At 29.3% G+C, this 72,089-nt stretch overlaps 1 protein-coding gene across 4 annotated transcripts; it reads left to right on the top strand.

Moving 5' to 3' along the window:
• The first annotated feature begins 39,018 nt into the window (after positions 1-39,018).
• Pus1 (Pseudouridine synthase 1) lies at positions 39,019-63,863 on the top strand. Of its 4 annotated transcripts, none has more exons than XM_087154203.1 (11): positions 39,019-39,196; positions 42,205-42,350; positions 45,040-45,140; positions 48,997-49,235; positions 50,352-50,480; positions 55,550-55,628; positions 55,719-55,764; positions 58,238-58,402; positions 60,965-61,084; positions 62,309-62,379; positions 63,541-63,863. In XM_087154203.1, exons 1-11 carry the CDS (start codon positions 39,034-39,036, stop codon positions 63,854-63,856), a joined length of 1,575 nt encoding a protein of 524 aa, XP_087010329.1. In that variant the 5' UTR covers positions 39,019-39,033; the 3' UTR covers positions 63,857-63,863. The 4 variants fall into 4 exon arrangements, with proteins under 4 accessions (XP_087010329.1, XP_042898423.2, XP_071040129.2 ...); XM_043042489.3 differs by having other exon boundaries at positions 39,088-39,412; XM_071184028.2 differs by having other exon boundaries at positions 39,140-39,370.
• The last annotated feature ends 8,226 nt before the right edge of the window (positions 63,864-72,089 follow it).

Raw genomic sequence — 72,089 nt, 5'->3', positions numbered from 1 at the left:
TTCCGCATCCGGCTTGCGCCGACCGCAGTGCTAATGTGAAATATCCTCAGTAGTAGGCGGATCATGGGTTAGAGACCCCTTGCCGTCAGGCTAACCATGGTAGGTTTTCGTGCCTTCCCTCTCCATGTAACGAAAATGCGGATTAGTTCCCTTAAAAAGTCCTCCACGAAGACAAAATTTCCTCCGATACTTAATCCTGAAATTCCCTTCTCTTCTGGATTGGGTTCAAATTTACAAGGCTACGGGGTTCAACATTGGTAGACTTAAACCAAAAATTGGGTTGGCTGTTCAACGATGGTAATAAAATAAAATTAAAAATTTAAAAAAAAAACGGAATGAGACACAAAATTTATGATTTGCTGCTTTCTGCTTACGAAACCGCGTATTCTTTCTCATAAGAGTTTTGTGTGATTTTCTAACTTAAAATTAAAAATTAATTTGTCACTAATTTTACTTTTCTGTGCAAAGAAAAGAATATTTCTGTATTGAAATTCATTGCATGCTTAAAATAAAAATGAATAGCATTTTTAATTTAAAATAGATTTTTAAATTAAAGTAGATAGAATAGACATTTTTCAAGTGAAACTGAACGACAATTTTTTTTTTGCTTCTAGCTTAACTTCGTTAGACTGAAAGGTACTTTTCATTTAAAACTCAAAAGTAAACTACAATGCTACACTTTCTAGTAATCACTTACGTAAAAATATTTTCTGTACATATAAATATTATTCATTTTTATATTCATTTTCACAAAACATTATACATCTACTGAAAATTCTAGATCTGAAAATTCCAAGTAGTAACAATTTGGAATTGGAGTATTTTTAACGCATTGGGCGTGTTTTGCAAAGAAAAATATTTTATTGGGACTCTTATTTAATGCCAATAAATTTAAGCCTGGAATGAATTTCGTGCAACTGTATTAAAATTGTAACAAAAGTAAACAATATAATACATCAAGATTTAGATTAACTTAAACTTGAATTAAATCATGCTATAATTTTAAACAATAATTCGAACATGGAATAGACCGGATTCAACTATGTAACTTGCTTACTTTTTCACTAAATTAAATATAAATAAACTCGAAGTTACTTAAATAACAATTAACAGACTTTGGCAATTTCCAATCCTTCAAACAATAAAAAAATAATATCCTTCAGTAAACATACCTTTGGCAAAATGATTCGATTTTCATGTTTTAGCTACGAATTTGCATTCTCAACTAGTAAAAAAAGAATATTTTAAAATTCCATTGAATATCAATACACAAGAGGATTTAGAGTATTGAAATTGAACATGTCAGAAAGTTTAAAGAATGAAAATTTTGTCTTGAATACTTATTTCATGACTATACAATTCCAGCTTAACTTAGTAAAACTCCGAAGGGAAAAGTTGAATTTTATTAAAATGATTTATGCTTTAAAATAATAAATCAAAAAATTAAATGACAACTAGTTATTGAAACGTTTTGAATTCAACTTTTAATTGCTATAGAGGTAAATACTGATATTTTCTCAAAAAATACCTCATTTCCATCTATTTAATAATAAATAGAAACATATATATTTATTTTTGCATTATTTTTAGTGCTTTGTAATCAATTTAATAATAAATAGAAACATATATATTTATTTTTGCATTATTCTACGTGCTTTGAAATCAATTAAATAATAAGTGGAAACTTGTATATTTATTTTTACATTATTCTAAATACTTTGAAATCAATTAAATAATTAATAGAAAAATATGTATTTATTTTTCTATTGTTTTAAGTGCCTTAAAATCATTTTAAAAATGAAAGGAAGCATATATATTTATTTTTTCATTATTCTAAGTGCTTTGAACTCATTTTAATAATGAAAGAAAACATAGTATATATTTATTTTTTCATTATTCTAAGTACTTTGAAATCATTTTAATAATGAATGGAAACATATATATTTATTTTAACATCATTCTAAGTGTATTGAAATCAATTAATTTAATCAGTGAAATCTTTTTAAAACAAGTGAAACTAAACATTCAATTGGCCTATAAAATAAAACGTTTTCTTAAAGAGATCAGAAATTTATGGACTGTTAACTATTCCTAGTTTTTATCCAATTTACTATTTGAGGTAATTTTTGTTCCCTTTTGTACTTTTTCTAAAAAATAAGGTATAACATGTCGGTGATTGATTGAGAAACAATGCCTTAAATTGGAAAATTTTGCATTCAGTTAATTAAAATCTGAATATAAAATTAGAAATTTCTACACGGTGAATTACATGCGAACCTCACAACAACAGAATACGTTAATAGTAAAAGCGATAAATTAAAGAAGATAATAACAGACTGGACATGAATTAAGAGAGAAATTAACGTATAATTTTTTTCTCTTGAACTTCTAATTGCAAGAGAATAAGGGGATCCAATTGCAGAAGTGTAAAATTTAAAGTATTAGGAGAAGCCAGATCCCAAGACGAAGAATCTTTTAAGAGATATCTGAATATATCTATCCAATTTAGTAAGTGAAGAGATATCTGAATATATCTATCCAATTTAGTAAGTGAAGAGATATCTGAATGTATCTATCCAATTTAGCATATTTTCTATTGAACATAGGATTTTGCAAGAACACAAAGTGGCATTTTGGACGAAGTTGTACACTAAACATTTAGGTAGTTTAAATCTGTATTCACATTTTAATTTAAACAAAACATGTGCTAAGGGAAATTATAATATCTGTTACTAACTTGTCACGCTTAGTTTTTCATTAACCTTTATTTGGCAGCGAAGCGTTTTATATCACATTCAATTGTTCGAATTCTTTAAAATTTTAAAAATATATTTAACTTTCATTTTTTGTAAATTGGTCTGTTAATAAATTTCTTAAATAGAGAGAAAAAGTTGCACAGAGCAGCACTGAATAAACCTTACATCAAAAGATAATATAAACCAAACAGAGCAGCAATAAACAAACCTCATATCGAAAGAAAGAATTGTACAGAGCAGCCATACATAAATCTTACATGGAAAAAAAGTTTACAGAGCAACAATAGACGAACCTTACAGCGAAAAAACATTTCTACAGAGCAACAATAAATTAACATGTATTTAACAACATAATATTATTAATATTAATATAATAATATTAATAATTATTTAACAACAGTCGAAAACTTTTTAATCGTAATGTATATCCCCTTGCCGTCGGGCGAGAGAGGTTTGCCGTGAGAGATTTTCATGATTTTCCCCTTCATGTAACGCAGGTGTGGGTTAATTTCCTCAAAAAATCGGCCAGGAAAGCTATTTGTTTCAATGCCCTCTTGTCCAATCCAGAAGCTCCCGAGTCTTTTGGGTTGGGTTCAAATTTATAAGGCTACGGAGTTGAACATTGATAGTCCTAAACTCAAAATTGTGTCTGCTGTTTAACGCCTTTTATAAAATAAATTGAAATTATCTTCTTAAAGAATATAATTTTACATGTTTAATAAATACAATACAGGTATACAAAATACAATGTATGTATACAAAATACATTACATGAATGCAAAATACAATACATGTCTACAAAACACAATATATGGATAGAAAATACAAAATTTGAACGAAATGGATCGATTAATTCCTAAGAAATCGAATTTTAGATAAACGACCTTTCAATTCCATTTTTTTTTAGGATTTGTTAAATATTATTAGTCAAAGACTTTTCAGTTTTACATTATTTTTAAGACACATTTTAAAGCAGCATTCCCTAAGACTTTCAAATAATGCAATGAAATTTAAGAAAAATGCGTTTGTAATTAATAAAGTATTGCTTAGAATTAAAACAGATTTTTCGATGTCTAAACAAATAAGTTTTTTTATGTGTATTGATATAATAATTTCAGAAAGAAAAAGAAAAAAAACACGAAGTAAATAAGTATTAAAAATCTTACCATTTTATTAATTGAATATTAATACGTGAAAAGCTGAGACATAAAAAAATATTTCTTTACTCCTTTAAAGAAAAAAACTAATTTGTTTCTTATTTCGATCGAAAAAAATAAGTATTCAACTTAAATACTAAAGACTTTAAGCTCATTCGAATCTTTTCATTTTCATACTCAGAAAAACGAAAAAGAGAAAAAATATTATTGTAGTGTAGTTTTACTTCTTAAGTATAGTTGTTTTTCGTAAAAAAAAAAATAATAAATTCAAAAAATATAATCCCCTCGGATTAAAATTAAGACGGAATAATTTAGAAAGCAATTAAAAAAGAGTAAAGAATTTTTTTGGAATCTATTTATTTCCCCAGAGTGTCATAAATCTTTGTATTCGACCTCATTTTTCACCAAATTTGGCAAGAATTAAATATTTTTTTAAAAACTTCTCTGCCAAAAAAGATTAAAAATAAAATATCTCGGTTTCTTTTCATTTCATATGAAAAGGTATTTTTTGTAGAAAAGATATTTTAATTTCTTTTAAAATTAATTGATGCATCATTATGCTTAAAAGAAATACAGATGCATGTGTCTGTTCATTGTAAAAGTGTGCGTAACTCCATATTTAAATTTTTTTTTATTGTGGTTTACTTTTCAATTACAAGACCTTTTTTCTTATCTCTTGCTGTAAAAGTGAAGTAGCATCAATTATTGCATTAAACTCTCATCGATAACTCTTTACAAATTCTTGTTTTCGCTCTCCTGGAATTAAATTTGGGAAATCGACATTTCGAAATTCAATTTCAAAGAGATACTTCACATTTACAATGAACAACCGAGATATAGTGTTTCATTAAAAAATAATTATCAGATTAGTTATTAATGTATTAGAAAAATCGTCATGTAATGTTTTTATTTTAACTACGTCTGAAGAATGAGGTAAAAAGTGTTTTAAACTCATTATTTGTCTTGTTACACATTAATTGCTTTAAATACATTAATTGAAAACATTTTAGAAAATAATTAATTTTTATTGTTTTATAATTAAAGTGGCAGTAATGTCAGAAAATAAGATGCGTCCTAACTACGACGCTCCTCATTAGGATAACCTTAAACAGGTTAAACGAAGAAAAGGCACGAATTCTCAACAGAAAAAACTATGAGAAATAAATTAATTGGAGGCAGAGAGTAACCACGGTAGCCGAGAACATGAAAAATGAGGCCATTTACGACAGAATACAATTGCATTTGCAATACAATGTTGAGCGAAACTGAGTTCATCTTCTAGACTGAAAAATATGATTTCACAAAATTGAGCAAAAATGTGACTGGTAGAGTGACTGAACAGTGCTGACTTAAAATATCTTCAGTAGTAGACAGATAATTGGTTATAATCTCCTTGCTGTGGGACTAACCATGAGAAGTTTTCGTGAGTTTTCATATCCATGTAACGCAAATGCGAGATAGTTTCGTCAAAAAGTCCTTCACGAAGGCTAGTTTGTCCTAATACTCTATCCAAGAGTTTCTTTGTGTTCAGGGTTGGGTTCAAAACTACAAGGCTACGGAGTTGAGCATTGATAGTTGCAAACTAAGAATTGGGTCAGCTGCTCACGGCCGGTTATAAAATAAAATAATCCTCTCAAAATATACTTATTATTTATTACACTTATTTCCTCTAATTTCATATTCAAACTATGCAATGTGCCTCTTTTGAATAAATAGTTGTCCTTTGTGCCTTATATATATATATATATATATATATATATATATATATATATATATATATATATATATATATATATATATATATATATATATATATATATATATATATATATATATATATATATATATATATATATATATATATATATATATATATATATATATATATATATATATATATATATATTGTTAAAATTTTCTCCTTAACGTCCGGCAGGTGGCGCAGCGCCGCAACTGTTGTGTCTGTTTTGTTTTTGCAAATGTAAGAAAGCGTAGAGGTGCGTGCAAATGAGCCTGTGCAATTATGATATCTGTAAATATTTTTGTAAATAAATAATTAATATAATCAAACTCTTACTTCCCCAAAACGAGCTACTCGACACATGAACAAATGAAATGGGATTACAACAATATATATATATATATATATATATATATATATATATATATATATATATATATATATATATATATATATATATATAAAAATCTCTTGTCACAGTTTTAGTGGTTAAACTCCTCCTAAACGGCTGGATCGATTTTGATGAAATTTTATATGTATATTCAGTAGGTATGAGAATAGGTTTATAACTAATTTTTTTTTCATTTTTTGGACAGATTTAACGTATATTTTAAATATATCTTTATTTAATCATATTCCAATCCAAACTAGACATAGAAACCTGATAAATCAAAAAGTAATATTCACGCACGTTGCAACAATTCACTTTAAACTCTAATACTTATGCTCGCCCTTAAAAGAAGAGCATCAAATATATTTGCAAGTATGTGAATAAAGGCAGTGATATGGCAGTATTTCGAGTTGAAAATACCAATGTGACAGCTTTTCCAGTGAATAACAACGACGAAATAACGCTCTACCAAATTGGCCGGTACATCAGCTCCAATGAAGCAGTTTGGCGTATCTTTGGTTTCCCAATTCATGAACGGGATCCAACCGTTATTCATTTAGCCGTCCATCTTGAAAACGGTCAGCGCGTATATTTCACGAACGAGACAGCGATTGACAGAGCTATAAATCCACCAAAAACTACACTCACCGAATTTTTTGAATTGTGTAATCGTGCTGATGCTTTTGGTGCTTTTGCACGGACATTACTTTACTCAGAAGTACCACACTATTTCATATGGTCTCAAACAAAAAAAGTGGATACCCCGCAAGCAAGGCACACCGGTTGATGCATGTCCTCCCGGTTTATTCAAATCAAACTGCTTGGGGAGAGTATTTACAGTCAATCCAAGGCAGACTGAGTGCTTTTATCTTCGACTGTTGTTGGTTAATGTCACCGGCTCATTGTCATTTCGCGATATACGTAAAGTCGATGGGCATCAGCATCCAACGTATAAAGATGCATGCCTTGCACTCGGCTTGCTGGAAGATGACAACCAGTGGGAATGTATGCTTGCTGAAGCAGCATTGAACTGTACTGCTAAGCAAATTCGTGTACTATTCGCTATAGTATTAACTACATGTTTCCCGGGCAGAATAGAAACTTTATGGGATAATCACAAAGATTCGATGACTGATGATATACTGTATCACCATCGCACACGTTGTAACGATCTTACGATAGCATTCAGCGATGCTATGTACAATGAAGCACTGATTGCTATTGAGGATCTTTGCATTACTATTGCCAACTTGCCTCTCAGTCATTTCGGTATGCTTTCGCCAAATCGAAGTGCATCTGATTTTTTAAACAATGACATGAATCGTGAACTTCATTACAATACAGTAGAAATGGCAGCTATTGTGACTCGCAATGTTCCACTGATGAATGAGGAACAAAGGAACATATATGACCGCATTATGCTCGCAGTTTCGGCAGGCCAAGGTGGATTTTTTTTTGGAAGCACCAGGTGGAACTGGCAAAACATTTATTATTTCGCTAATTCTCGCTGAAATACGATCGAATAATGGCATCGCGTTGGCCGTTGCATCATCTGGCATTGCGGCAACTTTATTGGATGGAGGCAGAACAGCTCATTCAGTATTTAAGCTGCCACTAAATATTCAAAACAACCCGGACGCAGCGTGCAGCATAAAAAAGCAATCATCTATGGCCACAGTGTTGAAACACTGTAAAATTATCATCTGGGATGAATGCACAATGGCACACAAACATTCGCTTGAGGCGTTGAATAGGACATTGAAAGATATAAAGAACAATGACAAATTATTTGGCGGCACTCTGCTACTCCTTTCAGGTGATTTCAGGCAAACACTTCCCGTCATTCCGCGTTCAACGTACGCTGAAGAGATCAATGCTTGCTTGAAATCATCTCCACTGTGGTATAATGTTGAAAAAGTTCAACTAACAGTAAATATGCGAGTCCAAATGCTTCAGGATCCATCTGCTGAAACATTCTCAAAACAATTGCTAGATATCGGTGATGGAAAAGTTACCAAGGATGAGACGGGATGCATAAAATTACCGGAGGATTTCTGCACAATCATTGATTCAAAAGATGCTCTCATTAACCTTATATTTCCCGATTTACACACGCAATACATTAATCATGAGTGGCTTGCAGAAAGGGCGATTTTAGCAGCAAAAAATGTGGACGTCAACGAATTGAATCTGAAAATACAACAGTTATTGCCTGGTAACATGGTGACATACAAATCCGTTGATGCAGTTTGCGATCCTATGGAAGCTGCATATTTTCCAACAGAGTTTTTAAATTCATTGGATTTACCAGGCATGCCACCGCATAATTTAGTACTTAAAGTTGGATCTCCTGTTATTTTGCTTCGTAATTTGAACCCACCACAGCTGTGCAACGGCACGCGATTGGTCGTTAAAAAATTAATGAACAACGTTATCGAAGTCATTATTTTAAATGGAAAATTCCGGGGTGAAAGTGTATTACTTCCATGAATCCCTATTATACCTACAGATGTGCCAATTCAATTTAAACGCATTCGATTCCCCATTAGATTGGCATTTGCAATGACTATTAATAAATCTCAAGGCCAAACAATGTCTGTTTGTGGCTTAGATTTGAGCACACCATGTTTTTCACACGGTCAATTATACGTGGCATGCTCTCGAGTGGGTAAACCATCCAGTTTATTTGTGTTAGCAAAAGACGGAATGACAAAAAATATTGTACACTCCATTGCACTAAGAGATTAATATTGTTTACTAATATTTTCAGAATTAGTTGTATATATAATTTATAAAAAAAAGTTACAATAAATTTAAAAAATTATTATTTGGTGTGTTGTTATTTTCACCTTCCGTCATCGTTCACAGCGCTCCATGCCACTGCCACTCACATACCACATACGCACACACTTACAATAAATAAGATATATTTTCATACTCTAGAAATAAATCATATGGCAAAACAACGTTTGCCGGGTCAGCTAGTCTTTATATATATATTTCGACTGTTCGTGTGTATGTCACTGAACTCCTCCTAAACGGCTGGACTGATTTAAATGAAATTTTCTGTGTACCTTCAGAAGGATTCGAGAATGGTTTAGATTCACAATAGAACATTCTGCCACAAACCGTTACAGCGGTATCAGCGAAAATCGAAATGGAATTTTCTGATTGGTTAAAAGTTAGCCATTGTTTTAAATTTTGCTGTACACGAATCAGTTTTCAAATATCTTGAAGATAACAACAGTGATATTTTCTATCTTATAGCTCTATTCTTTTAGAAAAGTAAATTACATATACTTTAATATTTAATCATAATTCGGTTCTTTATTTCAGGTGAGCACAAGCACGTAAAATCAACGAGAATAAGTTTCGTAATTATTGGTCGTATCACGGATTTAGTATTGTGAAAACTGTTTAATAAAAATCAAGGCAAAAGCAAATTTTATTCATCTTGCACGCTTTTAATAATTATTTATATTTAGTATGCAATTTTAGCTCAATTCAGTATGCAATTTTTCATTGCTGACAGTTGTCATTTGAAAACTATTAGATTGTTTATTATTACAAAGTTTGCGAATTCACATTCATTTTAATTATTTCATTTAAAAATTTAGGAGTAGACTATATTTGAGGGTGCCCCTTGACTCTCACCAAGTTGTGATAGCGGTTGATCTCCAAGCTGGCCGATGTTGAATCCCAATCGTGATTCTGATTCGTTTAAATTTCAGCGTTATTTTTAAATGTTCAACGGTATATGTAATTTCAGAAGTCCGTTAGTTCTATGTTGGATACCGGCTGGTTAGGTTACTTTTGCTTCTGATCAATAGGATCGAAGGTATGTGGGCAGTCATAAAAAAAGGACTTTAGAAAAAAATGTCACCGCCATTCCGATACCACAGACGCCATTTTCAATTCGTATTTCGCCGAATTTATGTGGCGATGGAGGAACACAGATTCTATTCATGATAAATTTAGACAGTATCTAACTGCTATTAGAGAATTCTGTGCACCTAAAACTGAGGAAATTCAAGCTTAATGAATAAGTGAGATGTTTTTTTTTTCCTTTTCTTTCTGAGCTTACTCCATTAATTTTTATTTCGATTCAAAATGCATTTTATTGGGTTTATTAATTTTGCTCACATTGGGTTCATTGCAATTTTATAAAGTTTTGGCCGATGTCTTTCTGAAATTTTCCAATGTATTATTAAAATATCATTATGTTTTGGCAGCCATTCCTGTTACCGCGGTGTTCCGCGCAAACAGGAATGGTGATAAACATAAGTTACCAATTTCGTCAAGGGGCACCCACAAGTATATTTTTACCAAAATTAGATTTTTGTTTTAAATTTTATCCTTATTATATTTCTTATTTAATTTATTTCATTTTTATTGCTTTTTTATTATTTAAAATAAATACGTGAATTTTCGAATTAGCAAATTTGCGACCACTGTCAACTTCTACATTTCTTTTTGTTTGAAAGAGAATATTTGCAAAAATATGCCGCCTAAACGAATCGCTCTTAGTCGATCAACATCTCAAGCACGCAAGAAGAGAACTAACTGTGTTTCAGAAAATTCGGAGCAACGGGAAGAAAGACTTGAAACTAATCGAGAACACAATGCTTTAGCCCGTTCCTCAGAAACGTCTGAGAAACAGAAAAGAAGACTGTTAACAAATCAACTACGCACTACTCAAGCCTGTTCCTTGGAAACATCAGAGCAACGGGAAAGAAGACTGTTAACAAATCAACTACGCACTTATCAAGCCCGTTCGTCGGAAACATCAGAGCAACGGGATGCAAGAATAAAAATCAATCAAGAACGCACTTCGCTATTCAGACGCTGCCAATACTCTGATTTGAATCTCAGTGCATTTCACTATGATCCGACAACCAACTATAGTCTTTGACCCAAGCGTCATCATCGGAAAAATGGATCAATTATGTATGTTTTGTAGTGCTCTCAAATTTAAGAATGAAACAGCTGGAATTTGCTGTTCTGGAGGCAAAGTGTAACTACCAGATTTAAAGTCGCCAGCCGAGCCATTATCAACGTTGTTATCGGGTCAAGCAAATCAATAGAAACTTTTCTTGGCGAATATAGGTCAGTACATTCGTGTTTCCAAATGACTTCATTCGGTGCTGCTACAAGTATCGGTGCGCATATGGACAGCTAGAGTTATTTATTACATTCACATGCAATCCTGCTTGAGCTAAAATTAAAGAGCTTTAGTAACTTAGGCAAACATCATCGGATCTTCATGATACATTATCACACGTGAGTTAAAACAAATATTAAGCTCTAAACTTGGTTTTATTGCGAAAAGTCATGTTTTTAGAGAGACACGGTGTTTGATGCATTTTATTGAACGGCAGAAAAAGAGAATTGCCACATGATTTGGCTTATTGAAAAACTCACACCAGGACAAATTGGTCAGCTCATATCAGCAGAAATATTCATGACGCCATTGATCCAGAATTATTTCAGATCATCATCCAAAATATGTTTCATGGTCGGTGTGCATCACCATGCATGTCTGTTTGAAAATGCACTAACGATATCCTGGAGAATTAACTGTTGAGACTATCACTGGTTTTTTCACCATTAAATGAAATTCTCTATTCAAATCATAATCACAAATCCACAAATCTCATTTACACACTTAAATACAAAATTTAAATTCAAACTGAAAGCGTTGCAACGCACGCAGGGTACAGCTAGTATATATATATATATATATATATATATATATATATATATATATATATATATATATATATATATATATATATATATATATATATATATATATATATATATATATATATATATATATATATATATATATATATATATATATATATATATATATATATATATATATATATATATATATATATATATATATATATATATATATATATATATATATAACACAAGCAAATATTTCAGTTCGAATGGTTTGACTAGCAACAAAAGACATTGTTATTAGTTTTATTGTCAGAAGCATCATCTGTTGACAAGCTTTGTAACTAATTTAAAAATTTATCAGCACAAATTATTTGATTTTTCTTAGCAAAAGATAGCAGACAAGACCTTTCTAGCGCCATCTGTTTTTTCTTCAAATCAATTTTTTATCCATTTGTCATTTTTTAGAGAACCGGTTGTTCTGAAATTACATCGAAAAAAGATTAAAGATTTATCAAAGATTGACTATAAACTTGTGAAACGTTCAATAGCAAAGTAATGTATAAGTGTGGCTAAAAAGAATAATTGAACAAAAGCACTCAGTCAGGAATAGTTTATATTAAATGCTACTTATATATGTATAAAAAAAAGATAGGCCTCCTAAATCTCCATATTTTATTATATTACATTGCGTTTCTTGTTTTTGAATTCTGCACTTTTTGCACCCCTGGCCACGCTGGGAAGCCACATTGCGACAAACTTCTAAGGCAGTAATGGCACATCATCAGGGTTTAAATAGCCTAGAAATCTTACTCGGTAATGTCATATTGGAGCTTTCGTATTATGAACTGTTTCTTCGTGTATTTGGGTAGAAGTCATCGTAGGAAAGTGAAACCTAGCCGCGTAAGCCGACATTTCCAGGCATGGGTTTCTATGTATTTTAATTCTAATGATGTGCTCTAACTTCCAGAGAAGTTTTCGCAACGTTTACGAGACCCACTGTTATATATAACGATTTTAAACATTTGAGCAAAAAATGGACAATAAATGTCATTTAAGGAAATCTGTAGCTTTACGAGAGCAATTAATTCCAGATTCAAGATCCCCACACCCGAACTAAGTAAAATGAAGTATTTGTTTAAATGCAACAAAATTGTTCCCTAGTGTAATAATTATAACATCACTTCAGTACAGAGTGAAATTTCAGGTAAAGAGCGCTTTAACCAAACAAATATTTTGCCACAAAAATGACATTGCCCATTAAAATCTCTTAATTTCATATACGTTTATTAATATTGAGTTGTGACGTTTCAGGGCATAAAGCGCTCGCCTTCTAGTAAGGTGAACCGGGTTCGAATCCCAGCGATGTCTGGTCGATACGAATTCCGCATCCGGCTTGCACTGACCACAGATGTGAAATATCCTCAGTGGTAGACGGATCATGGATTAGAGTTCCCTTGCCCTTCTGGCTGACCATGGGATTTTTACGTGGTTTTCCACTCCGTGTAATGCAAATGCGGTTAATTTCCATCAAAAAGTTCTCCATGAGGCAAATTTGTCCCAATACTTGATCCAGAAGTTCCCTTGTCTTCTGAATTAGGTTCAAGATTACAAGGCAGCGGACTTGAACATTAGTAGTCGTAAATCCATAAAATTGGGTCGGCTGTTCAACGAAGGTTATAAAATAAAATAAAATACTTAATATTATACAATTTGTATCTTTTTTATTTCAGCTACATTAACAGTCTCCTTTAAAATTCTTTCGCCAAGGTGAATAAAAATGCCAAAGTTTATGTATCTTATATTTGAGGCAAAGCTATAATTTCAAACCATATACAGGGTTATTCATAATTCCCACCGCCTGTAAACGCCATTTTTTTTTACTACAACTGACTTCAGTGGTACATGTTACTGTCATCTACCGACAACTGCTTAAATTAAAACTTGAATACTTTCGGAATAATTTCATATGATTTGTTTAGCATATTCGTCTTCGTTCTTATACTATAACGCTTCGAAATCCCGGAGGGAATTATGAATAACCCTGTATATCAAATTGCCGTGAAGATTTATCTGGGCTATAGAACGGACAAATAACCTAAGTATTTTAGGAGCTATTAAACTTTTTTTAAATATCGCCAATTCGACAAGTCTTCTCCACTTTTATCCATTTTTTTACTATTATTTGTTATGAAAATTATAAAAATCAATGAATAATTCTCAAGTCGAGACGAGAAATCTATCGTTTGAGTAGCTTTTTAAAAGATTAAAATATTAGATCACAACATGTGTCTTTTCAGAGAAATACGATTTTTCTTCATATTTACGTTTTGCGCCATTTCCAGAATTAGCATAGAAGGCACTTACGTATAAATAGGCTAAACTTGACATTACAGTCACAAATAACTCTTGCAAGCTTACAGCAGTTATAAAAATATCATATTCTTCTCAAATAAAAACGTGAATTGATGTTACGACATGGCGTTCAAATAACAGCCTTGATTAATAACAGTAATTTATTAGTTAAACGTTTTTAGGCTTGTCTCAACCAAATATTAAGACTTGCTTCTGAATGTATGAAAATCAGATCCTTAGATCAAAAACTTTTTCAGACTGTTTTTTTTATTCATTTTCTTTTTTAACCTATTGTTCACAAAGCGCTACTTTTCTCTCCTCTGAAAACATAATTCCATAGAAAATCCTCTTTCCATTCTTTATTCGTTTTGAGTTGGAGAATCTGGAGTTCTTATCATGGCTCCACCCAATGATTCGCGTTCGATACGGTCAAGGCAGTTAACTCTTCGTAACAGACGGTTTCAGCATTACCTCAATGGAAAGAAGATTGAGTGGAAATAGCTCATCCTTTAAAAGCAATTCATCACCCAACACATGGCTAAGGTAATGGATCTATTACATCACTTCAGTTCGGAGTGAAAGTGCAGACGATATGTTTCGAATTTAGATAAGTTTACAGTCCAAACAGCCTTCAAGTATCCCTTATTTTTTTTTTTTTTTACGTTATAATGTTTTCATGAAATATTAATGCTCCGAGAATATGAAACTTAAGTTTTTTTTTTCCTGCTCTTACCCTTTCGAGTATTGGAAGTTAATTTTGTTTATCTCACAGATATGTTCCATCATTTTCTGGAATATTTTATGATAGCGAATAATATTCCATCGATGAAAGAGTTGAGAGTATATTAATATTAAAAAGCCTTCCTTTTATATCAATAGAAGAACCTGAAACTGCTTTTAGAAAAACCAAAAACCGTATATCCGAATCAATAAAAATGGAGCATTTCGTGTTTAGATTTTAAACATACATTTGTGAATGATAGTAAAGTACTTCTAACTTCCCAATAGATAAAACTTCGAAAAAAGATAAGATATATATAATTTATCGTTTAAATTCATTCATTCACCATACAATCATTCATCGATTATATATTTATATTTTTTTTTATTTTGCTATATTTTTAGTGATGATTTTGGTCTTGATTTCTGCTAAAATGGCAACAATTTTATTTAAGGCAAAGTATCAGGCATTCAGGTAAAAAGTATCAGATTTAACAGCTTGGAAAAGACAGTAACTGTTAACCTCGAACGAAAAAGGGATACTCAAATACACTCCATAACAAAAATCGACGCACCAAGAAGGAGTTGTCCGATTGAAACGAAAATTGGTGGATAGGAAGACAATGTACAGAATAGTAAATTATTAAAATTTCAGAACAATTGAATGATTTATTGCAGAGTTACAGTAGCAAGTTCAATAATGTGTTGACCCGCCTCTAGCCTCGATACAAGCTGCCACACGGCGTGGCATAGACCGATAAAGCTCCGGCCAAGGAAGAGTTTGACAAGCTTGCAGACAGTTCATAGCAACACGTGCCGTATGTGGTCTGGCATTGCCTGCTGAAAAACCAGCCCAGTGCGCTGTAAAAGGAACGGTAGCAAAACAGGTCTTAGGATGTCGTCGACGTACCGCTGTGCAGTCAGTGTACCTCTAATGACGACCAAAGGGGTCCGGCTGTCAAAGGAAATGGCACCCCAGACCATAATGCCTTGTTGAGGGCCGATGCGGCGTGCAATAGTGAAGGCAGGATCCCCCCTCTGCCCTGTGCGTCTCCAAACACGTCTTCGATGACACAGTTAACTTCGATGATCGTCAGGACACAGTTAGAAGCGGGATTTATCGCTAAAGACAATACGTCCCCAGTTGGTATCATTCCAGCCTGATCTGTTCAAAACATTCATGCATACGAAATTTCAAAGCAATCGGATGATTGCTTCTTGGTGCGTCGATTTTTTTGTAATAGAGTGTACTAATAACTGCCTTAAAAATGTCTTCAACAAAACTTTCTCCCAATGTGAGAGACGGAAGCTGAGAACCATGTGTCATGAAAATCAACATCATTCTATCGGTAATAAAACAAAAGGAATTACTATACAAACACTTATCTTAGTTCTCGTATTAATAATATTATTAATATACATTTTGCCAGTGTGTGAAATGCCAACATTTTTCAGAATACCTTGTTATCGAATGGAGTGTTTGGCTAAGTATTTAATATAAAAATTGTTACATACTTTTCTTAGTAATTACATAGAATACCTGTTAGTTTTAGCAGTTATTCTGTAGAAATATTACGGGAAATATTAGTAGTTTCATATTTTGCCGATTTGACATTCTATAAAATGCCTAAGCAATGTGTGAACTATTAATCTTTTCACATTATAGACATTCTGTAGACTGACGGAATTTTTTCACAATTTGTGGCATATTATTATTATCATTATTACAATATGAAAAAAGCAGTAACTATTTAATTATTATTATTATTATTATTATTACATATTTTTGTGAGAGAAAAAAATTTCATAACGTTTTACGAAAAAGTTTGCTTGGTTTTTAATGTAAAAATTGTTACATACTTTTCTTAGTAATTACATAGAATACCTGTTAGTTTTAACAGTTATTCTGTAAAAACATTACGAGAAATATTAGTAGTTTCATATTTTGCCGATTTGACATTCTATAAAATGCCTAAGCAATGTGTGAACTATTGATCTTTTCACATTATAGACATTCTGTAGACTGACGGAATTTTTTCACAATTTGTGGCATATTATTATTATTACAACATGAAAAAAGCAGTAACTATTTAATTATTATTATTATTATTATTACACTTTTTTGTGAAAGAAAAAATTTTCATAACGTTTTACGAAAAAGTTTGTCTGGTTTTTAAGGTTTGAAAATTAATGTTTGCCTTAAAAAAAAAACTCCGCAGTCTTTAAAAATTTATCAAATTTAAAAATAAGTTTTAAAATACAATCCCAAAATAATTTTATGACTGCTTTTTTCACCCAAAAAAACTTTTCTAACTTTTTAAGAATTATCCATAATACCAATGAATTTACAAATATTTCTTCAATGCGGGAAATATTAGTAGTTTCGTATTTTGACAATTTTTCATTCTATTAAATGCCTAACAACGTGTGAAATAATAATCTTTTCATACTATAGGCATTCTGTAGAATGACAGAATTATTTCACAATTTATGGTATATTATTATTATTATTACATATTTTTGTGAAAAAATTGAAGCTTTGTATTTTTTTGGGATAAAGTTTGTTGTACTGTTTTTTAAAATATGAAAATTAATGTTTGCCTTCAAAAAAAAAGAAAACTGAGCTTAAAAATTTATCATATTTGAAAATAAATTTTTAAATGCAATCCCAAAATAATTTTATCACTGCTTTTTTCACCCAAAATAACTTTTCTAACTATTAAAGAATTATCCATAATACCAATGAATTTAAGAAAACTTCCATCGTCCATATTATAGTGCAACAAGCTCCACAACGAAAGAGAGCTTTTGACCCTACATAAAATCCCTCATAACACGGCTACTAATATAATCACCTGTGTACGAAACTTTCTACAAAGACGCCTTACAGCATATGCCTAATTTCCTTCAAAACTAGGTAATTGCTCAAAGTTAATATTTTAATCAGCGCGCCATGCTTATCGTTTCCTCACATTTGCATGAAAACTCTACTCCAGATTTAGAGTCTTTCCTGCACCGCAGATTAATCTCAAGCCATCAAGAAATTGCTTGCGAAATCTCTACCCATTGAGCGTGGTACGTCGCATCTCGCGAACGCTCGTTAAGCTTTAAGCCCATTAAATTTGCCTGTTCGCTCATATCTCTTTGTAACGCATTCCTATAAGATCAACCTGAGAACATACCGGGACAAAGAAATGAGGTGGTGGAATCAATATTCCACACTCAGCTCAATTGTCAAAAAACGGACTACGTGGCGCCATCTCTTGGTTGAAGTTTGAACTTTTAAATTCATGAAACATCTATTTTTTTTTTTTTTTTTCATCGCTTCATTTTAAAACAGAAAATATCGTAATGGAAAATATCTTCTTTTTTTTCAACATTTTATCGTGATTTTTTTTTCTCACATTGCTTAGATTGATATTTTGTGACACAGAATCAGCTTCATCCATTTTTCTTTTCTTTTTTTTACAATTTCAACATTTCGTTTATTAGCAATATTTCTCAACTTTAAATATTTAGGATCCGAAGAAAATTTTCCAAATCGTAATTTGCTCTAAATTAAAAATGTCTAAAAATTCTTTTCTTTTTTTTCTTTTTCTTTGAGTTACATGCAGATTTGCAAATGAATAATTTAATCTATTCTATCTTTCGTAATCATGAAGTCATATTTGAAGTCTTTAATTTTAAAAGTGGCTCAGTCAGTCTTGAAACATTTTTCAAAATATTCTGAAGATAAACAGACATAAAAATAGCTTTTTCTTCAAGAAGTTTAAGTTTAGACAAATATTCCTTATTTTTTGTTTATCAATTACTTTTCAAATTTATTCTCTTTTTGGGATAGGAAGAATCATGATTCGTTACTATTGTAAAATAAATTTATGATGTGTTAAAATATGTTTTATCGAAATTTTAAAGTACAGGATGCATCGTTATAACCGTATTTTACATGTATTGCTAGTCATTAAAATATCTAAATCAGAAAGGAATGCAAATAGAAAAATGGTATTTATTAGACACATTAACTAAAAGAAAAAAGACATTAATTAAACACATTAATTAAAGTAAAAAGAGCGAATGATTGAACTTACAGGAACTATAAAAACCTAATGTTTTTAAATAACCAATTGCAGATGTTAATAACTAAGGAATTTCTTATATTTCTTGTTACTGTAGTCTTGCGTATATAAAACAAACTAAACGTACCCGTAAATTTTGACTTTAATAACATACAAGATCTGTCTAAAATCAGTACATTGAAAGAGCTTCCATCACCCTAGAAAGGTAAAATTCTAATCCCAGTTTTGAGTTTTATTCTACTAAAATTATTCAATACTGCTATTCATCTTCTAACCTTCATTTCTGGGGTTCATTCCATATTTTGAAAAAATTTTATAACTTAATTAATCTTCTTTACCGTATTCTAACCTTTCCCAATGTTTGGAAATTTATTCTAGTTTAACTTTTGGATCCTGCTCACTGAGGTTTATGCCCAACCTTCTCACACATGTTTCTTTGCTTACTTCTTTTATTATGTTGTTTAAGCCAACTCTTCCCCTACTTGCTAATCCACTTTGCACATGTTTGTCTCGTTTCATTTCTACTGTCATTTTTCGTTTAGACACTGAGGAAAGTTGTTTGTTTATAGAACCGAAACTATAGTATGTCCATTTCTTTACATTTATGTGTGTATTTTTTATACACTTTCCAGTCAATTTAAATTTATAGTTATTGGCGAAATGTAGTTTTCTCCATATAAAATCCTGAAAATGCAAACAAGATGTGACTGACTCACTTCTACCCAATAATACCCAATATAATCAATATGAACATGGAAGGCCGGAATAGCCTGATCGGTAGGGCGCTGGGCCCATATCCAAGAGGTCGTGGGTTCGATCCTCTCCGGCCGAAGACTCCCCGTGTAGTAAATGGTGACTGATGCACGTTAAATCTGTCGAGTCTCAAAGTCCTCCATGTTCCCACAACAAATCAATACCTCTGGGGGTACTGATCCAGGAGTTTCCTTGTCTTCTGGATTGGTTCAAAATTACAAGGCTACGGAGTTGAACGTAAGTAGTCGTAAACCCATGAAATTGGGTCGGCTGTTTACACGACGGTTATAAAATAAAATAAAATATGAACATGGAGGGCCGGGATAGCCTGGTAGGTAGGGCGCTGGGCCCTTATCCAAGAGGTCGTGGGTTCGATCCTCGCCGGCCGAAGACTCCCCGTGTAGTAAATGGTGACTGATGCACGTTAAATCTGTCGAGTCTCAAAGTCCTCCATGTTCCCACAACAAATCAATACCTCTGGGGGTACTGATCCAGGAGTTTCCTTGTCTTCTGGATTGGTTCAAAATTACAAGGCTACGGAGTTGAACGTAAGTAGTCGTAAACCCATGAAATTGGGTCGGCTGTTCAACGACGGTTATAAAATAAAATATGAACATGGAGGCCGGGATAGCCTAATCGGTAGGGGACTGGGCCTATGTCCAAGAGTTCGTGGGTTCGATATCAACCCGGCCGAAGACTCCCCGTATAGTAAATGGTGACAGATGCACGTAAATCTGTCGAGTCGCAAAGTTCACCATGTTTCCATAACAAATCAATACCTCTGGGTCTACTGGAGTTTCCTTGTCTTCTGGATTGGTTCAAAATTACAAGGATACGGAGTAGAACATTAGTAGTTGTAAGCCCAAAAACTGGGTCGACTGTTCAACGACGGATATAAAATAAAAAATAAACTATGGCGATGTCAAATGCACGTTGAAAACGCACGACGCTCTAAACAAGGATGCGGCCATTATTATTTTAGGCATTTCCCCGACTCCCCCATTTTGACCTGGCAACCATTTATAGGTCAAAATTGTTCATTAATCTCACCCCTGAAGGTGCTTCTGTCTTTGATGGTGTCGTCAAGAGTAGAAAGACTTGGTTACCACGCCGATGGTTCATGTAGCTGCAATCGTCGTCAAACCGTTTGAATGCTAACAGTTCGACTATATGACGTTACAAGAGCATTAGATTTGATTGGACCACGTTTTATGCTGACATGCCCTTAACAAATCGAATGCGAGATAAATAATTTCCTTACTTTTGTTTCGCTTTAGAAGAAAATCGTCTGCAATAAACAATATTAATTATTTTTTCATTAGTTTCTTTAAATGGGAACATAAAATATGATTGGGGGCTTCCAGTAAAACGCGTTGTGACGTGTGTGCGACTGAAGACGCATTCTTGGCCATAGAGGGCGCTAATGAAACAACAGGAAGCGCACCCTCTACCTTAAAAATTTGATTGGTTTCCCAAGCAGGCTTGCTGGTGTTGGCAAAGTGGCTTAAGTAATAAGAGCAACAAGATATGATTCACATAAGAATCAGTAAAATTATTTTTTTTAGATATTTTAGATATAATTTAAAGCAAAAAGCATAAATTTAGAATGCATATATACAAGATTTCTTAAAATAAAATTAGTTTGTTAATCAAACTAACAACACATACAGAACATTCATATGAATTTGAACAAAAACGAGGTGAATAGAAGCTAAGTATTATAAAATTATTTTATACAACTGACAGAGCAGTGTAAATCTTATTTAAATATATATCTTTATTATACAACTAAAAGCATTCATGCATCTTATAACAGTTTATGTGAGTATTTTATCAAGTCAATCCGACTGGAAAATTGAAATTACCTGGCAAATTATCGACAATCAATATTTTTTTATCAATCAGTAAAGAATATTGAAACTTAAATGGTAAGCCAGTTTTTCGATTCTCTTTCATAAGAAGAACTCACATATCACCAGTACACTTCATGTAAACAAACCACCATCTTGACCGCCGTTGCAATTATCCTAAAATTGCACAATTATCGACCTTTAAACTTCGATTAATATTCCAAAAGCAATTGTCATACGTTTAAAAGCATACCCTATCATTATTTTACTCAAGGATTTAGTTAAGTTGTTTTAATATACAATAATTATTCCTTAAATTAATGACGCTTCGAAAAAGACGACTCTTTACTAATATAATATAATAAGTGAATATTATAAGTTTACAAGTGTGAAAGATAAATATACTTATAGATGATGTATCTTTCTGAATAACTAATAAAATTATTTGTATGCATGAGCAATATTCTGCATCAACTTATGTGCAAATCTAGAAATTTCGAATTTTATGCTTATAAACCTTTAGCTGCAAACAATCTTGATATAACACTACTTAAAATGCATTAATTCAAGTGCTACTTTCGAAAGTCATGACTTTATCCCTTTGAAGCATGATTTTCATTGAACATATTTTTTAATATTTCTTTTATTATTTGGTATTTAGTAAGTCAAAATAAGTAAAAAAATATAATATTTAACATTTTAGTAATATTTTGTTATAAAATACAGCATTGAAGGATACCGATGTCCCTTTTTGAGTTAAATGTATAATTTTCCTAACATGCTCACTTCTAAGCAATATTTTTTTCAAATTTGCACTTATTTGCAGTCATTCATGTCTAAGAGAAACAGTAATTTGTCATTGAAATTTCTTTAATTTACAAAATCTATTATTGACAAATTCTTGAATATGAATGAAAAAAAATATCTTTAACTACTTTTTTATTGGATTTTATATTTAAGAATAAATATAATTCCGATAATCTAACAGATTCTTTTGGTAACTATTAGACTGTTTTTCATAATTAAAATAAATACTGAAGCGTAATTTTGTTTATACTTAAATTCGTGTTATCAATGCGTATTGATCAACATGTGGTGAATATTATTGAAAAAAAAATGCTTCTTCCAGTGACCAAAGATGGACGTTTGTCTTGAATTTCGACATTAAATGAACTCAGTTGCTTACAGTATTTCTCCACAATTATTAATCGATCAGCTTATAAAATAGTTGTATCAATGTGTATTGAACAACATGTGGCGAAAATTATTGAATAAAAGATGCCTTTTCCAGCTATTCCACAATTATTACTCAATCTGCTTATAAAATCGCTGTATCAATGAGTATTGAGCAACATGTGGGGAAAATTATTGAATAAAAGATGCCTTTTCCAGCTATTCCACAATTATTACTCAATTTGCAAGTAAAATCGCTGTATCAATGCGTATTGAGCAACATATGGTGAAAATTATTGAAAAAAATGCCTCTTTTAGTGACCAAAAATGGATGTTAGTCTCGAATTTAGACATTAAATTAACCCAGTTGCTCGCAGTATTTCACCACAATAATTACTCAGTCAGACTCTTCTGCAATCTCACCAGCAATCATAATAATCTTGCACTTTCTTTTCAGTAATTTAGACTAGGGATGAAATTTTGCCATCACCTAATATTACCAAAATCCTTGTGGCATTTCATGAGTTCACATCAAAATAAAAATAAAAGTTTGATACTATAACTTAGAAAACTATCTTATATGATACTTCTAAAAATGCATTAATTCAACTACCATTTTTAAAACTCAATAACATTTTTATCGCAAAGATCCTATTAAGAAGGAAATTTATGGCCTTTTTATTTGGCAACCAATCTTCAAAAAGTAAATTGCCTTCTATGATTTTACAAAATGTCGTCATATTTATAGATAAATAAACCAACACTTAAAATTTATACACTCCTTGTGTATAAAAAAAAACTTTCTTATAACTTCTGCATTAATTTCTAAAAAAGAATCGGGAGCTTTCTCCTATATATTTTTTTTAGAAAATAAAGTGATAAAAATTTATGACTGAAAATGCTTTTGAAACATCTGCCGCTTGAAGAAAATAACTCGATTTAAAATCTTACGGCTGGCATCATCTTCTCAAGATGTGTCAAGGAAACCTGTTAAATTCTGTCTCGGTCTGATTTTGTGCCCCCGTCTCCATAGCAAGATAGAAAAAAATCAAAATCTATACATCTATCTCACATGGTGTCTCACAAAAATACAATTTTATTTGCAACCTTACCAGCATTCATATCACTTGCAAACATGCATGAACACTTTTTGAGAAAACTCGTTTCTGAGGAAATCGACCTAGATATCTTTTCTTAATGCATCCAATAAATTTTTTCCACGCAACCTATCTCACCTGAAATATTACTTTTGGTTACAGGAGTTGTGTTGCGAAATAAGTTTTAAACTATAGATTTTAGAGGTTGTTTAAAACAAAAACACTGGAACGGAAAAGAAATTTGTTTCTCAACTCGCGGGTAATATTTTTGTTTTTCGTGAAAATGGTTGGAGGGTGCACCATAAGAAAGATAAACCAAAGTAACAATCAAATTAATGAAACATGAATAAATTGTTCCGTTTAGCATGTTATCCTGCCAACTTATTTTTCTCTATTTTAATTTTATACACAATTCTATGGTTCAATTCAAACTGAACAGACACGTGGTACGAATTCTCAAAAAATATCTCTATAAAAACTAATGGTTTAACGCAGTTTTGTTGTCGGTACATGTTTATTTGCCAGAAAAAACGGAAATCAAGTATTACAATAATAAGTCCTCATTGAAAAGCAACATTGCCCGGTTGCTTGACAATCATATTATCACTCAAATTAATGAACCTGTTTCTTAAGGTATCCCCATAGCTTCAACATTTTTTTTTAAATATTAATATAAGATTATAAAAAAACTAGTTTACTTGCTTTAATATGTGTAAAAGCTTATGAACCTAGCAAAAACAATTATTATTATTTTTTATGTGGCCATTTTCAAGTAAAAATAAGACATTTTGTGCATACATGCTAAACGCTGCAAAAAACAATTTCTATTACCTGCTACGAAAAATCAGTTGAGGATTTTATTTATGCTTTGAACTATTATCTTAAAAGCAAGTGTATATACTACAGAGTTAGGGATCAATGTAGATAAAAAAAAAATTCACATTTTTAAAAATCTTTGCATTAGTCTTTGACAAAAAACATGCTTACAACATGAAATTCAACTTTTTCCTCCTAGTCTGTAGTTCAGAACATATGTGATATAATCATGAACATTCGCGAAATGTGGTAGGCAATTATTTTAAAAGCAATATGAGATATCGTGCTTAAGGTGGTGCAAAATGTGAAAAAATCCTGATTTTGAGATAAATGCATTTACCGATTTAAAATCACTAGTCTATTCACTGTTATCACCTTGCACAAAACCTCTGAGCCCAAGTCTGCGGGTTCGATCCCCGGCCCAGACACCGGATTTTCTGGATGCAGAAAATCCTCAGCGGCCATGTCGTGTGATATGCGGCATGTAAAAGATCCCTGGAGTGCCTTATTGGCTATTGGCATTTCCGGCAAAATTAAATTCCTAGGGCACTTTAGCATCCAAATAGAGTCTCAGTGCTGCCATCTAGTGTGGCAGAAACTAGACGTCCAAATTAACATGACCAACGGTATCTCACCCATTGTGGTGGTCCTGAAAGAGTGGATACCACCTCTGGAGAACGCCCTAGGTCTGCTCATCGGCAAGACCGATTGTGCAGCTCATTGGAAATAGAAAAGAAATAAAAAATTAAAAAAAAAACCTTGCACAAAACTGCTATAACTTCGTAAATAATTAGAGCACAAACAAAAGCAAAGTATCTTTGGAGAGCTATGAGTACAGGAATTCTAAATTTATAATAAACTCAATTTCGTGAATTTTTGCTTAAAATCATGTTTTTGAACTAGTCAGGCTGAACTAGTTTTGAACTACACATTACTATAATGTAACTATAACTATTACATTGTGAACTGGAAACAACAATTCAACTTAGCACTGTGCTACGATTTCAGCAAATTCACGTGATATTATAAGTGATCTAAAATTGGGGATAGTTTGAGCCTGCATAGCAGAATTGTATTCTATATACGAAAAAAAAATGGCCGGAAGGAATATCTCAGCTGTATTGACATCATTTGCAATACATGCATGAAAGCTTTTTGAGGAAATCAACCAATATATTTTTCAATGTTACATACGATTTGCTGCGCAACATTTCTCACTTGAAATTTATTTTTGGTCTCAGAAATAATACGAAATAAGTTTTAAATTATGAATTTTTGAGTTAGTATAAGACAAAAAGCTGAAACTGCTGAGAAATTTATTTCTGAAGTGCTTGTTAGTATTTTTCTACTTTATAAAACCGATCGAACGAATGTTCTTTGAATCTTAATATGGATCAAATTTACACCATTAAATGTAATGTTTAACCATACCAATGTACTGTACAATACTATCGAAAAGTTTTGAACTAATTTCGCTCACGTTTTGTATTTTGTCCTTTAAAATTACCTTCTTAAAATTTTGCACCTCACAATTCAAATGTTTTTGACCATTATTAAATATAATAATAAAATTCAACAAATGTTTACTAAAAGCTATTTTTCGCATGGAATTATCTTTGGATTCACGAATTTCATAATTATGAGCAAAATTTATTTATTTTGCTTAAAAATTTCTCAAGATATAGCGTAATACACAAAAAGTCAAATTAACATTACGGGGTCCAAACGTTGGAGCTCTCTCCTGACCAAACAATTGGGACCATATTTCCCAATTGACCTTCTATATCTTAGGGGTCGAAAAAATGGTATGTATATTTAGAGAAAGTATATTGTTGTGCCTGATTTCGTCTGCACTTATTAATTAGCATATTTGAGGTCATCCCGTCGAGTCATTAAGTCTGAGTTCTAGAACGTGAAAATCCAATAATTAGATCAAAAGTTATTCAGGGTGATCCGTTATTTTTGGTGCATTGTACAAATGACGCCTTCTCGCATATATTTGTGCATCAATTGTATATTAACTGCGCAATTCTATATTAACCCTACAATTGCATAAACAATTGTCCATAATATATGTAATTGTATATACAATTGTTTACTATGGTTCAACTAAATCAGAAAAGTGGTTCAACTTAACGCCATACTATCATACAAAACAATCCGCTTTTTTTTAATTACACAATATTAAAAATTGTGAATTTTTCTCCATTTTTTCTTGGGTGCTCTTGTATTATACAAAAATATTTAAAGAAAATAGTTTATAAATCTTTCATCGAGCATTAAAAAAATTTAAAAACTTAAGAAACTGATGTTCCTAATTTTTGATATGTATGAAAAAATTATGCTTCTGTTCTAAAATATTTTTTTAAAGAAGCCATACTTAATAAATTTAACTATTTATGTTTTTAAAAAAATTTTAAAAAAATTAAAATTACAAACTTTATGCTTCGCATTAAGAATATGCATTAAGAATCATCACACATATGCATTCAGAATCATTGTGTGCAAAATTTATTTATACAGTTTACTTTAAAACTTCATTAGTTTAATAATAATGTTCACAAGCAAAAATTAAGTATATGAAACTTAACCTTTCCTTTCAATGAATTTATAAAAACATTGTTTCCTTTTTTGAATTTTCGATTATAAAAAAAGGCAATTTAAGCCTTCTTCTAAAATTGTAAAATAAAGATAACCAATTTATTCTTTTAATACTTTTATCCTAATTAAAAGTTAAAAAATAAAACTGAAGCAGATAGAATGAAGACTTTGCACACTTGTCTCAGAAAAATTGAAATTGAGTAACCAGAGTAAAAAAAATAATTAATAAAAGGGAAAAAATATTCTCCTTAATTGGATTAAACAAAGTGTTCCTTTTAAGTCTTTTTTCGCCTTATATGTAGTCTCACAATTGTTTGGAATTTTATTGGAGGAGCAACTATAATTAAAATTTATTACCAATCATGTACCAGTTAGAAATTAGGATAATTGAAAAGATAAACTTAAAAACTAATAAATTAATTAAAGTATAATCTAGTGACAAGTGAAACTGTTAACGAGGTATAAAATAATTTTAAAAGACATAATAGTTTTCAAGTACAAACAAAACGATATTCCAGAGAATTGAGTATTCAAAAAAAATACTGTTATTTCATCCTCATCTTATACATCTTCAGGAAAAATCAAAAGTACAGTGCACAAAAAAAAAAACAGATCACCCTGAATAACTTTTGATCTGATGATTGGATCTTTATGATCTAGAACTCAGGTTCGGAGGGGGGGAATGAAATATGGTAATTAATTAGAGCAGACGATATTTTAAGTTAGAAAATCAGACACAAAAACGCACTTTATCAGAATAAAAACATATTTTGTATACTTAGTCCTAAATTTTGAATTCTGTCAAGTAAAAATACATTCATTAAAATGAAGCAAAAACTTTATACCTTACTATTCAAAAAAATTTTGAGTGTTATTAAATAAAAAAATAAAAAATAATAGATATTTACTAAAAGTTATTTTTTGCATGGAATTAATTTTGTTTAAATGAATTTCACAATTATGGGCAAATGTTTTTAAAATTGCTTTAAAAGTTATTGAGCTATGGCGAAATACGCTAAAAGTAAAATTAACATTGAGGGTCCTAAACTTGGGGAGGGGGGCCTAAGAGGCACCATCCTGACCAAACTATGGGGATCATGTTTTTTTGGAATTATTTATTTTTGGATAAACGAATTTCATAATTACGTGCAAATGTTTTTTATGTTGCTTTAAAATGGCGAAATACGCTAAGAGTAAAATTAACATTGAGGGTCCCAAACTTGAGGGGGCCAGAGGGGCGCCATTGTATTTTTTATTGCATTTCAAAATTTTATTTTTTATCACCACACACTTAGTAAAAAATACAAAACTGATAAGTAAATTTAACCGAATGAACAATTTTAATACTATCCTTTTATGACAAAATTACCAAATTTTACCACGATTTCCAAATTTTATCTCACCTTATAAAACCATATTTTATTGTTTATTTTGCCAAAAGTATTACCAAAACTTAACGATGAAATTGCTGAAATTTTTGCTATGCCCACAAAGCCAGAATTACAGTAAATTTTATCATATTCTGGTATTTTTGATCATACTTTTTTCTCTGAGTAGGCATAAGAATATAAAATGTTGTTCCTTTTTCTTTTGTTCCGTGGTGATTTTATAACAAATATCTTTCCTTGTTTATCTAACAGCGTTCCAACTTTATTTCTATTACATGATGCTAACAATCCCCTTTTAAAAAATAAAAAAAATTCAGTGATTTCCCAAAGTAAGAAGGGCAAAAAAACTTGCGCAAACAAGTTGCGAATAAAGCAAACACTCCTTTTTGTTTGACAAACAATATTACTCTAGTATAATGACACAGAAACTCTTTTATAAAAGTAGTTTTGTAGAAAAACGATTAAATAGGCTATCTTCTTTTTCTAATCTAGAAGCATATTGTCAAATTGTTATCATAACAATATTGCTTTATCATGCATAAAACTGCTTCTGTAGGAAGGCACAGATTTATATTGTATTTCATTTGTGCAATATTTATTTTATAATATTTTTTTTTACCAGTTGCAAAATTATTTTCAAATTCCTTTGTATTATTAATACGATATAAATATGGAGAAAAATTTTTTTGTTGCATTTATATAAGTGCTTCATCTTACCTACGTCAAGTGTGGGGATTTTAAATCTGACATTAATTTTGTTCGTAAAGCTACAAACTTTTCTTTTAAATGATATTTTCAGCTTAGTTTATTTTTTAACTGAATGTAAAAGCACATTATTCTTATTATTAATCTAAATCTTTAAATGTTATCTTGTGTGTGTTAATGTTAGCCTTTTCAGAAAAAGAAAGGTTCTTCGAAAATTCGTTGTTTTGACGTTTCAGCTTTTTATCTTCTTCTAAAGAAGGAAAAAAATTATAGTCAAAATTATACTTAAAAAAAATTATAGACAGAGGCCGCAAATAAATTTCATGCATATTAACATTTAAGCGAAAAAAAAACAATATCTCTGAAAACTAGCGAATCCCAGTTGGGATACGAAACATATTTGATTTTCGGGTGAAACTGAAAGGAGATCAGCGGAACTATATCTAAGAATCATTAGGCAATCAAATTGGTTTTGCCGTTTTTTCATCTCTTCTTCATAACTAAGGATTCATTAGTTCCCAACTATCTTTGTATTACTTCCTCGCTTAAATATTAGCCTGCCAACTATAATTGCGTGCTAAATTTTTAATAAATTCTTAAACAATTTATATTAAGAACGAGGAAACGGAACACTCTGTTCACATATTTTAAAAATGCTTGTGGCGCATGAAGTCAAAATTTGATTAAAAACTTCATGTTTTGGTGTCGCAAATAAATGTCTCAGTCAGAATTTCATCAAAATCTTAGGAATCACTGTTGAGGATAATCACAGCATAAATGGATTTAAAATTAATTAGAAAAATAGCAACAATCCAATTAATCAAACTAATAGATCTAGCAATCCAAATAATCAAACTAATAAATCTAGCAATCCAAATAATCACCTTACATCCTCATTTAGTCTATGACATACAAACTGGTCTTTTATGATTTTGACATACATGCTATACGTGACTGAAATTAAATTATCAGATTTTTATAATTTTCTTGTTTCTTTTTCTCGTTTAAGCATAGGCGTAGTAAGCATGTAATTTTTCAAAGTCATTTTTTAAAATCCTAAAATATAATTTTTTATTAGCAATTTAAAAAGTTTAGATGGTTCTTAATTTAAATCATTTCACGATTATCACATTCATGTAAATGTTATTGTAAGTATTATTTAAAGATTTTTTTTTAAAAAAATGCATAATAATTCAAATACAATTTTTTAGCGAAAGAATACAAAACGTAAGTATTACTGGTAATTTTTAACTACATTCGAAAGTTCGTAGGAACCATGCAAAAACTATGGTACTTTGCAATTGACAGATTCGTTCGTGCAGGGTGAAAATGGGTTAGTTGTAATAATTTTTTTTAACATAGTGTAGTACTTTTCATAACTACTTTTTCATTCTGACAAATATTTTACAGCATAATTGTTACGATTAATAACTGGAATCAAGAGAATGTCGATTTTCACCGTTGATTGTCTACAATCACATATCGCTTTGGTGAATGTCGAAATATTTGTTAAATCCGATTCGATATTACTTTATTCGTTGATATTATTTTATTTATTCGTTATTTTAATATCTTGGGATAGATTGGGAGAAACACCAATGTTCGGAGAACCGATTAAATGCATATTGTGCAGTGGCATTTGACCTTAAAAAAACATCGATTTAAGACATATCGGGCAGTGGCACTGAACCTTTAAAATGCATTGATATAGGGCATACCGGGCAAATGTATATCAGGTAGTGTCACTTAACTAGAGCTAGTATATAATTCGGACATTTACTAAAGCGACTATGTTTTACTGTCAACATTCACCGGTGGAAGTTAACAATCACCAATTTCTGTCATTTACGGTAGGCACGTGCCATAACCCAAAATTTTTTCCAAAACTTTCGATTTTTCTTTTTTTTTTTTTTTTTAATTCTTTCTTTAAATCTCTAAAATTATATTTTTTATGTATTAAAAATTTAGATAATTTATATGTAATTTAGCAAAATAAAAGTTTAAATTTAACAATGCAACAAAAGACACCTTTGTCAAAATCAAAAGTTCAATATTGATTTTTTTTTCTTTTATAATTTTAACTAACTTACAGCATTATCGAATTCAAAATTTATATTCTGATTTGTTTCAAGGATTAATTTCTTGATAAAACTTGTTAGACTATGATGAATTTTCTTAGAATTTTTAACTAATAAATTCCATTTCATACGATATAAACTTTTTTTACTACTAATTAATGTAAAATACGGCGTACGATTTTTTTAAATTTCAGTGAATGGTGGTGCTTGAAACTATTTTATTTCATCATCAAATAACTTTTAAAAATTTCGTTCCGACTTTGTAAGACTGGATTGCGTCAAATGCATAACAATATTAAGTGGTAGATGAGGAATTTTATTCTTTTAGCTTTTAAGGAATTCCATATCGAATAATTATACGGTTAAATAATAAATGTATGTGATAAAATATCTTATTTTCTCAAAACTGTTCGGAAATGAGTTATGATTGAAAAAAACTGTATTTAACTTTTTTACATTCTGATTGTGCAAAGAGATTATTTCCCTAAATACAAGACTAGACAAATTTATGTAAATACAGTTCTTCTATTGTATTTCAAGATAATTTACTCTATTTTTCAATCACAACTGAATTAAGTTAAAGTATTATTTGTTATATTTAACTTCATAGGAAATAGAATATTTAAAAATACGCTTAAAAGTAGCATTTTTGTGTATACAATACTTGGATTGGGAATTACGTTAATCTTAAGCTTTTACTCTAACTAATTAATGCGAAACTTTGCTGTAGTCTGCTTTTTTTATTATTTTATTGTTAATTTTATAAGACAAAACATCAAAATTGAGGCTTACTATGGTTTCTCAACCTGCCATGAATGCCTTTACTTATACTTACATCAACATGCCTTATTACTTATACTCAATCGCACCAACATCGCGTTAATTATTGCCGATGCTGGCAAAATTTCTCAGTTTTTTTCAGGCTCGAAACATTTCAAACTTTTTACAATATTTGTACGAACATTCATAGATGGATCACTCCAGAGCATTCTTATTAAGAAAAAATTTAGATAATCAAAATTATTAAGTACTAACGGCGAGTGTACGCCTTTTATTTTAGCATACTTAAAAACGATGCTATAAACTTTTATATCAATTATTTTTTCAGGCTCAATGATTGGAAACTTTTTATATTCGTATAAAAATTAAACATTATTAAGGAATATAAAAGAAAAAAGTACCTTAAGTAAATAAATTCTTATTTATATATTTAATATCAAGTATAATTTATTTAGAGTTATTCATCTATTAAGACTTAAAAAGTATAATCCAAATTGATTTTTTTGTTGTTGTTGTTCTCATCCCCATGACCAGCAGAGCTAGATCAAGTCCATGAGCTCGTTCACTTTGAGAAAGTCTAGCACCAACAGGGGAGCTTGAAACAGGTCCTGCCCGGTAAGTCTCAGACAAGATAAAATGTGTTACGGGGAGGCCTGGGCAGCAGAACACTTAGCGATTTTTTTTTTCTTACCCTTTCCCATCCGCTCATATAAATTTTCGGGAAGCTTAATTTGTATTTTACGGTTTCTTTAATTTATTATTTTCATTCTCGACCGTATTCGTAGAGGTAAAATGCATGCACCGGAAATGTAGGGTTATACAATTTTCCATAAAATGCATGGCCTATTGTTTAATCTAATATTAACATTTATTTCTAAGTTACTTTAAAAAATTCCACATCCATTATTTTACAACAGAAAAAATATTTTTATTGAAATGAACCATAAAAAAAGTAAAACCTTTATTTTCTGAGTATATTGCATTTTTTTTATAAGTATTTTATGTTCTTCTAAAAAATGTTCTAGTTGTTAATTGCTCAAAAACAAAGAAATTGGTCCGAGTAGAGTCATTGCTGAGCAATTGTTCCATTTTAATGGATCTGATTGCATTTTGTGTAGAATTTCCCAAATTATTTCATTACCTGAAGTTCAAGCATTTAAAAAATTTACTTAATATTGATAAGGAAAATAGTATAGAAAATTAATCCGAAAAATTTTAATAAAAATTAATAAAATTTAAAAGTGTAGAATTTTAAATTGATAGATATCGCAAATTGAAATTTACACACTGTTTTCATACTTTAAAAGTGATAACTCAAAGCATATCTCAGCAGATATTTTTATGAAATATTTCAAGCATTATTTACAAAAAAATGCAAATATCTTTACTAATTTTATTTATTTATTGTGCAAAGATACTGTAATCAACTGCTTGTGGCTGCATTGGGTATGAATTTTTACTCCAATAAAAGCTTTTTAAGTACGAAGCTATAATAAATGAAAGAGAAGTCAAAGTTACTTCTGGTTATATGAACAATTTAAAACAGTTGTCACAGCTTTCCATTTTTCTGAAATTTCAGCAGAAAGACATCACGCTTTTGATAAGACTTAACTTAAATACACTTCAGCTAAATTCATAATCTCAAATAAATGTATTAATAAGCATGCAAACAATAGTTTTAGATACAAATAACAAATATAAATAAGAATTTTGCACAAAAGAATTCTTTCCTTCATAGAACGGTTTTAAAAATTATTATTTAGTAGTAGTTTCTTCAAACATGGGAATTATATTCAAATAGTACTAGGATTGGTAAGCTCTATTCAGGCTGGAAAAAACTGATTATGTAAATCTACCCAATGCAAGAAACATCTAATTTAAAAATGGAAGTTTAACACAATTCAACCAATAATTCTAGATGAAAATCTATTTTAATTTTTAACGTTATCTTTCACTTGCTTAAAGAGACTAGTTTAGAAGAAAGGAGAAAATTATTAAATTTTGCCTGGGTTTTCAAAGGAGAAAAAAATTAAATCAGTAAAAAAAAAATTCGCAAATGAAGTGCAATTGAAAATAAAACAAAAATTCAGAATAATATTTGTCATTCATTCAAAGCCTACGAATAATTTTAATTAGAAAAAAATTACTATTAAGCCTCTAAGTAATATTTTAAAGTTGTGAACGCCTAAGTTAATAAACTTAGGCGTTCACATAAGGCGTTAATAAACTTAGGCGTTATAAAACAATATATTAAAAAAACTTTAAACATGTGTCTTTGCTTTTAATAGAATTTTTTGTCATACAGAACATTAAACATATCTTTAAACTTACTAAGCATGACAGTATTATTAGTCTGCGACAGAGAAGCATAAAATGCTTAACATAATTTTTAGATTCAAATACTTAAGACACACAAATATACACCTAAGCATCTACAGAAAAAAAAATTGAAATTTTCGAGAGCATAAGAGCTAATATAACACAATAAATTCATCAATTTTTAGTTTGCTTAACCTTTGAAATTCTAACTACTTAAAAATACAAAGATATTTAAGGAAATACATTTACCTAAATATCGTCCTGAACTAAATTGCCGAAATAATTAAACAAATTATGAAAAAAGTTCATTATTCTTGCTTTATTACAGAAATTTTTAACTGCAATTTTTATTGTTTATACCTGTAAAAGTGAATGTGGTTTATAGAGTTTCATTGCATAGATTTTCAACTTTAAATAAATTTCTAGCATACGAAAGAAAAAGTTACATATACATAAGTAAGTACACCTTAATAACTATATTTCAAATTGACGAAACTCTCCTCTGAAAAATTGTGAATAAATAGCAGGCAACACGGGTAGGAAAAAATCCAGTAGGTTTTATGAAATAATATAAATTTCATGATAATTGTTGCAGAATGTACTAAATATTTTACACAAAGGGAATTTTAGAGATTTTTCTAGTCATCGAAATAGAAAAACTGCAATATTTTCCAGTTAAAATTGATATTAAACATGCTTGAATTTTTATGAGTTATGTTTACTCATTTTGAATATTAATAGTCATTTAATTCATCAAAGATATTTAAAAGATTTTATTAATTTATTGAAAAAGAAAATTCTGAATGAACTGAACATTTTAGATGAAAAAAAAGTTTTGACCTGATTTCTAAAAATGAGGTTCGCTTCCTTATGTATTAGTAATACTTATTTAAATATTCAAGCAGGAAATAATCCATAAAAAAATACTATTTCAATCTTGATTTTGTTTTAGAAGACTTACTAAATTTTCTTAAATGTACAAAATCTAGAAGAATTTTTATTAAACCAGTAGATCAGGAGAAACTGGTAAAATCCAGTAGAGTTGGCAGCTGTGTGAAATGTTTAGTGCAAATGTGTGTACTGACATCTGTTCTTATAGATGTCACAATAACTATCTTTCACTCAGTTAAAAACACAAATTAAACTTTCATAAAACACAATTTTTAAAACTTTTATCCTGAAACTAAAGCTCATTATCCAAAAATGGTAACATAAAAAAATGCTATATGAGAGGAGTTTATAGGCACGCTGTGAAAATAATTCATAACTTAAACATCAGACATAAGATAATGCATCTGTTTGATACATTATCAGTGCTTTTTTCTTTTCATACCCAAAATTAAATTTACTTTTAATAAACTGTACTTTTACCCTACAATAAATTTATTTGACTAATGAACTGCATTTTACTATAATTTATAATAGAATTGTAAGTTACTACTTAATCAATTTTAATAGAATTACATTTTTAGCATTAATTGAAATGAACCAGAGAAACAGTATATGAATGTGCATTACAAGAGTTAAAGAATTTAAATTATTATCAATGACTTGATCCTTTAATCATGTATTTTAAAAACAAAACTTAATTTTTCATAAATCAGACACAATTATTTTAACATTACTCCTAAACTGCAGATTAAATTTTGTATAGTTATGAAAATCAGAACTTTGGCACGTTGCATGACATGCACACAAATAACAAAGGGAGAATAATAAAATTTCCTAGTGCTTATAAATATATCCATGTAAAGGTGAAATTAAAAATAATCGATAGTATAATTATTCTAAAAATTCTAGAAGTAAAGCTGATTATATATGCATTACAGAAAACCTTCATATTTTTAAAGATCAAAATTAAACTAAAAATATTTTGATAAAACTGTAATCTTTTACCCAAAAATGGGAACTTATCAGTTTCGATAGTCTGTAAAAAATGTCCCTTAACTTTCATTGATGTCATTAATGCAATATTAATTGCGGTATAATATAGCTAATGTAGTAATAAGTTTTTTGGAACATTCTTAAACTTATAAGTACTTGAAAATGTTAAAGAATGACTCACCCTAGAAATTAATTAACATCTAATTAAGTTTGTAAATTAGCTTTAGTTGTTATGCTGAACTTGGAAAGAACAATAAAAAGAAAACCATTTTAAAAACATTTATATAGAAAGTCTAATAAACTATCGAAATAGAAAGTTTTCTAGCCATTGTTTCGTCAAGTTTATCTTTTCCACAATCAGCCAACTGTATGAGGTACACAGACATGCGTCCAGTCTTTCCTATAATCCTATATATGAATCATGAACCACTAGAGAAACAAAAAGTAACATTAACAATACTATTAAAAAGTAACCATATCAAAAGAAATAAATTTCTCACAGTGACAAAAATCCTAATATGATGTTACTCATTTACAGAGTTAACTAATTTATTTTGAATAAATTAATCTCATCTATCAATTTCGAATGCAAGGCATACAATTCCTACGATAGTTACTATGAAATTTAGAAATAAATAAAGATGAATTGTAGATCTAAAATACTCATAACTTTAATCACTATTTTTTTTTAATACAACTATCCTAAGAAATGCAACCTTCATATTTTAATATTCCTTATTATAAGCTATACATAATATAAATTTTAGTATCATCCTTCCAAAATTTTAATGACAAACAGCACAAAACACAAGCATTTGTTTCCATATAAGTTAATTTATTATTATACACAAATTCTTGGCCATAGATGGCGCCACTGGAAAGCAAGAACAATTGACGTACATTCAAACAAGCATACGTCAACAACAATATTATTATATGATTTCCAGACTATACAATTTCCTAAAATTTATGCCAGCTCATTTTCACTATTGGTGATCGAAATGGGCTGCAGGTGGCGTAGAGCAGAACTCTTTTCCTATGGCAACACTTCACATGCTTTCCCCATTAGCGTGAGGAAAGTCATAGAGGAAGGAAGTTCGTTAGTTTCTCTCTTGATTTTCATATAAATTAAAATCTTCTAACTTGAAAAACTATATGGAACTAAAAACTACATTAAACATAGTTCTAAAGAAAAGTATCATGGAAATTTTAAAAAATATTTTTATTAAATAAAAAGGAAAAATATTAAGAAAGGGGAAAATATCGTAGTACATTCCTATACAACTGAAAAGAGGAGGAGAGGGGAGGGAGAAGGGCTAAAGGCATGAAACCGGTCTCTCCCCAGATGGCGTATTCGAGTGTTGCGATCACGAATATTACCGCAGATTTTGCTGAAACATTCCTAATGATCAAACATTTACGTTAGAATAAATATGAAAACATTAAAGGTCTGGTTTCTTAGGACAAGCGCCTTATCTGGGCGTCAGCGTGACGTCAACGTCCCGCTGACGCCAACAAAATACTGGTTTGTTAGCTCAAGGCCTGGTTTCTTAGAACTAGCGCCTTATCTGGGCGTCAGCGGAAAGTTGACGTAGAGCTGACGCCATAAAAATACTTTTTTGTTAGCTCAGCGTGAGCAGTCGGTCCAACGCAGACATTTTCTCTCATTGCGCATGCGTTAATAACGTAAACAAATATTTATTTTGAATTTGTATTGATTTTGTTATTGTCGACCAGTGTTTTAGAGAACAAATAATGACTTTGTCCAAGAAAAAACATATTGCAGCTGAGCTAAATGAAGAGTGCTATGTTTAATGAAGAAGCTATGTTTAATGTCAAAATCAAAATCTTGGCTGATTTCAATGCGCTGTTGGATGTTGTCCGCCATTGCTTCTGTGGTTAACGTCACGTTGTAATCCAACTGCAGTTGAGTTGGACGGCAATTGTAGTTCAAGATGAGCGTTCGATGACGTATACTATCAAACTCACAAATAGACCAATCAGAGGTTAACGCTGATTTCCAGCTGACGGCGTCCTGTCCTAAGAAACCAAGCCTTAATAGGTTATCAGAACTTTTCCGCCGCAAAAATTATTTAACAAATTTTTTAGACAATAATGCTCAATCAATTTTTGCTAAACATATAAAAATAATTTTCTAGTAGAGTGGAGTTATAAATGCATTTTAAAATTCATTCTCATTGGAAAATAACACATGAATGATGTTTACGTGTTATAGAGCGTAATATATTAACATTTATGCAATGTTTTCAAATTCAATTAGTTAAAAATAAATAAAATGAATATATAAATTACCATACAAATAATTTTTACTTATCACAACAGATTAGATATCTATTCCATGCTGTAAAATTTCCGCAAGTGAATTTAACAAGCCATCACAAATATGCACACGAACACTGGCGATGTGGCGATTTAACAGATCGAAAAAGTCGCCATGATGATTGAAAAAGGTAACCCATTTTTCGTTGCCACCGGGAAGTTAGGGCCTTCATTCCCTCTTACGGGTTCCTTATATCTATGAGTATGAATGAGGGGATACTAGCTTCTATATTCTTTGTCTACGAAGTACTTCAATTGAGTTGAATAAATTATCAAACCGAGATTGCGTACTATTAAAATTGCGCCAGACATAAATGCTAAAACGGCCATTCTAGTAAACCTGAAAAAACGAGATAAAAGCGATGGTGCTATTGACCAATCAAATGCCTCTATTTATTAAAAAGTCGGGCACCCAAGCAACAGCCTTAACTGTAAAGATAAATATGAACTCTATTTTCTTCGATGTAAGCCTTAAGTCAAAAAATCTGTTTCTAAATAACTGGAATGATTTGTCTATTCATAAAAGTTCGTAAATACAAGATTTTTTAAACTGTTGAAACGGTTTTTTGAATTGATTAAAAAAATTTAACATTTTATCGCTTTGAAACGACAGAAAGAAGCCTAACAATTTTTTCAGATTTTGCCGATTGAAATTGACATCATTACCATTTAACTGATCCATTTTACTTGTTTATAGATGTATGTCTTTTGTGGTTATGCTCATTACACGTTTTATATGTGGTTTGTAGATCATATGTTCCTTTTTAAAAATCTCATATTATTGCTTCCAATCAATTTTGCTCTTAATATTTTATGTTAAATTTTTTATTTTTTCCGGTGTAGTCGAAAAGGTAGTCTAAATATTTTAGCTACTTAATTTTCTTTCCAAAAGACCGTTTCAATTATGATAGTTTTCTTTCTCTTTTAAGTTAAGTAGTTATCTGTTTTGGGGGCAGTAAGAAAATAATCAAGTATTATTTACTCCGGTGAGGCTTTAGTAATAATGGTAATTGTGTTTCTTACAACCCACCGTAAGGAAACGTGTAATAAAATATAGTTTAAGCAAAAGCAAATAATAAAAAATAATTAAACAATTAATAAAACATAGTTTAAACGAAATTTTTATATCTTTCATTTATTTCTTTTTTGCATCTAACTGCTCTGGAGTGATATTACTTTTACAATCTGGAAAATTTCATTTTAAATATTAAATTAATCAAAATTTCTCTCAGATCAAGAATTATAATCAATTGTAAAACCTGGACTTTTCAGAACAAATTTTTAAAATAACAGCCTTCGCTTATTCCATATAGTATTATTAATGCACAATGTTTTAAATATAGTATTATAGCAGGAGAATTTCACATTGGGTATTTGAACAATTTCTTTTTTATATGTTTAATTCATGCAACTCTATCATAAATTCATGTGGTTTTTCTATCAAATATCTGGTATTTATTTCTAACGAATTTTAAATTGCCCATCATTTCATGTATCTTAAAACGAATCATGACTTAAATAATTACCATTCAATTATTGAATATGTTTCGTATTGTGATCTATAGCGTAACATTGGCCATATCTTGGCAACTTATGGGTTAACTCAAAGAGTATGACTTATAGTATCACCCTCAGTCAAACCTTTTTTTTTTTAAATGTTTGCACTTTTAAAATCTATTCGGTGCCGTGGCGATTGTAGGTAGTCCAGCAGATCAGAATACAAAAATATCCCCTCTTGTTTGCTTTATTTTGCTCAAATTTCATTAATATTCCATGTGGTTTTGCGACTATTATTGTGTACTCATTGCCACAAGTTTACTCTTGAATTTTAATGTTCCTAATTTTTTTACACAATATTATTACAAAACATGCAATCAGTAGTTTATAGAATACTTGGTATTTCAAATTAAAGAATGAAATAAAAATGTTTGTCTGGAAATTGTAAGCACGCCAAACCCAGTGGTTTTTGTTGTTAATTATGAACTGAAAGGATTTAACTGAATAGGCTGGAACTTACTAAATAAATACAAAATTAACTAAACCCAAACTTAACTCATTATTTGACTTATATTAACCTAACTAAATAACTACAAAAAAATCTAGTACTACTTTGTTGTTTTAAGAGACAGATTTCGCAGGTTCAATTTACAATAATGATCATTTTTTTTTTTTTAAATGAATATTAAAGTAAAAGAATTTATGAAAATTGTTTTGAAATCATTAGGATATAGATAAATTTCAGTCACCACATTCTTACTTTACATGATCGCTACCTTTATTCTCATAATTAATACTTTTGAATGGTAATGAAATTTATGCCAATAGTTTATTTTTGCATATAAGGTTTTCACAATATTTATGATTTTGAATGGGGAAAAAAATTTGCTTGTTTCAGAAGCAGTCAATGTGTCATAAAGAAATTATAAATTAAAAGATGCAACTTGCAGGCAAAATTTTAAAGCAAAATTAGTTATAATTTTTACAATCCTGTTTTTTCTTCAAAGGTCTTAGACTCAGTAAAAACCTTGTTCATTTATATAATATTAAAAGCATACCTACTTTTTAATGTTGTGTTATTAAATAGCTATTTATGTTTAACGGTGATTAAAAGTTACATTGGTCTGAGACCACTAAAATCTTATTAGGACCAGCAATCAATGTCTGTAGTTTTTCGACTTTCAGTTTCATGTTTTAATTTCTGTATTTGTCAAAAAATTTCATGTTTTACTGTATATATGGCATTATATTTTCTCTGTATTAAAATTTTTCATTTAATTTCACTTTATGGATGGTGTTTTTAATATGAATGTAAACAATAACAATTTTGAGCTTAATACCTGCTCCAGTTCCGGTTAGAAAAGTTTGCAACTGCTTACTACAACTTATTCTGTGAGGTGATATTTTCAGACAGATAATTTTGTTTTTAATAAAAGAAGTAAATTAGATAATTTCTGAGCTCAAATTTTGCCGTATTTCATAAGATTAATGTTATTAAGTAATTCTGGTGAGTTTGAAGGGAAAATTTGTTTCAGTTTTTTATAGATATATTGTTAAAAAAGGTGACATGGTTGCTAGATTTTGAATAACTCACCTTTTTTTGCAGTCCAGATTTGGCCTCTCTCCATTTGTTTATTACCTACTGTTTGTTCTTGTTGCAAGCTGTGCACCATCTTACGTCAGTGTTAGCACCTTTTGCATTGTAAACATAAGTAATAAGCAATCAAATACACTGTTTGCAAAAATCTCAAAACACAATCATCACATTGTGAGCCAAATGACTTTAAAATACACTGGAAACAGTAACCCAGAAATATAGGCAGCATGGAGCTTGCAGCGTTCCCTAAGTGTAGAAAACACCATCCTTTAACATTTTAGATAAATGATATAACATTTAAATATTGAAAATAAATAAAACTTGTGAAAATGAGTATGGGCTAATAATATATTTTAGTTACTGGACTTTATTACCACTGACTTTATTTTCTTAATTTCAACTCTGCTTGATATGCATGCGTAAATTTTTGATATTTCAGGCCTCAATAAATGCTATCGATTTTCTTGTTGTTCTCAAAAGCTGAATTTGGTTCTCCATAACAATATGGATTCAACTAAAAGACAGAATGAAGATTCTCATAGTGAAGATGCTGAAGTTTCAAAAAAATTGAAAACTGATAATGAGGTTACTTTTTGTAGAATTTTTTATAGCTGTGTAGTATTTATTGTTAATTTGTTTAAGGGTGATTGTAATCCCGGTGTAGTCCGGAGTTCTGGGTATTTCGTATCATTCTTCCATATCTAAAAACTAGAAGCAGAGCCCTTGACCTTTTTGCGAATATTTGCAGAATTCAGCGTATCTCAAGAACCATTGGCTCACGAACTTCCGCGAATTAAAAACTTATCCAACAGAATTTTAAAGAGTATGCCAATTCCCTTTAATGAAACGTTAATATTCATTTAATTTTTCTCCTATTTGATTCTTTTTGTTTGGTGAATTTTTTAGTTTCGCCGGAATTTGCTAATATCACGATTCTAATCGATGCGATTTTTATATCAAACATCAATTTTCTTATTTATCTGATTGATTTAAAAGTTACGCATTGCGATTCGTATTCAAACAATTTAAGAATTGTACATCACGATTCTCGTTCACAGGTTTAATATCACGATTTGTATTTTTGCGTTTTTAAAATCCAATGTCACGATTTGTATTCTCGTGGTTGTAGTATCAAATAACGATTTTCGTATTTATATGTGATTTAAAAACTACACATTGGGTTTTGTATTCACGTTAACTATAAATTCATTATCACAATTCGTATTTTTGAATTTTAAAAATCCATTTCCACGTTTCATATTAGTGCAGTTTTAAAATCCAATATGACGATTCTTGTAAGAAGAGAGTTTTTTCTTGAATTCGTTGCTAAAAAGATGTGATATTCCGTAACAGGTAATTATAAATGCTAATTCAAAAAGTTGTGTTGAATATGAAGATAATATAAATTAAATATATAAAATTTTGATATAGAAGTTTTTCACTTTATTGTATGATTAAATTAGTTAATGATTATTGCATTGTTGTAATTGGTTTTTACTTCATTACTTGGTTTAGTATCCCTCATCTTTTAAGTTTTTATCATTTCATATATATACCTCCAATGCTTTTGGTAGATTTTCATGACTTTATTTACACACTATTATATTGAACTTATTGTTTTAAATAGTAGACTTATAATGTTGGTTTTTAGTCTTTTTATTTATTTTTGTACCATTAGCTTTTCTTGTTTGTGTTCGAAATTCAAGAAATTAAATTGGCTACCTCTTTTCAGTCAAAGAGTACTTAAAATAATTTACAAACTTTATTACTGTCACAAACTTTTTTACTTATATCCAAATGTTTCTCATTTTCATAAAACCATATTTTATTTTCTAGCTAATTTTTTTTTTTATTGCTTGAAACTTTGTGTTCAAAACATAAGAGCTTTAATTGACTTTTTCTCTTCAGTTTTAAAAATAAAAACCATATTTTATTTTTAAAATTGTTTATAATGTTGATGAAAAAATATTCAAATTAAGAGGATATGAATGGAAATATGTATAATTTAAAATCAACAATTATTTTCAAGTGTGATTTTTTGTACCTATTACTTTGTGTTCTAAACTTAAGAGTTTGATATGGCTACTTCTTATAGTGTAGATGTTAGTTTAAAGTACAAAATCATATAAAAAACATACTTTCTGAAAATAAACATACCTCATTTTTCTGGATTCTGATTTCTGACCCCTTCTGGTGTCATACTTTTTTTGCATTTCATCATATCTTGAGAACTTTTTTAAGCAAATTGAAAAACTTTTGCATACAATCTTATTCATTTATCCAAAGATAATTCCATGCAAAATATAACTTTTACTAAATATATATAATTTTAATTTTTTTCTGTAATTTTTGAATAAATACTAAAAACTAATAATTTTACCAAAAAAATTTTAATTGAATTATCTTGGGATAAACAAATTTTATAATTGTGTACAAAAATTTTGCAATTTGCAAAAAGTTCTCGAGATATGGTGAAATATGTAAAATGAACATTTAGGGAGTCATCAAGTTCCCATAACAAATCAATACTTCTTGGGGTTCTGAATTGGAGATTGATGGTTCTCTTGTTCAGGTCAAAATTACGACCTGTGTACGATTGGGACCTCTCTTATAAAACGGTTGTGACTTGTGTGGCTAAACTCTTATTCTTGATCATAGATCGTGTAACTGAGAAAACAAGAAATGTGCCTTCTGTCTGAAAAATTTGATTGATTTCAGGCAGGCTTGCTGGTATAAGCAGGTTGCATACATAACAATAACAAATAAACTGATGGATATTTTCTCAATTTGGCACTATCGTTCGATACATAATATAAGGCCAAAATATAAGGCCACCACCAGATCATGATGATTTTATACAATTAGAATTGGAGATGTGTGCTTGCAATATTTTAGATTCTCTATTAATATTTTCTCGCAAAATTAAGCCAATACAATTCTTCAACCAACAGCTTGTAAAAGATTTTTAAATTACAAACAGTTATTAGTTGTAACAGTTAATTTTAATAAGTGTGTCTTTATTTTTATGCAATTAAAGTCTGAAATATTTAGCGTCATTCAAGTTTCTAAAACCATATGGATTCAACGGGTTGTAGTCTGAAAACAAGTAACATTTCTTCTAGAACAATACCAAATCGCTTTTATACAATCTGAATTCTTATTGGTAGAAAGAATATGTATAAAAATTGAGTTTCAGGGGAGTTTTCATGAATTTATATTGTGTGTTGATCCTTAAGATTCACCTTCTAATGTAGTAAAATTATTCTTAATGCAGGTTCTGAACAAAGTATTTGAAAATTCTAACAGAGTTCGCAAACCCAAGAAGATTGTTCTTCTCTTGAGTTACTTAGGAAAGGACTTTTATGGATTGCAGAGGTATAATTTACATAATATCAATCATATTATTTTTATTATTGTGTGAGAAACTCTATTGTGTATAAAGTTTTTATGTTCTTTTCTATAAAAAAGTATTCAGTAATTATCTACAGTTAAACCTTTGATATCATGATATTTCTTTATCTATTACTACTTTATAGTTATTATTCATTTTGTTAGATTGTCTTAAGTATTAAATTATGTATTGATAAAAGTATGGTTGGATAGTTATATGTTGATTATTTATTTAGAATAATTTTCTATTTTTATAGAAAAACTTAGTTAGGAAATAATTATCTAAATTTAATTTTGATCCTTTCTAAAACAGCTTTAAAAATTCTAATCAAAAGTCGTAATAATGAAGCTTGCCTTTTTTACGCAATAGCATGTATATACTATACATTGCTCAAGTTAGAGCTTGGGATGTGTGTGAGGAAGTAGTACAGCATGTAATGAAGCGTTGTGATGAGCTTTTTTTTTCACAATAGAGGTGGAAATCGCTTATTTCACGATAGAGGTTAAAATAATTTTAATACATCTGCTGCCTACTGTGCTAACATGTCCCTATCTCATACTCTCAGTTATTTGTGGGATTTAATGGCTTCTAGGCAGGTTTTAAATAATTACTGAAATTCAACTCATAAAGTACTTTGACAATATTGTTCATGGACATCTCATGAAAATAGTTAAAATCCTAGTCAAAGTATTTTTACAAGAGCAAAACCACAGGCAACAGCGAGACGTGAAAAAAGTTGATTAATATATTGTTTAAAACTAATTTAAGTGTTAGGATTGGAGGACAGGGTGAAGAATTAGAATATTTAAATACAATTGCGCTGTGCATTCAGTTAGATTACCATTAAAATTATACGTTGTACGAGATAATTTTGAAAAATGACTAAGCTAGTCGTCGAAGCCAGCTACTCTTTTTTTAAATTATCCAGTTCATTGAAAATAATCATTTGCGATATCTGCCCGATTTTTTTTTCTTTTGCATAGTTTATTCTACTTATGAAACATAACTGTACTAAAACTAAAAGATTATAATCTTTGAATTTCATATTAGTTTAAGTCATTACTAACAGTGATTAAGTTACATGCCTTCAAATATACTTCCAATCAAAAATTAATGTTTAAGCAATAAAGTGTCCTTACTGATTACACTAGCATTATTTGCCAGTCATTGTGCTTTGATAGCTTAAGAACATACAAGACAATGGAGGAAATGTAACAAAATCTTTACAAATGTAATATAAAATCATTTAACATCTGCCCCTAAACATTAGGAATTGTTATAATAATGAAATGAATCACTTATAAGTGATGAAATTATCTAGATAAAATATTTAAATATATTTTTTAATAAAAGGAAATGTTAAAGTATCTTTCTATTAAGAACTAAGCAAAAGGCTATAAACAGATATTAGCTTCTTTTTAAAAATGTTTACCAATATATTTAACCTTTTCCCAGGGGCTGTGACAGCAGTTGTCACATCTGATCTTGGGGTCCTGTGGTGGGCATGTGACACTTTCAACGTAAAAATAGGGGGGGAAATCTCCTCAGTTAAGAGAGGGGATCAAGTTACAGCGGGTCATGTTTTATTGTTTTAGTCACTGGAGGTCTCACCTTTTTAAGTTAAGGGGAGAAAAGTTTCTTTACATTTCCCACCTACCTTCAAACCTCCTTCTATTCCAAAGTTCGAGTACTTTTTTGTTTGTCTGCCATTTTCTTACTTCTTTCTTAGTCAGTTTCATTGTTGCTATTTTTTTGTACAAATTTTTTTGTTCTAGTTGTGAGTTATATTTTGAAAAAATTAACTTCTTTATTACAAATATAATTTAACGAATGTTTTCAATGGTATATAAAAAATATAGATGGTTTAAAGATGTTGTTTTTCTTTCTCACAATTTAAGTGGCTGGTTTTAATGATTTTATTTAAATTATTTACAGTCTGGTAGAAATAGCCTTTTAAATTTTTGATTTTGCACTTTAATTTGTCCTTATAAGTTCTCAAAAATGGAAGTGTATTATTTTCATAAGCATTAGGCTTGTCTTGTAGCCATATCTCAAAATTCTCTTGCTTATTTTGTTATACAGTACAGAACCCGTTATCCGGAAATCAGAAAACCGGAAAACCAAAAAACCGGAACAAAATTCGATACATTTTCCCGCAATTTTTAATTTTTTTTTTTCCTTTTAAGATTTTAGGATGTTTCTTCCTTTTTTGAAAGATGTTTACCTTACCATCATTTTGGAAATAATTATTAGTGTATTACTTCATAATTCAGGGATGAGATTCTTCCGCGGATTCGCGGATTTCCGCTTTTTTTCAGATTTTTCCATTTTTCCCGCTAATTTCCGCTGAAATTTTTTTTTGCACAAGTTAAAATATTTTATGAGGAATTTAATTTTCCGCGGAGGGAAATTATTGAAGTCCCTTTTCCTCCCTCTGAAGTTTCTCTAAAAATCCTTTCCTTGGGATAAAACTGGTTGACCTTTATACAGGGATGAGATTTTTTTTGTCTCTCGAATTTCAGCCTTTTTATCAAAAACTCCGATTCTCTAAAAGTCTCGTTTTTTTTAAATAAATATCCCGTTTTTTTTTTTTAAGTTCAGTCATTGAAGTAAAATAATTATATTTATTTACGATTTTCAAAGATAAGCAGAAAATTCAATCAACGCCTTAGCTGCTAACCCTTCCGCATTTTTACTTATTTTAGCTATTTTCTCCGATTTCACGCACAGAAAATAAGATTTTCCGTATTTTTTATCCGTCGACTGGGTAGCTCGTATTTTCGTAATTCAGACGTCGCTGCTTCTTGTATTCTGGCGTGAAAACAAACAAAAAAAGAGGAAAAAAGTAGAGGTGGATTTGCGGTGAAAATATTTATTTGCTCATTCAATTAATCTTGTAAATTTTTATTTATTATGTCTAAACAAAAACAATACAAATGAGCCTTTTAGAAATCACAAGTCCAGACTCTGCAAATATCTCTATTTTTATTCACGCGATTTTAATATCAATCATCAATTTTCGTATTTACCTGATTTAAAAGTTGCACATTGCGATTCTTATTCAAGCGATTTAAATATTGTACATTGCGATTCTTACTTACGAGATTTAAAAAATCAATAGCGCGATTTGTATTTACGAGCTTTTAAAGCCCTATGTAGCAATTCGTATTCACGCGAGCTTAAAATCCAATATCGTGATTCGTTTTTGTGGTTGTAATATCGCGCGATTTAAAAATTATGCATCGTGATCAAAAAATTAAAAAATCATGATTTGTATTTCGCATTTTTTAAATTCTATGTAGAGTTTCATATTTACGTGATTTAAAAGTCTCATATCGGGATTTATATTCACATGGTTTACAAGTTTAAAAATCGCACTTTTTTTGTCACATTTTCGTTTATATATATATATTGGATTTCCTCTTTTTTACTTTCTGACTACTCTCATCCCTGATAATTTTTCCTTCTTTTTAAGATTATTTCCAAATATATATTTTTTTTAAGTTGGGCTTAACAATAAAAGAACGGCTTTTTGTAGCGATTCAGAAAACCGGAAAAATCAGTTATCCGGATTAGCGATGGTCCCGATCGTTCCGGATAATCGGTTCCCTACTGTATATGAACTTTGTAAAAAGAATTGAAATCAGATATTACTGTATAAGGGAATTTCTTAATTAAACAAAATAAATAACCATTATAAGTAAGTAGTTGTGGAAGTATTATGTGCTTATTGATCTTTCGTAGATCTTTAAAAGTCTTATTGTGATGCTTTTCTTTAGTAACTAAATCTTTTAATTTTTCTTCTTATATTCTAAATGCTGTATTTTATTCTTGTTTTAGAAATCAAAATGTAAATACCGTTGAAGAAGAATTATTAAAAGCTCTTCTAAAAGCCAATATAATCTTAGAAGATGAGTTTAATCATCCAAAAACTATGAAGTTTCAAAGAGCTGCTCGAACAGATAAAGGTGTTTCTGCAGTCCGGAACATAGTCTCTCTAAAGATACCCTTAAAAGAAATATGTGAAACCCTCCCACAAAAAATCAACCAGTACCTTCCACCTGAAATTAGAGTTGTTGGTAACTATTGCATTTTTTATAAGTCTGATTTTTTTTAAACAAATTGAGATTTATTTCATTTCACAAATAAACTGATGATGACTCTATTTGGCATTATCTTTCCATACCTGTAAAATCCAAGATCGTCAACCTATCAGAATTTGAAATGTAAAGCTTTGCATTATTTTATATTCTCTATTAGTTTTTTTCTCGCAAAATTATGCCAATTCAAGTCTGCATTTAGCATTTTTTGAAAGATATTTAAATTATAAGTTTTAAGTATCTTTATTTTTGTACAATGAACATTAGTGGATTTTGTTAGCGTCATCCAAATTGCTTTTCTTCAATTTAAACTGCAATAAGATTAGATTTCAGAAAAATAGGGAAAAATAGTTTTTTAACTTCATTCAAATTGCTTTTCATCAATTTAAATGTAAATACCATGCCATGAGATTAGATTTCAAGAAATGTAAAAAAGGGATTTTTTTAGAGTCATCCACATCGGTTTTCATCAATTTAAACTGCAATAAGGTCTGAGAACTTTGTAGTTTTAAATTGCTTACTCAAAATTATATTTTATTGCTTAAAAGTTTTGAGGAAAAATTGTCGAAGTTCCAAAAATTATCAAATGCCTTTTCTCCTAATCTGTAAAGTGACCCCTTTATTTTCTACCTTTTTTTAAAGGTATTGCACTGTCTAATTAAAAGCTATTGTAGATAAATCTAATTAACAAACTATTGTAGATAAAAGCTATATCTACAATAGTTTGTTAGGATAAAAATTTAACCTAGAATCCAAGATGGCAAGGGTAGAGGCTTCTTAAACATTTTAAAGTTGTCTATGACAAAGATTTTCAATATCATCATGTTCTGCTAAGGCAAATGTTTTATTTTAAAAAAAAAATCGAAAAAGGTAGATTATTAAAAAGATAGTAGCTGCTAAAATATGTTTTCTAGCAAAATAAATCTCAATTTAAAATTCATGAGTTTCCAAATGAAAATTTATTTTGCAAAGCTGCTTTTCAAGTTATGTAAGTTGTTGCAGTGTATGAATGTTTAAAGAATGTTTGAGAATAATTAATTGAATGTATTTTTTCTTTTTAAAAGTGTAAGTAAATTTTTTTCAATCTTTTTGTAGCTTATAAAAGAGTAACTCAGGCTTTCGATGCAAAAATTGCTTGTGATGCTAGAACTTACTCTTATATGCTACCAACATTTGCCTTTGCCCCAAATGTTGAGGGAAGTTCAGAAGAATACCGTATAACTGGTAAGTAGTTATTGACTTTGCGTTTCTTTTTTTTATTTATTGCACTGAAAATCATTTATGGCAAGCCTGCTGTTACAAAAATATTTTTTTGAGCTATTCACATTGTGTAATCTAAATACTAGTTAGAATTGTAGTCCTCGCAATATTAATTTTAATGTCATATATATATATTTACTCATGTAACAGAGTTTTAACTTCATATTTTTATTGATTGAAGCTGTTATGCTATTGTTTTTATTATATTTTTTATCTGATTTTTTGAAGTAAAGAGGGCAAGCTTTTAGCTTTAAATTTAAATAAAGTTCTCATTATGAAAATGTATAGTTTTTTAAATGTTTTAATTTAAAAATCATATCTTTTTATTACTAAACTTCGTAAACTTTTTCTGGTGGAATTCTTATTAGAAAAGAAATCTATATTTTAAAAAATCTGAAGCAACCATCGTTTTGTCCATATTGTTTGTTTATTTTTTATCACTAATGATAACTATTATGGTTAAAGGTAAATAACATCAAAATTTAAAATTCAATTAATTTTTTACTATTATGGTTAAAGGTAAATACCTACAAAATTTAAAATTCAATTAATTTTTTTTTTCATTTAATGCTATATTCTTGTAAGACAATGTCATGTTATATCAGTAAAAGGTTTTATTCTTATTTATTTATTTTTTTGTTTTGTTATATAACAATAAAACATAATGTTATGGTTCAATATAAAGAGCTTAATCATGCATTCAAAAGAATTAAATCAAATCTTATACAGAATCAATAATTTTTTTTTTTCATTTAGTACTATAATCTTGTAAGACAATGTTATATCAGTAAAAGGGTTTTTGTTTATTTATTTATTTTTGTTATTAATAAAGCGTAATGTTAAGGCTAAATATAAAGATCTTAAATCATGCATTTAAAAGAATTAAATCAAATATTATGCAGATTTAGCTGGCTGTATAAATAAAATAAAAAAACTTATCAAAACTAGTTCACAAGTTCAGTTTTCCATAGACTTAGTAATAATGTAAGAAAATTAGTCAAGTGACGCGCTTTAATGCAAAAAAGATGGCCACTTTTGAAAGAAAAGAAAAAACATATTTCTAAAAATCGTCTATGCTATCCAATTTTCTTTAAAGATTTTCATTTTTTTTTTCCTTCATAACTTTTTGTTAGAGATTAGGAATTTGACACATTGCAGAAGGTATAAGCAATATTTTGTATTCTTATATTTTTGGTACTAAGAGGCACTGTTAAACTAAAAGGTGTTTATGTTTTGTAAATATATTATAAACAATCACATCAATAACAATGTAGCTGTTTTAAATGGATGCAATTGCATCCAAATCAGTTCACAATTTTCTGATATATTTGTGCCAGTGTTTCACATTCAATTTTGGCAAGAGTTATTTTGGCGAAAATAGCATCATCAGGGTTCCTACACGGTCAGGAAAACCTGCAAAAGTCGGGATATTCTAAAATTAAGCTAATAAGTCAGGATTTTTCTTACATATTCATAAAGTCAGGAAAAAGTCAGGATTTCTCTTACAAATTCATAAAGTTAGGAAAATAAAAAAGAACTATAGTTCATTCAAAAACTGACAGGCAAAAATAAAGTTTTAATGAAAAATTCTGTATTTCAAAATATGTAATTTCCTCATAAGAACATTCTTCTTTCCCTGGTAGAACCTGTCCTGTTAACAATTTTCCTCTTGTTTATCCAATGATAAGGAATTTTTGATAGGGTTGCTAGGTTTATTGCTCTTTGTGTGAATAACTGGTTTACAGACAACAGTTGAGAAAATTTCCTCTTTCTTGCACATGGAACATTTGTCTTAACCAATATTTACTTTTTTCAGTATTTTTCAAGATACGTTTAATTTAAGTTGAATTTTCTTCTGAAATGAAATGATTAATTGAATTTTTAATCTCCAAAAACAGCAGAGCTTTCAATATGTAAAGTATTTGTTATTTGTTTTGACGAAGCACTGAACAAAATTGCACAAAAGGGACAAATGGATCTGCACATTCATTTTTGGTGTGATTTGAAACAACAAGTTTGCACCCGATATTTGAATTCTGCATTTCTTCAAAAGTCTACTGTAGAGATTATGCTGGAAATTTTTAAAGCCTGTATTAATCCACTTCCACTTGAGAAAATATTGCAAGTAAGCATGGATGGTCCTGCTGTGAATTGGAAGTTTTTGACACTTTTAAAATCATGCATTGAATTAAATGAAGATGCTTCTAAGATGGTGAATATTGGATCATGTGGCCTTCACGTTATCCATGGTGCATTTCAAATAGGTCACAATAAAATAGGATGGAAGGTGACCCAGTTTCTGAGAGGAATGTACTATATTTCCAAAGATAGTCCTGTTAGACGAGCAGAATATACTGACATATCTGGTAGCAACATTTTTCCAAAAAAGTTCTGCCAAATCAGGTGGCTTGAATATCTTCCTTGTGTGGAGCATGCCCTATTAATTTTTGACAACATTAAAAGGTACATAGAAGAGAAAAAAAATTCTCAGATAGCCGGAATCTCAATAAAAAAATGTAGAAGACTGTGTTAAGGATCCGATAATGCTACCAAAATTAGCATTCTTTAGCTAATTTCTGAAGAATTTCAACCTTTTCTTTTAAATTTTCAGACCTCCAAACCTCTCAGTCCATTCTTATATTCCAGCATAACTAACACATAACCTTTTGTGCGTTGTGTAAAAAAGTTGGTTATAGACAATGCTGCAACTGCAAAAAAAAAAAAAAATAGCAAGTATTGACTTAACAAGCAATGACAATCTATTAAGTGTTAATAATGTGAATAAAGGTTTTGCAGCAAGTAAATATCTGAACATGATAAAAAAAAATTAGTGAGAAAGAAAATGGATATTTCAAGTTAGAAAAAAGTCCATTGTTGTATAGTATGACTCATGGCATTTCAAGTTTAGTTCCAGAATTGATCATTCAACATCCATCCATTGCTCAACAAAGGATGAATACCTGTCTGGAAATTTGCCATGTTAATGACTGGGTAGCTGAAACAACAGCAGAAAAAGCAAAAAAGGAATTTTTACTGTTTTGCGATGCTGCCAAAAAAAAAAGGAAGAGCAAAAGAGTTTCTTCAAGTTTAATCCACAGCAACAGAGATTAGATAAATTTTTTACGAAATATTTGCACGGAGAAAAAAAATTTGTGGGAGGTTATAAAATTTTTTCTATCCTCTCTCATGGTAACGCAACAGTTGAAGGGGTTTTTCAATCAATAAAAGCTTATTGGTTGAAAACCTCAATGAAGAATCTCTTATTTCACAAAGGCGTGTGTATGATTATGTTTCATTTATAAGTGGAATAAAAAACATAGACATTAATGAGAAACTGCTAGATGCTGTAAAAGGATCTAGAACAAGATGGAAACATGCATTAGAAGCCAAAGAAAAACGAAAAGAATAAAAAACTGAAATTTCTAGAAAACCAATAAAAGAAAAGATAGATGATTTGAAATTAAGAAAATCTAAATTGACGAAAACTGCTGCAACAGAACTGGATGTTCTTGATTCAGAAATTGTCAAACAACAAAATATTTTGAGAAATATTATATAACATAGGAGCCCCTGAGTTTCTCCGGAAGCTTATAGTATTACAGAAATAAATTTAAAAATACTGAAAAAAGAAAGATATTTTTGATTTTATTTTTCTCACAAGTTGCACAATTTTTCAAACTGAATTTTTATTTGTATATAATTAACTTTTCTTGACTTTTTTCCCCTTTATATTTCAATATTATCTTTTGAAAGAAAAGTCAGTTTGAAGTGAATTGTTGATTTTTAAAAATTAATAATTTAATATATCAAATGTTCTAGCATGTTTTAAAAGTAAATATTATTTGAGGATACTGATACATATCTCGCAGATTTGATTAACCCTTTATATCCTGACGACACTCATGCATTTGGTTCCACTTAACAATAAATAAAATAATATTTCCATAATTTTCCATAACAGATTTTCTTTATCTTTTTATTTAAATTGTTTTTTTATCTAACTACAAAAACACACTAAAAGTTTGATCTAATCATGATAATTAAAAATATGTTTCACAAGTTTTCTGAAAATATAATTTGGGATATAAAGTGCTATTATGCAATTCCACTTTAATATATAAGTGTTTATCCTATTCAATATATGATACTTATGACTAAGTAGCAGATTATTACTAATTGAAACCGCAATGTTAAAAGTTTTTTTGGAGTGGGAAACGGCGGGTCAGGAATTTTATTGTAAAAGGTCAGGAAAAACCTGCAAAAGTCAGGATATTGTTTCCTCAAAATAGTGTAGGAACCCTGATCATACTAAAATTTAATGTAATATTCTATGTGAAAAAGAAAGTTTGATTACATATAAAACAGACACTTGTTCTCTCACTAGCACATCTACTCAAAGACTTGCTAGACTTTCATATTGGACTGATATCCTGATGGCATCAATTCTCTTCAATTAAGGTGGTTTGATAAAATTAGAAAAATTAATTGGGGGCAATTAAAATTCTAGAGCAATGAATTGAAGTTTCTGAGAAAGTTTGGAGAAGTTCTTTTTTAAGGAAGTTGATTGGTAAGGGTTCAATAATGATCAAACCAAAGAAAAAAAATCAAATATCACATCAAAATTAATTCACAATCATCTGAGATTCACAAACATTGTGTTAGAGTTTCACATTTTTCCTATAAAAGTTAGCATTATATAAGAAAATTGATCATGCTACATTTATTTTCCAATGCCAGTGTTGTTGTTTTTTTTCATAATCTAAATATAGTTATTTAATCGCTTATTAAAATTCTAGAAAACATTAGGTTCGGGTCTCAATTTTACCTTATAGGGTGGATGCTTTTAGTTTCAAAATTGTTGATCATCCCTTTAATCTCATTTTAAAAATAATCGATTTCAATCAACAATATGTAAATCATATTATGAATTTTTTATTTGATGAATGGAGGGATCGTCTTCTAAAATTTTGTACAAATATTTAGTGGTGTGTATACTGTGCTTTTGGTTTTTAATATCATTCTTTTTATTGTAGATGAAAGAGTTCAAGAAGTAAATGTTTTCTTGAAGAGTTTTTTAGGAACCCATAACTATTACAACTTTACATCTGGGAGGTATGGTAGTATTTTACTCGTACTTCTAAAAATTTTAAACTTTTAATGCATAAAATTAGAATTTACTTTTCTTCATTTAATTATTTACAGATTGCCTGGTGATCCAAGTTGCAAAAGATACATGATGTCTTGTGAGGTTAGTTTAGCTGATTTGAAACTAGTTTTTTCTTCTGATTAAGGAATATTTTTAAAATAATAACTTTTATTTAAAATAATTGTGTTCTTTCACTAGGAATTTGCTTTTGGCTCCACTTTTATTACTTGGTATTTGATGATACTCTTACCCTTCATTTGGGAGAAGGGTGTGAACAATCTAGAGAAGGGTTACCAGTTGGGAATCGTATCACAAAAATAGCAATATTAAATATTAAATCGAATCAAGTATTTTTTTAATGCAAGTGTATTTTAAACTTCGTATTAAAAGTATTTCTAGTAATATTTAGGATATTACAAAAATGTCAATATGCATAAAGATTTTATATATATATATACATATATATATAACTGCTATTTAAAAATTTCTTTCCAATTTCATTACAAATTTACTACTTTAAAAAATTTAGCTGCTAACCTGTTTTAGGAAAAATAAATTTAAATAAATGTTTAATTTTCCTTTATCTTTTAGAAAAAACAGTAAATGAAATTAATTTTAACTAATAAATATTTTTTATTTTATTTTAATTCTATAATTTTATATTCCCAAAAAACAATTTAATAATTTTTTTTATTTTTATTTTATGAATAGATTTCAAATAATTTTTCATGCAACAAACAAAAATATTATAAAAAATACAAAATAGTCATCAAAACAAATTTGAATAAAATAGCTGTTTGCCTTTTAGCTGTATACAAAGCTGCAAAATTGATTCACTAATGAATAGTACCTAAATACATTGAGGTATTTTATAACTATATTTCATAAAATTTAGATTTTTAGCAATAAGCATTATGTACCTAAATCGGAAATAAAATTCACTCAAAATTAATATATTTCGAAAATAGTAAAACACAAGAGCTAAAACAATTTAAAAAATCTTTTCTAAGCAATTTAAACTAAACTAAATTAACTAATTAAAAAAATAATTCTTTTTTTAAAAAAAAAAATCTTTATATAGTTTCTCATACTTTAGTCTCTGTTTTTCTCTTAGTTCTTAAGAGTTCTTAAGAAAAACAAATTTTTTCTTATGTTCTTAAAATTTTTATACATATATTTATGAAGATTAACATTTATTTAACATTTGTTTATATAAATCACCTGAAATAACAGGTCAATTTGAATATTTCCTTACTAACTTGGAAAATTGAGGAAATTTTATTTCTTAATTCGGTGTTTTAAAAAAAGGCCATGTATGGGATATTTAAAGATGATAGTTCATCTATATTATACTATAACATAATTTATTGTTTATTATTTGTTTTAAGTAGGTTGAGCTGTTTCTTATTTCCAGCAATTAAAGCTAGTATCAATATCCAGGATATTTGCGCACCTGGAAAGTCATGAATTTCGGTATTGAACAAAATTTGTCATGAAATGTCAGATTTTAACTGTTTTTTTTTTTTTTTTTTTTTTTTTTTTTTTTTTTTTAATATTAGGGAAAGTTGGATTTGGGTCCCCGAAAAATCTAATTTTGAAAATGGAATTCACCCCCACCCCCCTTTTCATTGTGCTTCGAATATCTGGATTTGTTACAAAATCCCCATTCACAGTCATATTTTATTGAAACATAAAATGTTTTTATCACATTCTTTAAAAATTATGGCCTTCTTTCAAAAAATGAAAGTAAAAACATTTTTAGAGTGAATTATATTTTAAACTTCTGTGATGTCGGAATTTCTATTATTATAATTTTCTTTTTTATTATTATTTATCAATTTAAAATTCTATCTGAAGCAAGCCAGTCATTGGCAATTTTTTTTTCATTACGAAATGAGAACAGAAAAATCGGGAGTATTTCTCTCCTTTCCGATGAACAAGAAAAGTATCTTTAGAATGTAATTCTGCAGAAGAAGAAGAAATTATTTACTTTTGTATTTTTCCCCGCTGTTTTATTGCTTTAACTCTTTCTTGACTCTGTTTTTTAAATTTAATATCTATAAATATGAAGATGCAGAGTATAGCAGTTTTGGTTATACCTATCATTTCAATTAATGTTATTATAAATGCTTTTTTAAATTTATTGTTGTGTTTTTGTCAGAGAAAATAGTAACTTTGTTAAGTCATGAAAAATTCTTAGAAATAGTCACAGATTCGAGAATCGAAAATATAGCAGATACCCTAAATATCCTGAAATAGCTCACACATGAACACAATGAATGATATCTTCCTTTTATATATGTGCAAAAAATATGTATACATAAAAATATTTATATATGTGCTTTCTCTTTATATATAATATGTACAGGAAAAACACAGGGAATATTTTTTTCCAGATATGAGTGGCAACCCAGTATAGGTATTTCTGATTGAAGTCATTAAAGTAAAAATCTTTCTAATATCTTTTCTTTATTATTTTATTTTTGTTATTATATAATTTTCTGTGTTTTATCTTAAATCTCTGTTTTTATTTTAAAATCCAATTAAATTTACATATTTTTTTTCTAAATTTTAGTGCTCTTCTCCGTTTGAATCCAATGGCATAGAATTTACAGTTATTCAAGTGAAAGGTCAGAGCTTCATGTTGCATCAGATTCGTAAAATGGTAGGATTAGCTATTGCATATATGAGGAATTTGACTGGTGAGGACATTTTAAAAAAGACTTGGGAAAATGAAAGGGTATATTTATAGTTTTTTTCGTGAATTATGATTTACAACACTAGTTAGTTTTCTTTTAAACTTGCACATGATTAAGTTAGTAATATTTGTTACTGTTTATGGTACTTATATATTTCATCTGTGTCTTAACAATATTTATCACTGTACTGTTAAGTTGTAAAACAATTTGAAAATACATGTTTTAACAAATATTTTTTATCTATATGTTTGAAGGGGACTTCAAATTTTTTTTTTTTATATATATAATTATTAATGTTTTTGTTTTTTTTTAAAATTCATAGTACTTATTTGTTTTAAAATTTGTGTATTTAAAAATGATTTGAAAGTGCATGTTTTAACAAATATCAGTTTTTATTTCTATGTTTGGAAGTTCAGCTTTTATAATTATTATGTAATATTTGATTTACATTATTTAATTAACAAATATTCTAATTTATTTTGCTTATGGTCATTTTATGAAAATAAAGAACTTAAATCATGTTATGAAATTTATATCGAAAATATTCAGACAGTCTCTTATTACAGCATTTGCATTTTATTTGCCTTTCTAATTTCAGTGTTTCACAATTTATCACATATTTTTTTAATGACATAATATTTTTATGTATAAAATATTACCTTAGTCGCAATACAGATTTTGGAGAATTAATTATTAATGACTGCTTAGAACATTGCAATTTTTATCTCATTTGTATACATAAACATTGTTTGCATTATCAAACTCATTAATGGAGCTAAATTATTTTCATATATTTACTTTTTACTAAATAAACATGTCAAAAGATGTGAGAATATTGCATGAATCAATATAAAGTAATTGTATTTTTTAATGGAGTTTAACTTTTTCCCGGTTTTTACTGTCAGTTACAAAAGCATTTCCATATTTTTCAACTTTACAGTTTACTTTTTATTTTCTTTGGTTAAGTTCTGTATTTAGACATTATCTAAGAGTTAAAATGTATCTTATCTTCTCTTCTCTTATGAGTTATGGAGCGTTTGATGAGTTTTCGGAGCATAATACTATGCTTTTGAGCTCTAAAAACATGTAGTGCAGAGAAACTTGTGGGCAAAACTAACATTGCAACTGAATTGAAAAGACTCATTAGAAAAGTTTTTTTTCTAGAAGATTCATAGTGATTATTAGGAAAATCCATTCTGTTTACTTTGAGCTTTACCATCCAAATCTCTTTTCCTTCTCTTCAGACTTTATGATGTCTTCCTCTTCTTTATACTTGAATTTGTATTAATTTTTGAACATTTTCAGTTTGGAAGATTTACAGATGGTGTATATAGACTTTGAGTTAACTTAAAATGGGAAAAGTTAGAACCATATTATTATGTATTAAAAAATATTTTAGAATTCAGTAATTAAGAACTAAAAAAACATAATCAATCTGGAAGAAAAGGAATTAAATTATTGTTTTGATTTATTTTGTACTTTATTTCATTTTTTTTTTTTTTTTAAAGACTAATAATTTTTTTTCTCCCTAACAGAGATGAATCTTCCTAGCTTGTATTTCTCAGATAATGCTGTCATTCTTTCTGACAATACTAACCGTCTTTTTTTTTTCAAATAAGGAAAGGATTAAAATAGTACTAATTATGAATAAAAGTAAAAAAAAAAAGTTAAACAAATACAAATGTCACAATAGCAGATAGGATCATTTCTGTACTATAATATCTTTGGTGTCATGACCCAAAATGAAAAAAAAAAGCGTAGAGATGCAGAAGAAAGCACAATACGGAAAATAGATTGATCATTGTAAAAAGAAAAAACAGTAAAAGATAAAAGAGAGAGAGGAAGCCAACAAAAGTTTGAAGATTAGAATGAGAACTCTGTATACTATAAAGAAATATATCGAGGTATCGATTGCCGAACATTTTTAAAAAATGGAATACTAGAAGATCATAAAAAAATTATTAAAATTTTCCAACATATTCTTAGAAATCCGGGTCAGCTGCTGAACAGTAATGTTGAATTTTAGCAAAAAGAGACGCAAATATTTTCGTTTCCTTCAATTCAAAGTTTTCAGTTACAACTAATAAAGTGTTAGTCACTATCAAGCACTAAATGAGAATGTTCTATTTAACTCGAGTAAGACTCAAATTCAAATCTATTTTATAATAGAAATGGTTTATGTTTCCAAGCAAATTAATTTTACATTGAAGTTTTTTTAAACACTTCTTAAACACCAGGTTTTTACTGCATCTGTGACATAAAATAGTTGAAATTTACTTCTTTTGCAAATTATTTATCTTTATTTTACGTATCCAGAGACTGCTCAAAGGTTGCAATTGACGGCTAATAATAAAAACTAATTTTTAAATTCAAAATCGATGATTAAATTTTTTTTAATTCATGAGCTATATTGAAAAATTTTTTAACAGAGTTTGTAAATACCCTTGTGATTAAAAAATATAAATAAATAAATTACGACTCTTCATCATGTTTGTATCTATATTTTTTTTAATGCTCCTTACTTTAAATGTCAATTAGATTTTATTCATATTTCTCTATCAAAATTGTGCTTGTCTGAAAAAAAATATTTTATGTATGTTTAGATAGACATTCCAAAAGCTCCAGGCCTTGGTTTAATGTTAGAAGAACTCCACTATGATTGGTATGATACAAAATATGGCTCTGATGGTATTCATGAACCTTTAAAATGGGACCAGTACAAAGTATGTAATTAATGTGTAATATATAATACAGTGGAACCCTAATTTTACATCTTCCATCAGACTAACATTTAAAAAAGCGTAAAATTGGGATTAAAAAAATTTAAGCATATTCTTCAAAATTAACACTTATGGAAAACTTATGGAAAACACTTGGAAAAATTTGTAGTCTTTACACAGTTTTTTTTAGATACAATTTCAATAATATCCCTCTCAATACTTATTATTGCATGTAAATTTCTTTTATGGTTTACATTAACAAATGTTTTGAGTTTCCTTGCTTTCAAACTCTTGATCACTTGTGGGTACATCCCCCTGCTCATTTTTATCACTTTCATTGGGAATAAACATTAAATAAGATATTAAAAGAATTAAAAAGTAATGGGATGTATGTGTTACAGTCGACTTCAAAAGATTTTCAGCTACGCAATTTTATTCCGAAATGCCATTGTTTCTTTGGATACATAAAAGTAATTTATCCCCGAAAAACTTTATTAAACCCATTTGTGATGCATTTCAGTTGACATTATCCAACGCAGTAGAAATCAAATTCAGGGCTTCCGTGTCAATTATTTTGAAGTCACCGGAATCAAAAAATGGAAATGATTACCTAACCAGTTGTTAAGTATAGCGTTCTTTGAATGATAGAATTATTCAAAGGTTGAAGTTTGCTGGAAAAAAATTTTGCTCGGAAGTTTTAAATCTTAAGCTCTTATACTTTCATTAACCTTTCTTCCTGTGCTTTGTCCTTACCACCACCCTTCTGATTTTGACTCAAAGGGAAAAATCCCCTTTCACAGGTAAAGAGACAATATGTTCGAGAGAATGTCGGAAAAGCTACATACAGCTAATAAACAAAGCTATCTCTCTTTTCTTTTAAAGAAAGAGCAAAAGAAAACTCAAGAAAAGTTTGTACGAGCTTTGCAAGAAAAAAAAAGAGAGAATAATTTTGACCAGTTTAAAAAAAAACCTATAAAGCATTATTTTCCTAAAATGTCTAACTTGAAATCCGGTATAATTTAACATTATCGGCATAGGTGATTTTCACGAACCTGTGGAAAATGAGGTAGGAAGCGGGATAACATATAAAACGGACAACATAAAAAGGGGGTGACACTGTACTTATTAACATGTAATATAATTAATATATAATATTTTAAATTTAATATAGATTCAACTGATATGTGAAAAATATATATTTAGTTTTCTTTAACCTATTTATTTTAGGATGTAATTGAAACTTTTAAAAAAGAGAAAATTTGTGCAAATATAGCCAAAACTGAAAGAGAAGAAAAATCGTATCCTTTTATTATTTTGAAATTGAAAAATTAATCATATCTTGTATCTTTTATGTAATTAGCTTGGTATGTGTTTATTTCTTCTAATATTTACTCTATAACTGCGATAGAAATTTTAAGCGTTGTAGCTAACATTTTTTCTTGCAATTTTTATTATTTTACTTTGATCTCGATTTTGTTTACAATCTCTATTTTGAATTTGCTACTTTATGCACCTTAAATTTAAACTTTGAATAAAGTTTTTACCAAAGTTATTGTTCAGTAGAAACTCTAATTCTTAGATATTAAGAGTTTAAAAGGATTTTTTTAATGGTTGGTTTAAAATAAAAATTTCTATATAAAACCCTGTTACTATGAGCATAACTTGGACTGTTTCTTTTGCTTAGAAACAATTTTATTTAGGTGGTCTAGAAAAATTTTATTTCCTTTGTAAGGGTTTAAAAACACCTCTTTGGTTTAATTTGTTCAAAAATTATATGTAGATTTTAAAAAAATTAAAGTCTTATGTTGTGCAGCGAATCAAACAAAAAATTTATCGAGTAACCACATGGATAACATAAATAAATATAAATAGTTATACGAAGATGTTGAATATTTTCATGCAAACCATTGAATAAATTCTAGATCTGCTATTGTATGTGTCTTCCTACATAGCTATGGCAATATGTTTGAAAAACCAAAACTTTGATGGAGATGGGTACGAAGCAATGCTACCTATTATTATTATCTATTACCTATTTGAGTAGCCCACCTAATTTTGGGTTTACGACTAATAATGTTCAACTCCATATCCTTGTAATTTTGAACCCAATTCAGAAGACAAAAGAACTCCTGGATCAAGTATTAGGAGAAATTTGCCTTCCTTTAGGACTTTTTAGTGTAACTAACCCTCATTTGCGTTACATGGCGAGAAAACCTCCCATGCTTAGCCTGATAGCCAACACCCATGATCCGGCTACCATTAAGGATATTTTTTACGTCCACAAAGGAATATTTAGCACGGGGGTGCGGAATTCGTATTGACCAGCCATCACTAGGATTCAAACCTGGTTAACCTCATTGGTAGGCCCCTAAGCCACCACAGTTCTCTGTGCATGTTTGAAATTTCTGTGGATTGTCACTTTTAACATAAATTATATTTTTATCCTTAATATTGTATAGTATGCTACAGTGGCTTCAAACTTTGCCTCATCACAGTTATGATGTCAGAGATGCTGGGCCACCATCTATGTTACCTCCTAAGCTAGTGCAAGCGAATCAACAAAATGCATTAAACGTCATTAGTACTGATGTTGTAGATAAGGAGACTGAATTAGTTAAAGACTGTGATAAAGCATCTGAATTAGTTAATGCCGGTGAAAAAGTTACTGAATTAGTTGAAGAAAATGAGAAGATTAGTATGAATATTGATATTTCTGATGTAAATTCTGATCTTTCTAGAAAAATTAATGAATCTGAAATAAAATGTGAAAGTTAATGTTTCATATGAGTATTTTATATCTATTTTTTTTAGAATAATTGCTTTGTATTACAACTTTATTAAATATTTCTGAAATGGCATGGACTAAAAATAGTGGTGTTTTTCTCATTTTTGTTTTAAACTTATATTTTAATAAGTAGCAATTTTGTTGAAAAGGTGCGGTTTTTAACACAACATCATGGTGCGTAGCATTTTTAAAAAGTGCTTAAAGGTGCTTATTTTCAATTTTCCTTTTTTAAAAGCCCTTAAAAGTGCTTTTTTCATTGAGTGTTTTTAAAAAGTGCTTAATTTTCCTTTTTTGAAAATGAGATTTTTTTCTTTGCCATGTCCATTTTCACCACACATTATGCAAAAGCGTGCTTTTCGCATTGTTCTATTCAACGTTTTCACAATTCATTTAACCACAATCTATATCAGCGTACTGTCGGTCCATAGCATACGAAAGCGCCAATCATTTTACAGGTTTTATGAAATACTTTCGAGTCTGCATGTGTGTATAGTGAGCTGGGTTCTGTGAGATTATTGCTCTCCCACATTCAACTCTTCTGTCTTTTGCATGATATTCTCAATTTCTAGCTTCATTTTCCACCCTCTGAAATCTCTTGATCATTTTTTAATGACTAATATAGTAAAAAAAATAAAAAACTAGTTCTTTTATCTTGATCGTGTAGAGACTTTATAAATTATTTTGCATTTTGTTAATGTATATAGTGCTTAAAAGTATTTTTTGAGTGCTTAAAAGGTGCTTATTTTTTGTTGCAAGATTTGGCTACGCACCCTGAACAATTTTTAAATCAATGTAATATGTTTGCCCCTTTTTCATTTGGCTTCCATTAAATCGAATTAATTTTTAATATAATATTACGACAGGAAAATCTAAAATCGCGTATTTTAATTCTCGCCTTTTAAAATACGCTCAATACCATCATAAATCCGTGTTTCTGTGTCTTATTATTAAATTAAATAAAAAAATTTTCTCTCTTTAAATTTTGTAAATTTTACCTTTAAGCTTAAAACCTACAGTCTTTTAAATATCTTCTATGTAAAGAGAAGAAGGTAAAAGTACTAAAAAAGAGAAAATTACAAATTGAGAAAAAATTCAGATAATTTTGTTTTCCAGCAATCAGATGTCTAAGAAAGTCAACAGTCTAAAGCCGTTATCATTCTTGTATTTTTGTTAACAGAAAAATCATATGACGGGATCCTTAATTAACAAAGGAGATCTAGAAATCATTACATTATTTAAAAAAAGTGCATAATATTTAACATTTTTAAATAAAATTTAATTGGGGGCACTAAATTCTTTTGTCTTTTTTTAATAAACTAGAAGCTTTTGTGTGCAATTAAAAACAAAAACAGAGTGATTGGTCATTATTTTATTGATAGTTCTTTCTGATTATTAAAATAACATTTGCTCTTATTTGAGTTAGTTACTTTCTCTATTTCTTTTAAGCAAAAAAGACTTTTTACACTGTTTAAAAACTGGAGAAAAGTAGAAATTATCAGAATTTCTTACTTGTGCCTTCTAAAGTTATGTATTTTGCCATTTCCTCTTAATAGTTAATAAATCTTTACACGTAATTATATGATTTTCTTTTGAAATTTGGTTTCTTTTTAATTAATTCACATTTAGTGAAAAATAGAACCACTCTTATACATAAAATAATCAGTATATCATCTTGTATTCTGCCTATAAATTCCAATAATTTTTCCGTGAAACTCAGGGATGTTCTGAAGAAAACCTTTGATTTTTGATAAAATCACATTTTTTTTTAAACTGCAATTTTTTTATAATTTTAATGAGGAATTTATTTATTTGTAATGAAGAATTTATTTAATTGTGATGTATTTAATAAATTTTACTTAAATTTTTATAAATGTATTTTTGAAAGGAATAAAAATGAATAGTATATGTGAAGTAATTAGCATTTAATTATGTTATAAATCTAAACTGTGAAGAAAAAAACTTTAAAATAGTTTAGTTAAGGGTATTTTAAACTAAATGCAGTTAGAAACTAAAGTTTTTATTAAGTTCTATACAAAGGCTGAATTCAATAATCCTTTTTAAACATAAATTCCAATAAGAATTTATTAATGTTACGTAAAGTTAATGTTTAATATATCTATAATGTCTTTTTTCTTTTCTTTAAAAAGAGGGGTGGCAAGGGCGAGCAATTTTGTTTCATATGGTAAAAACTGAAGAAATGAAAAAATTATAATAGTTATTTTAAAATAAGATAGATGGCAGCACCATTCCTACCTAAGCTATTATTTTACTTGAGTTATCAACATAAAAAGTAACAATTTTGGTAGAAGTTTAAAAATTATGTAAACTTCTTTCCGCTTCCTTACTTATAAGCCAACGTGGTCTAAAATCTTATAGTTTTAATAGTTGTTTTTTCTTTTAATTCCTTCTTACTCTCTGTACAGTTATCTAAACACTTTTGTATGTCCAATTTCTAAGTCTTGGTTTCTGAATAGCAAAAACAATGGCATTTGCTCATAATATTGCAATCAGATATTATGTTAGTTGCTTTTTATGAAATTATTTAATTTGCCTACTATGCTTGAGTCATACGTTCTTTCGGACGAAAAATTGTTTCATAATTAACAAAGGAAAATATATAAATATATGGGCCGGGATTGCCTGGTCGGCAGGGTGACTGATGCACGTTAAATCTGTCGAGTCTCAAAGTCCTCCATGTCCCCATAACAAATCAATACCTCTGGGGGTACTGAATAAGAGATTGATCTTTCTCTAATTCATGTCAAAATTACGATCTGTGAATGTATGAATGGGTCCGCCCTATAAACGGGCGTGACGAGTGGGTGTGGCAGAAGTCGAATTCTTGGCCATAGATTGCGCCACTGGAAAACAAGAACAATCGCACCCCTCTGCCTTAACAGGTATGCAACAACAAAAGAAAATATATTATTTTTACTGGTAAATATATTTTAATTGTTTTCAATGTAACTTTTATAAAAGGTCCGTATTAAAAATATTCAATAAAAGCCAAATTTTATGTCAGAAATTAAAGCATTTATATTTACGATGGTCGAGTGAAAAATAATCAAACAAACTACTTTTATGATTTTTTGATCATTTTTATTTTTTAACTTTCTCTCATAACTTTCGTTGTTTTTCCCATTGGTTTTTCGAGTAAAACGGAAGATTTCTTCTTGTTAACAGAAGCATTGCTGAACCAGATATTTAGACGAGATTTTGAATTAAACGTATATTTTGCATCTACTTTTTTAAACTTTTGATAGTTTTTGACTTTTCCTTACTTTATGTGAACATTTTGAACAGTCACTTATGGAATTTAATTAATGTATGTTACTAGATTCATGGCTACTAGTCATTTTGGTCGTAAATTGAGAATTTTGCTTTTTATGGTATTTTTATTACATTTTTAGATATTTAACAAAGAGAGGCAAAGAAATGGAAGCGAATAAAAATATTTTTTGATTTTTTTGCCCAGCGAAAAAAGTATTTTTTTTGCCCTCACGCACTTTTCTTTTAGCGTTCGCGCTGTTCTTTAGTGATAGAAATTTTATCTATTAACAAAAACAGGTAATCCTAATTTAATTTCGGCTGGATAAGTTCCGTATTTTACACAATCAGTTGTAAACTACTCAACTGATTAAAAAATTTTAATTACATTTGTAGCTGTGAATAGTTTTGTAAAAGATTGTATATTTTACTTTTTTGCTCTTTTTTCCTTCCTTTTTTCTTCGTTCTGCGCATTAAATTAAGGGGCGTTGTTTTTTCGTTTATTTCAATTTAGTTGTTGCTTGGTAGTCAGTAGTGTAATTTGGTTATGGGATTTGTTTTCAAGTAAGTTTTTGAGCGTTTTATTCTTATGTATTCGTCTTGATTTTATACTTTTGTATTTGCTTAATGTATTTCATATTTCGTATTGTATACCTTTAGCAAAACCTTTGGGGTACAGAGAGAACAATTTAGACATTTGTCGTGCTCTCTCGCTAGAAAAGGTTTTGCATTTATGGCTTCCGGAGTTGGTACCATAGAGTTGAAATACTGGTTAATAGTGGTACCCCCTGAGTTAAATAATGGTTGGTACCCCCTGAAGACGTCAGCTTCGGTTGTCGTATTTTTTCATTTTTCCTTGTTTTTTTTTTTTTGTTTTTTTTTTTTGTTTTTTTTTTTCAATTCCTTTTCGAATTTCAGCTGCATAGCACGTTTTTGGACTGGAAGTATAGTTTTTAATTGTTTTAATTATCTTGAATTCTTTTCTTATTACTGTATATTTTACAAAAACGGGATAAGAAATTGAAGGGAATAAAAAAATTTATTTTGCATTTTTTTGCCAAGCGGAAAACGCATTTATTTTGCTCTCGCGCACTTTTCTTAGTGTTTGTGCAGTTAGGAATGTTATCTATTAACCGAAACAAATAATCCTAATTTAATTCCCTTTGGATAAGTTTACATAATCGGATAATAAGTTTCACATAACCGGATAATAAGGGACATTAAACTACTCAACCGGTTATAAAAGGCGTGGAATCGTAACAATGAATATGTGTTATTGTTATACATGAAGATTTCAATACCCTCCTGAGAAATTCAATTCTAAAACTTTATTAATTGTTTCTTGATTATTTGGGATTATTACTTACAATTTTTATTTAGAGATACAATTTAATTCCTTGCATACTGCGGAATAATTTTATTATGTATTGTGTACATTTCAGTCATAAAAAAAAATCTGCTAAATTATATGCTATGAAATTGTCTAAATAAAGCATATTACTTTTTTGTAATTTTTCATTGTAATTTTTTAATTCATTGTAATTTTTTAATTCATTGTAATTTTTTAAATCTAACCAATGAGGGGAAATTTAATTATATTTTTACACAGAAAATCGCTTTTTTTTTACTTGCATACAAGCATAAAAATTAATACATAACTTGAACTATTTTTTTTAAATGATGAAATTGTACCAAATAATATTAAATATACAGGGTTATTCATAATTCCCTCCGGGGTTTCAAATCGTTAGAGTAAAAATAGTAAATTGGTTATGGCTGATGTGCATTGAAAGGTGTTTTAGTATCTTCAAGTTTGACAAAATATTTCATACCATTTGATTTTTTTCTTTTCTTGACTTGTTACACCTTTATGTCCTTTAATTAAATTATTTTAATCAGCTTCCGTGGTTTTGAAAATTATATTATTATTTAAAGATTGCAACAGATTAGAATCTCGTTTTTCTTTTTTTTTTAATTGTGCATAATTTAAAAATGCTTCATTATATGTTCGTTGAGTTTTTGGGGTAATCAAAATTTGTTTAAATTTGTAAAAACTATTGCATATTTCAAAAATGCTTTATTTCATGTATGAGAAGTTTTTTAGTTCGATTTCAAACAATATGACATATCAGGGCTCAAAAAAACTTAGAAATTTTACCCGTCCCCGAGGACGGCTTGTCCAACAATGCACCCGTCCTCCTTTGAAACTAACCCGTAGCTTCTAAATAAATAAAAATATAATTTTCTTTTATTTATTACAAACATTTATATAAATTGCACAACGAATTAGTAGTTACTAGGATTACAAATACTAGGATTACATTATACAGTAATAAAAGAAATACTAGGTTACTAATGGTAACCTAGTATTTCTTTTATGAAATAATTTAAATGACAAAGGTCAAGTTATCTGGAATGTCAATTTATCCGAGAGTACTGCGTTTTTTAAATGAATCAAATATGACGTTTGCCAGTTCCACAATCAAGTCAATGATTTACAGTGGTTTCTGCACAGAAATCTGAAAGGGGTTTTCCATTTAGGTAGATATTCATAATTGCGTTTAACACTTCTTGTTTAAGACCAGTACGTAATGTGTTTTTTTTGTAAGTTCATTGCTGAAAAGCCCCTTTCAACCGCTGCAGTACTCCCAGATAGAGAAAACCTCAATTCCACCATAGGCAGTATGTTGCTGTATTTCTAGCTTAGAGGGTCATTTTAGAAGTCTAGACTCTTGTAAGATAACAAAAATTGAAAATGTATCACGAACATTAACGGGAAAATGGCCGTCCGCACGGACGTCGGATTCCAGAAATTCGTTGTCCGAAGGGAATTTTTGACCGCCGAGGAAGGGCGGTTTTTCGAGCCCTGTGACATATTATAGAGGCCCGAAACATTTCTGTTTCCGTGAGCCCTACATGCAATTAAGACGACCCTAATGGGGTCCCACAAAGTTTTCGTACAAAGGATGTAGTCCCCCCACCAAAATGTTTAAGAAACCCTGAACTAAATGATTATGTTTACGTAGAAAAAATCGAAACCAAATCAGTTTGAGATGTGGTAAGTAAATATTCAACCTTTCTATTTGCCTGAACTTTATTATAACTCTAAGAAATAAGATCTGACTGGAGATTTTTTTTTTCAGTTTCAAAATTGTTAATAAAATTAATATGATTCCTAAAAATCAGAGTTTAAAGCGCTTATTATCAAGGAAAAGAGAACAAAAAGAAACTCACTTGTACATTTTTGACACCCAATTTACTTAATTTAGATTCTAAAATACTTTAAATATGCGTTAATCTTGCAAAATATATTACCAGACTACTACTACTAGCATTTCCTGTGAATTCGGAGCAGCGGTGAAAATGACTACAAAAAGCTTTTATGTTAGTACAAAGCATCAAACAAATGCCAATGAACACTACTATTTAAAATATACATGAGAAATAAATGTTAAAACAGTTAAAATTAAATTTCACATTTAATGAATAACATTGGAAAGTTCTTTTTTATAATATAAATACAACTTGGAAAATATTAAACTAATAAAAGAAAAAAACGTACTTTTTTATGATTAAAATGAAAGCGAATTGGCTCATGTGTACTACTGTGCAATAGAACAATCAAAGTAAGCGATAAAAAATTCAAAATTTAGATCTTTATACTCGTACATTTGGCATTTTAGAGAAAGCTATACATTGCAAAAAAAACTCAAAATTATTTTTCTTATCAGTTTCTAATTCCATTAAGCGTTCATATAAATAAAAAGAAAATAGTCGTCAACCGAATCGTCTATCGAAATAAAAAGAAAATAATCGTCAAGCCACCTTCCTCGAAATCTATAGTGAAGCACCTTTACTATTTTTTCAATTGCGCGGCAGTATAATGTGCTAGTGCTTTGTACTGTTTCGGTTCACTTGTTGGCTCTATAACTTCTTCCAATTTGATCTTATTTGCATAAAATTTAATAGTTGAAAGTTACTAATTTAGTATCTGCTGCAAATGGTACTTTTTTATATTGCTTTAAGAATTATTAAATATTTATATGTAAGTTCTGAGTGTTACGGGGTCCAACATTGTCGTTTTCGAAAAAAATTAACAAGATTTTTTAATTTTAATGCGACTGATAAATTTAGTTAGACCTTTACAAACCTTTTTATTAGCAATCAATGCAATTAAATATTTCAGAACTAATCGTTATCCATTACATAGTAACGGATGACAAGCTGTGATGCGATTTTTTTCTCATAAAAATTTTTTTTTGCCATTTGTAGATTTATAACAAAATTATAATATTGCATCATATACTAAAGAGATTTTTAATATAAAAACTTCATAATACTCACATAAAATTATGTAATTGCGTTGTAATTCGGTACTTGCACTTCAAGAAGAAGACGATCACAGATACGCACACATGTGACTTTTGACGTCAGCGCCAACTGATCGTTTTTAAGCAAAATGGCGTGCTAAAGTTGAGCTAAGCTTCTTCTCATAAGTTAGAATGTTAAATAATGGGAAATAAATTAAATACACCGCGATATCGCACATAAATTTTTTTTAAATATAATTCTTTCTCGTTTACGTCTTTTACTCGACTCAAATTTATTATTTGTTGAGGTATTTTATTGTAACCGTGATATATTTTTGCTTTGTGTACCTGGCAACTTCGATGCATAATTAGTTCGTTTATGTTCGACAAGGCTTCGTGTTCAGTAAGAAATATAACTGAAAGAATTGAAATCTTTGTAAAAGATTCTTTGAAATCTTTGATTCTTTGAAAAATTGAAATCTTTGCTTAAGAAAATCGATACTAGACGGGCTTGGCTAATTCAAAATAGAATGGAAAGAACAGTTGTTAACATAAACAAACGTCACGTTTCAACAACCAATCAGGATCCAGATATCTATGCCACGTCACTTACAGGTATCCCATTGAATCGATGAGTCCAAAAATC

The sequence above is a fragment of the Parasteatoda tepidariorum genome, chromosome 10 (genome assembly GCF_982258835.1).
Source record: "Parasteatoda tepidariorum strain Cologne lab strain chromosome 10, Ptep-v5.0, whole genome shotgun sequence".
Classification (NCBI taxonomy): Eukaryota; Metazoa; Arthropoda; class Arachnida; order Araneae; family Theridiidae; genus Parasteatoda; species Parasteatoda tepidariorum.
This window is presented reverse-complemented; position numbering and strand designations above follow the sequence as displayed.

Bases quoted from the DNA above. Each gene is read 5' to 3' on its own strand.
- Pus1 (XM_087154203.1), top strand. From the start codon at position 39,034: ATGGTGCTATTGACCAATCAAATGCCTCTATTTATTAAAAAGTCGGGC. The intron at 50,481-55,549 runs GTAAGTAGTTAT...TTTTTATTGTAG, and splicing joins AGAAGAATACCGTATAACTG to ATGAAAGAGTTCAAGAAGTA. The intron at 62,380-63,540 runs GTATCCTTTTAT...AATATTGTATAG, and splicing joins ACTGAAAGAGAAGAAAAATC to TATGCTACAGTGGCTTCAAA.